Source organism: Canis lupus, chromosome 17 (genome assembly GCF_003254725.2).
Source record: "Canis lupus dingo isolate Sandy chromosome 17, ASM325472v2, whole genome shotgun sequence".
NCBI classification, from domain to species: Eukaryota; Metazoa; Chordata; class Mammalia; order Carnivora; family Canidae; genus Canis; species Canis lupus.
In genome coordinates this window covers 59636348-59700702 of record NC_064259.1, presented here as the reverse complement: position 1 = coordinate 59700702, position 64355 = coordinate 59636348, and the positions used below count along the sequence as shown (strand labels likewise).

At 47.4% G+C, this 64355-nt stretch overlaps 2 protein-coding genes, 2 long non-coding RNA genes and 1 other non-coding gene across 5 annotated transcripts; 3 read left to right on the top strand and 2 right to left on the bottom strand.

The window, feature by feature from the left end:
- Positions 1-12642: 12642 nt before the first annotated feature.
- On the bottom strand, positions 12643-17571 carry LOC125752802 (uncharacterized). The gene is made up of 2 exons (XR_007403139.1): positions 17437-17571; positions 12643-15307 (listed from the first exon to the last, which is right to left on the bottom strand). It is a non-coding gene; the product is annotated as an uncharacterized LOC125752802 (long non-coding RNA).
- MCL1 (MCL1 apoptosis regulator, BCL2 family member) lies at positions 17288-22319 on the top strand. Its single transcript, XM_025453129.3, has 3 exons — positions 17288-18216; positions 18566-18813; positions 19324-22319. Exons 1-3 carry the CDS (start codon positions 17529-17531, stop codon positions 19438-19440), a joined length of 1053 nt encoding a protein of 350 aa, XP_025308914.1. The 5' UTR covers positions 17288-17528; the 3' UTR covers positions 19441-22319.
- Positions 22320-32872: 10553 nt separating this feature from the next.
- ADAMTSL4 (ADAMTS like 4) lies at positions 32873-43841 on the bottom strand. The gene is made up of 18 exons (XM_025453131.3): positions 43813-43841; positions 41360-41465; positions 41116-41173; positions 40481-40836; positions 39632-40313; positions 39283-39385; positions 38413-38549; positions 37596-37800; positions 37220-37392; positions 36953-37064; positions 36661-36846; positions 36125-36254; positions 35564-35768; positions 35051-35227; positions 34559-34765; positions 34294-34473; positions 33866-34010; positions 32873-33716 (listed from the first exon to the last, which is right to left on the bottom strand). Exons 2-18 carry the CDS (start codon positions 41377-41379, stop codon positions 33580-33582), a joined length of 3213 nt encoding a protein of 1070 aa, XP_025308916.1. The 5' UTR covers positions 41380-41465; positions 43813-43841; the 3' UTR covers positions 32873-33579.
- Positions 41462-44855, top strand: LOC118351238 (uncharacterized). Its single transcript, XR_007403140.1, has 3 exons — positions 41462-42473; positions 43392-43552; positions 44505-44855. It is a non-coding gene; the product is annotated as an uncharacterized LOC118351238 (long non-coding RNA).
- A 16832-nt stretch (positions 44856-61687) lies between these two features.
- LOC112665167 (U6 spliceosomal RNA) lies at positions 61688-61794 on the top strand. Its single transcript, XR_003140260.1, has one exon. It is a non-coding gene; the product is annotated as a U6 spliceosomal RNA (small nuclear RNA).
- The last annotated feature ends 2561 nt before the right edge of the window (positions 61795-64355 follow it).

Genomic DNA, 64355 nt, shown 5'->3' with positions numbered 1-64355 from the left:
TCCTCATGCTTGTGCTCATGCATGTGTGCGCTCTCAAATAAATTTACTTGAGACAGGGAGGGACGAGGAAAAGGGAGGAAATCCCAAGCAGACTCCCCAATGAGTGCAGAGCCCCATCAGGGCTCAGCATAGGCTCAATTTCACAGCGCTGAGATCATGATCTGAGCCAAAATCACTAGTCAGATGCTTAACTGACTAAGCTACCCAGGTGCCCCCCTTCTCTCCTTTATAATTTCTCTCATACCAGATCATTCTCCCTAACCTACAAATGTTTGAATCTCTCATTCTAAAAAAAATTCTTTCTTCAACCCAACCACCCTCTGCTTTCTCATCACTCCAAAATTTCTTGAAAAATAAATGTTTAACTACTATTTACTCTTTAACTCAGTGAAATTCAGCTTTTGCCCTCATTAATTTACAAAATCTGTGACACCTGGATGGCTCAGTCAGTTAGGTGTCTGCTTTTGGCTCAGGTCATGATCCTAGAGTCCTGGGATCAAGCCCCACGTAGGGATCCTTGTTCAGTGGGAGCCTGCTTCTCCCTCTGCCTCTGCCTGCCACTCCCCCTGCTTGTGAATGCACTTCTCACTTTCTCTGTCAAATAAACAAAATCTTTTTTAAAAAATTTACAAAATCTATTCTCAAAATGACCTAATTGCTAAGTACAATGGCCTATTTTCTGTCCTTACCTGAATTTTTTTCCTCTCTTGCCTTTCAGGGAACTCCTAACTTTCTTTCCACTTTCATACAGAAAATAGCAATGAAGGGGCAGTCCCAGTGACCCAGTGGTTTAGCGCCACCTTTGGCCCGGGAAATGATTCTGGAGACCTGGGATCGAGTCCCGCATCGGGCTCCCTGCATGAAGCCTGCTTCTCCCTGTCTCTGCCTCTCTCTCTCTCTCTCTCTCTCTCTGTCTCTCTCTCTCTCTCTCTCTCATGAGTAAATAAATAAAATCTTTAAAAAGAAAATAGCTATGGCAAGACAGACCTAGCCTCTGCTCTCATGGAATTTGTAGTGGGGGAGGCAGGAGGGTGTGGGGGAACCAACATGCAACAAAGAATCAGACTTCCATTCTAGCAGTATAACAGACCAGATACCCTGAGAACTATTCCATAAAAAAACACCTAAAAACACTAGCTCAAATATAAAAAGTAAAAGCATTAATTCAAAAACATAAGGCTGAAATTGGTGGCTGTTCTACAGACATCTGCTAACCCCCAGAGACAGAGCTTCCATCTTAATCATTTTTCAAGGACAGCAGACAAAGCCTAGGGCTTGTACAAAAAGAACAGTTGGATTGGCCCCTGAATGAGGCTAGGACTTCTGCAGACTTCACTCTCAGTGAAAAGGTAAAACAGAAAATACCCACCCTGAGAAGAGAGATGGAAAAGAAATGTCCTGATCTCAGTCATAGCTCAGAATAAAGGGGAAAAGATCTCCCCTTAGAAATCACAAGTTAGTCCTCCCAGGGGTTTATAGCCTAAATTCACATTACCCAAATTAACAGAAATCCTTAAAGCTCAGATTTTATTTTAAAGTAATTTACAAGTTGGATACTATTCCCAGGCATTTGAAAGAAACAAACACAGGGACCTGGATAGCTCAGTCAGGTAAGTGTCCAACTCTTAATCTCAGCTCAGGCTTGATCTCAAGGTTGTGAGTTCAAGCCCCACATTGGGCTCCACATCCAGCATGGAGCTACTTAAAAAAAAAAAAAAAAGAAAAGAAAAAAGAGGAATGCCTGGGTGGCTCAGCGGTTGAGCGTCTGCCTTCAGCTCAGGGCATGATCTCGGGGTCCCAGGATCAAGTCCACATTGGGCTCTTTGTGTGGAGCTTGCTTCTCCCTCTGCCTGTATCTGCCTCTCTCTCTCTCTCTCTCTCTCTCTCTGTCATGAATCAATAACTAAAACCTTTTTTAGAAAAAAAGAAAGAAAAGAAACACAAATCCTCTCTGAAGAAAGGCACCTTCAATCCAGACTTCAAAAATTCCCCAAAGTTTCTTTGACTATGAATTCTCAAATAAAAATCCTAAAACACAAGGCAACAGAGACTTTGGATATTGGAATTGTAATACAGATCCCTGGGTGGCGCAGTGGTTTAGCGCCTGCCTTTGGCCCAGGGCGCGATCCTGGAGACCCGGGATCGAATCCCACGTCAGGCTCCCGGTGCATGGAGCCTGCTTCTCCCTCTGCCTGTGTCTCTGCCTCTCTCTCTCTCTCTCTGTGACTATCATAAATAAATAAAAATTAAAAAAAAAAAAAAAGAACTATGGAATTGTAATACAGCATATAAATAGGTATGTTTAATATATTTAAAGGAAATATAAGTATGACTAAAGGATAAAACACTATAAAAATGACAGATTTTAAAAGGTAAAATTAAGATCTAGAAATTTAACATATAAAAATAGTAATTCAGGCAGCCCCGGTGGCTTAACAGTTTAGCACCACCTTCAGCCCAGGGTGGGATCCTGGAGACCCAGGATCGAGTCCTGCATCGGGCTCCCTGCATGGAGCCTGCTTCTCCCTCTGCCTGTGTCTCTGCCTCTCTCTTTATGTCTCTCATGAATAAATAAATAAAAATATTTTTTAAAAATTACTAAGAATGGAAAACTTTAAATATAAATATAAATATAAATATAAATATAAATATAAATAATAATTCATTTTTTTTAAAGATTTGTTTATTTTTAAGTAATCTCTATACCCAGCGTGGTGCTCAAACTTACAACCCCAAGATCAGGAGTTGCATGCTGTACTGGCTGAGCCAGCCAGGTGCCTCTAAAATAGTAACTCACTTTAAAACAACAGTAATAGGGATCCCTGGGTGGTGCAGCAGTTTAGCGCCTGCCTTTGGCCCAGGGCGCGATCCTGGAGACCCAGGATCGAATCCCACATCGGGCTCCCGGTGCATGGAGCCTGCTTCTCCCTCTGCCTGTGTCTCTGCCTCTTTCTCTCTCTCTCTCTGTGTGACTATCATAAATAAATAAAAATTAAAAAAAAAGAAAAAAAAACAGTAATAAACCTAATATAATAATAAACCAATTTTAGGTTAATATAAATGACATATTTTCAAGAAAAGTATCTTTTTATATTTTTTGCAAATCTCTTAATATCTAATTTAATTAAAAACATCATTTTCTTATCTATGCATTTAATGTTTTGATATTTTTTAAAGATTTGATTTAAATCAAATTTGATTTAAATTGATTTGATTTGATTTGATTTGATTTGATTTGATTTGATTTGATGGAGAGAAAGAGCATGTGCAAGCACAAGGAGGAGAGCAGAGAGCCTGATGTGGAGCTCGATCCCAGGATCCTGGGATCATGACCTGAGCCAAAGGCAGATGCTTAACTGACTGAGTCATCCAGGCACCCCTGATACATTTTGACTGAAGTCTTTGGAGGAAATATGTCCTCATACAGATAAGTAACTGGAAGAAGGAAGAGGAATTTTAATACCCTTTCCAAATAATTTTGGATATTCTTCTTTGATAATACACCAAAACATAGTGGTAGTTTCTCCAAAGTGAATTGTAATGTTGTATTTGAAACCATGTCAGTGGGGATCCCTGGGTGGCTCAGCGGTTTAGTGCCTGCCTTCAGCCTAGGGCATGGTCCTGAAGTCCCGGGATCGAGTCCTGCATCAGGCTCCCTGCGTGGAGCCTGCTCCTCCCTCTACCTGTGTCTCTGCCTCTCTTTCTCTCTGTCTCTCATGAATAAATAAAATATTTTAAAAAAATGAAACCATATCAGTGAACTTTCTGTATTGTTAGGTAAAACCCATTGGTCTATCTTGCAATTTGAATGAATCTTTTACCCAAGCATTACTTTAAAACAGCATGCATTTTAGTAATTTGGAAAATAGTGGTTCACTCAGTCATGCAGATATTTCAAATGTTGACACATTTCATTATCCAATTTTTTAAAAAGTTCATTAAGGGGGCATCAGGCCGGTTCAGTCAGAGGAGCTTGCAACTCTTGATCCCAGGGTCATGAATTCAAGCCTCTTGCTAGGTGTATAAATTACTAAAAAAAAAAAAAAAAAAAAAAAAAGTAAGTAAAAAATTAAAAAAACTCATTCATTAAAATCATAATCAATCCCATCAGCAAATCCTTAAGTACTGGGAAGCTGTCAAGCTCACTATAGTAGATATAAGTTTTCCAAAATTAAAGGTTTTGCTGAAATCTCAAATTTTATCATTGGCAGCAAATACTGTTTGTTTTCCTTAAAGTGACTGGCTCACTTTGTTCATTTTTGAGAAAGTACCAATTCCCAGGAAGGAAGGAAATAATAAAGATTAGAGTAGAAATAAATAACATAGAGACTTGAAAACAATAGAAAAGATCAATGAAACTAAGAGCTAATTCTTTGAAAAGATAAACAAAATTGGTAAGCCTTTAGTCAGACTCATTAAGAAAAAAGAAAGAGGATTCAAATAAAAGAGAAGTTATAAGTGATACCACAGACTACTGTAAGTGACTAATATGAACAATTATACACCAACAAATTAGACAACCTAAAAGAAACAACTAAATTCCTAGAAATATACACCTTTGAATACGGACTCAACAAGAAATAGAAAATCTGAACAGACCAATTATTAGTAAAGAAATTGAATGTATAATACAAAAAATTCCCAAGAAACAAAAGTCCAAGACCAGATGGCTTCACAGGTGTATTCTACCAAAAATATAAAAAAGAGTTAATACCTACCCTCCTCATACTATTCCAAAAAATAAAAGAGGAAGGAATGTTTCCAAATTCACTCTGTGAGGCCTGCATTATTCTAATACCAGACCAAAGACACTACAAAAAAGAAAACTACAGGCCAATATCCCTGATGAACAGAGATGCAAAAATCTTCAACAAAATATTAACATACTGAATTCAAAAATTAATTAAAGGGATACTTCCTCACAATCAAGTGGGATTTATTCTAAGGACTCAAGGATGGTTCAATATCTACAAATCAATCAACATGATACACCACATTAACAAAGGATAAAAATCACATGATCATCAATATAGATGCAGAAAAAAGTATTTGACAAAATTCAACATCCATTCATAATAAAAACTCTCAACAAAATGGTTTAGAGGAAACAAACCTCAACATAATAAACTTCACATATGATAAACCCACAGCTAACATCACAATGGTAAAAGGCTGAAAGCTTTTCCTCTAAGTTCAGGAATAAGACAAGGATGTTCACTCTCACCACTTTTATTCAACATAGTACTGGAAGTACTAGCTGCAGCAATCAGACAAGAAAAGGCATCCAAACTGATAAGGAAGAAAAGAGATTATGACTATTTGCAGATGATGTGATACTGTATAGAGAAGACCTTAAAGACTTAACAAAAATCCATTATAACTAATACATGAATCCAGTTAAGTTGCAGCATACAAAGTTAATATACTGAAATTTGTTGTGTTTCTAAACACTAATGAACTAGCAGAGGGGCGCCTGGGTGGCTCAGCAGTTGAGCATCTGCCTTTGGCTCAGGGATTGTGTCCCGCATCAGGCTCCCCATAGGGAGCCTGCTTCACCCTCTGCCTATGTCTCTGCCTCTCTGTGTCTCTCATGAATATATAAATAAATAAAATCTTTAAAAAAAAAAACTAGCAGAAAGAAATTAAGGAAACAATTCCATGTACAATTGCATCAAAAAGAATAAAATACCTAGGAATAAATTTAACCTCAGAGGCAAAAGACCTGTACTCTGAAAACTATAAGATACCGATGAAATAAACTGAAGACGACACAAACAAATGGAAAGAATTCCATGTTCATAAATAGGAAGAATTAATATTGTTAAAACGTCCATACTACTCAAGGCAATCTGCAGTTGCACGCAATCCTTAACAAAATACCAACAGCATTTTAGGGGCAGTCAGTGGAGCATAAAAGACTATTGATCTCAGGTTTATGAGTTCAAGCCCTATAATGGTTATAAAGATTGCTTTAATTTTTTTTAAAGATAAGAACAGCATTTTTCACAGAACTAGAACAAAAAATACCAGAATTTGTGTGGAACCACAAAAGACCCCAAATAGCCAAAGCAATCTTGGATAAGAACAAAACTGGAGGTATCATAATCCCAGACTTCAAACTATACTACAAAATATAGTAAAACAGTATGGTAACTGATACAAAAATAGACACAGATATCAAAAGAACAGAATAAGGAACGCAGAAATAAACCTGCACGTGATTAATATGGTCAATAAATTTATAGCAAAGGAAGCATGAATATACAATGGGGAAAAGGCACTCTTTTCAATAAATGATGTTGGGAAAACCAGACAGCTACATGCAACAGAATGAAACTGGACTGCTTTCTTACACCATACACAAAATAAACTCTAATGGGCTAAAGACCTAAATGTAAGACCTAAAACCATCAAACTCTAAAGAAACATAGTAAGTTCTTGGGACATTGGCCTTAGCAGTATTTTTCTGGATATCTTTCCCCAGACAAGAGAAACAAAAGCAAAAATGAACAGCTAGAAAAGTAAAAAACATTTGCACAATGAAGGAAATCATCAACAAAATGAGAATGCAACCTACTGAACAGGAGAAGATACTTGCAAATGCTCTATCTGATAAGGAGTTAATACCAAAATTTATAAAGAACTCATTCAACTCAATACTAAAAAAAACCCCACATAATCCAATTTAAAAATGGGCAAAGGACCTAAATAGGCATTCTTTCAAAGAAGACATACAGATGGTCAACGGGCACATGAAAAGATGCTCAATGTCATTAATCATAAGAGAAATGGAAGTTAAAAATACAATAAGATATCACCTCACAACTGTTAGAAGGACTAATATCAAAGACAGGAAATAATAAATTCTAAAACTAACAAAAAGACATGAAATAAGTGTCGGTGAGGATATGGAAAAAATGGAACGTTTGTACACTGTTGGAGGGAATGTAAAATGGTGCAACCACTATGAAAAACTCTGTAGAAGTTCTTCAAAAATTTAAAAGTAGAAAGGTGCCTCAGTCAGTTAAGCATCTGCCTTCGGCTCCAGTCCTGATCCCAGGGTCCTGAGATTAAGCCCCGCATCAGGCTCCCTGCTCAGTGGGGAGTCTGCTTCTCCCTCTCCCCCTGCTTCTGCTCTCTCTCTCTCTCTCTCTCTCTGTGTCACTCACTCTCTCAAATAAATAAATTAAAACTTTAAAAAAATTAAAAGTAGAAATGCCATACAACCCAGTACTGTCACTTCTGAGTACTTACTGAAGAAAACAAAAACACTAATTCAAAAGATATATGTACCCCTGTGTTCATTGCAGCATTATTTACAATAGCTAAGATATGGAAACAACCTAAGTGTCCATCAATGGATGAATGAATAAAGAAATTGTGGTATTATGTACATAATGGAATATCACTCAGCCATAAAAAAAAGATGAACCTTGTTATTTGTGACAACAGGGATAGGCCTAGAAGGTATTAAGTGAAAAAAATCAGACCAAGAAAAAGAAATACCACATGATTTCACTTTTATGTAGAATCTAAAAAACAAATGAAACACAGAAACAGACTCATAAAGAACAAATTGGAGGTTGCCAGAGAGGAGGGGAGTAGGAGATGGGCAAAACAGATGAAGAGGATTAAGAAGTGCAAACTTCCAATTATGAAATAAATAAGTCACAGAGTTAAAAAGTACAGCATACGGCAGCCCGGGTGGCTCAGCAGTTTAGCACCGACTTCAGCCCAGGGCCTGATTCTGGAGACCCGGGATCAAGTCCCACATCGGGCTCCCTGCATGGAGCCTGCTTCTCTCTCTCTCTCTCTGTGTGTGTGTGTGTGTGTGTGTGTGTGTGTGTCTTGTGAATAAATAAATAAAATCTTTTTTTTTTTAAAGTACAGCATAAAGAATATAGTACTATAATAACTTTGTGTGGTGATAGTAACTACATTTATCATGGTGATTTTTTTTTTTTTTTTTTATGATAGTCACACAGAGAGAGAGAGAGGCAGAGACACAGGCAGAGGGAGAAGCAGGCTCCATGCACCGGGAGCCCGACGTGGGATTCGATCCCGGGTCTCCAGGATCGCGCCCTGGGCCAAAGGCAGGCGCCAAACCGCTGCGCCACCCAGGGATCCCATGGTGATTATTTTGTAATGTATGATTGTTAAATCACTATGTTGCACGCCAGAAACTAATCAACTATACTTCAATTTGTTTAAAAAAAAAAAAAAGGAAACAAACAAACTAGGGGTGCCTGGTTGGCTCAGTTGGGTTGAGTGTCTGACTCTTGGTTTTGGCTCAGGTCATTATCTCAGGGTCGTAGGATCAAGTTCCACACTGAGTTCTGTGCTTAGCAGGGAGACTGCTTGAAATTCTCTCCAACTCTCTCTGCCCCTCCCCTCACTCGTGCATGTGCGTGTGCTCTAAAGTAAATCTTTTTTTTTTTTTAAGATTTTATTTATTTATTCATGAGAGACACAGAGAGTCAGAGACGTAGGCAGAGGGAGAAGCAGGCTCCATGCAGGGAGCCCAATGTGGGACTCAATCCCAGGACTCCAGGATCACAACCTGAGCTAAAGGCAGATGCTAAACTGCTGAGCCACTTAGGCGTCCCTAAAGTAAATAAATCTTGAAAAAAATAAAATAAACAAAAAAGAAACCAAATAATTGCCCAAGGTCACTGAAATGGTAATTGGCAGAGCTGGGTTGGTATGATTTGTAAGGCTGTGTTGTCATGCAGCCCCACTCTACTCTATATTTCACTATGGTAATTCTTTAAATACACCACACTGTTTTGGCTCTGTGCCTTTGCCTAGGTTCTTCTCTGCTTACAAGGTTTTGCCCCATGTACTCCCAGTGAACACTCACACACAGTTCAAAACCTACCTCAAAATCACTTCCCCCCCATGGCACCCTCCTCTGGGTGCTTGTATATTTTGCTCATAAGTCTTTTGGCACTAAATATGTTTTTATTTTAATATCATTGTATTTGTGAATTTTTTCTTCTATAGTTACTGCTTTTTATATTGCTTAATAACTCTTTTCCTACACTGAGTTCATAAAATATTCTCCTATATATAATGTTTTCAGTTTCAATCCACCTGAATATTTGTTTATATAATATATGGTATGAGTCAGAGATCCAGCTTTATTGTTTTCCATATAAATATCCAGTATCCTAGCTCCATATATTGAGCAATCCTTCTTTTCCCTACTGACCTGCAATGTTGCTTCTGTCATCAAGTTCCCATAATACATATAAGTCTACCTGTGGGCTCTCTATTCTGTCATATTAATCTGCTGGTCTTTCCCTGCTAATACCACTGTCTTTTTTTTTTTCTTTTTAAAAATATTTATTCCTGAGAGACACACAGAGAGAGAGGCAGAGACACAGGCAGAGGGAGAAGCAGGCTCCATGCAGGGACTCGATCCCAGGTCTCCATGATCATGCCCTGAGCTGAAGGCAGGTGTTCAACCATGGAGCCACCCAGGTGTCCCATCTTTTTTTCTCTATAGACTTATAAGTCATGATGTCCAGCATGGCTACTCCCCTTATTGTTGTTCTTTTTTTTTTTTCTTTCAAGAGTGTCTTGGCAAATCTTGGTCCTTTGGTCTTCTGTATAAGTTTCAGAATCAACTTACCCTACTCCTTATTTGGAACTGCATTCAATATGTATATCAGTTTGAAGGAGAACTGATTTTCACAGTTATGAGTCCATCTACATGTGAACATGGTTTATGTCTCTTTGGGTTTTTATTTTTATTTTTTATTTTTTTCTATTTGGGTTTTTAAAATGTATTTCAGTAGAGTTTTATAATTTTCTCCACATAGTTTTACACATAATAGTAGAATCTGCTAACTGTGCTTCCTTTCTTCTGTAATAACAGAATCCCCAATTTTTAGCGGGGCACACAGACACTCAGAACAAATACTATACTTCATAGCCTCCCATGACTAATTTCTGGCTAACATGATAATAGCAAAAATAGTATGCAACTTATGGGAAGTGCCATTAAAGGAAGCTAGATACCCTTTGTCTTCTCTTTTCTCCTTCCTGCTGGTTGGAATGCAGGTAACATAAATGAAGCTAGCAGTCTTGGACCATGAAGTAAAAAAAAAAGCACTTATGAGGATACCAGAACATATTAGAAGAAAGAAAAGTTCCTAATCAAAATGGAACCACCATGTCAACTTTGGGTTCGTCAGAAAGGGAGAAGAATGGACACTGGATAAGACAACTAGCAATGTTTGTCACATCTTCTGAGAGGCTACAGAACCCTAGTTGTATGCTAGTTTCACCTGTGAGAACTAGGGTCTGAAATTATGATTCTGTAGGCAAAGATAACAATTAGTGTTGTGATGGAAGGGTAGGAAAATACTGATGCTGGAGGCACTGTGCGAAAGAGTATGATATGAAGTAAGAAGTGTAGAAAATGGTCAACTATGCATGAAGTTCAATTAATGATTTTGATACAAAAACAGGAGATAAACCATTTTAGTGTATAAGCAAGAGTAACTATTACAGAATATGGTCATGGGGTGACTGTTTAGGAAAAATTATGCACAGCTTAGAAATAAGGACAAAAAATGACTATGTTACCTTTTAATATCGTGCTAGAGCATTTTTAAGTAAATCCGCATGAGGGTCACCAACTTATCTAGCAGAATATAATTTTGATTAGCACCCAAAAATTTTACAACCTTCAAAAGTTAGAGGGTAATTATTGCAATCATGTTTTTTTATTAAAGATTTTATTTATTTACTCATGAGACACACATAGAGAGGCAGAGACACAGGCAGAGGGAGAAGCTCTATGCTGGAAGCCCAACATGGGACTCGATCCTGGGTCTCCAGGATCATGCCCTGGGCCTTTAGGCAGCGCTAAACCACTGAACCACCCAGGCTGCCCAGTGCAAAGATTTTTTTTCTAGTCTACTAAAGAAGATAACCCTAGGGGCATCTGGGTGGTGCAGTTGGTTGAGTGTCCAGCTCTGTTTCGACTCAGGTCATGATCTCGGGGTCCTGGGATTGAACCCTGCAGTAGGCTCCATGCTCAGCTCAGAGTCTGCTTGAGATTATTTTTCCTTCTCTCTCTGCCCCTCCTGCTTATGCTCTCTCTGAAAATAAATAATTAAAAAAAAGATAATCCCAAAGTTATAATTTATTCCCCTATAGGACATTAACTGCTCTTGTACCTAATTTTAGCAGTCCTTCCTTAGCAGTTCTTTCCCTAATAATATAAATCTCAATTTTCATATCTTCACGAAATCAGTTTTGGCATTGTTAATTTATTGAAGTAAATAAAATTTGAAATGTGTAAAAAAGGAAAGAATATGGCATAAAGAGGACATAGAGCTTAAAAGCAAAAGATCAGCTTTACTTTAGTGGAAGAAGACAGGTGTTCCACTAATTCTGGAAATTTCTATTAGCAGAGTAGAGAGCCTCCCAAAATTCAAGTTATATACAGGACCTAAAAAAAATTTTTTTTAATGAAATGAAACAAAAACCAAACCAAACAACAGCAACAACGACAACAACAACAACAACAGAAACCCAAGGTAATGCCTGGGGGGTTCTCTTGGTTAACCCTCTGCCTTCAGCTCAAGTCATGATCCCAAGATCCTGGGATGGAGCCCCTCAATGGGCTCCATGTTCAGTGGGGAGCCTGCTTCTCCCTCTCGTCCTCCCCATCAGCTTGTGCTCTCTTACTCTTTCCCTCTCAAATAAATAAAGTCTTAAAAAAAAAAAATACTGTTTTCCCAGGATGAGGAATAAAAGGGATGAATAATTAAGAGAGGCAATAAGGAGCAAGGAGCAAGTTTTTTCATTACAGAAGGGGAAAGGCAACATGAAATATTAAGTACACCAAATTTCAGGCCCCAAAAGAGTGGAGAACAAAGCTATTGGAAAACATCTTAGAGCAGCCTGGGTGGCTCAGCGGTTTAGCGCTGCCTTCCGCCCAGGGCGTGATCCTGGAGACCCGGGATGGAGTCCCATGTCAGGCTCCCTGCATGGAAACTGCTTCTCCCTCTGCCTGTGTCTCTGCCTCTCTCTCACTCTCTCTGTTGTCTCTTATGAATGAATGAATGAATGAATGAATGAATGAATACACACACAAATAAAATATTAAAAAAAAAAAAGGAAAACATCTTAGTTCCAGGGCACCTGAGTGGCTCGGTTGAGCACTGGACTCTTGATTTCAGCTCAGTCACGATCTCAGGGTTGTGGGTTCCAGACTCGCATGGAACCCTATGCTCAGCAGAGTGCTGAAGATCTTTCTCTCTCTCTCTGCCCCTCTCCCCCCTAATAAGTAAATCTCCCTCAAATAAATAAATCTTTAAAGATTTAATTTTTTTATCTTTTTTAATTTAAAGAGAGCAGGGGGAGGGGAGGGGCAGAAGAAGAGGAAAGAGAGTACTAGAATCTGAGCCAAGCACAGAGCCCCATGTGGGGCTTCACCCCATAATCCTGAGATCATGACCTAGCTGAAAGAGTCCAAACTCGACTGAGTCACCTACGTATCCCATTTTTAAAAAGATTTTATTTATTAAGATCTCTCTCTTTCCCTCTGCTCCTCATCCCCAACTCATACCCCCTCTCTCAAACAACAACAAAAGAATACATCTTAGTTCCAAAGCTGAGACCTAGTTGTTGTTTTTTTTTTTCTATTTTAAAAGAAATGATGTAAATGAATTCCCTGAAACAAAGGCACATTTTGAGGAGGAAATGTGCTCACAGATTGGGGAAGTTTCAAAGGATTTAATACATGCCTAAAAAAAAAAGATTGGCACAGTCAGGATGTCAACAATGCCTTTCTTTTGAGGGTCAGGACTGTGGCCAAAATAGTTATCCTAAGAACAAGAACCATTCTTGGGGTGCCTGGGTGGCTCAGTAGTTGAGCATGTGCCTTTGGCTCAGGTCATGATCCTGGGGTCCTGGGATCCAGTCCCACATCAGACTCCCTGCAGGGAGCCTGCTTCTCCCTCTGCCTATGTCTCTCATGAATAAATAAATAAATCTTAAATAAAAAAAGAAAAAGAACAGGAACCATTCTTGATAGGGTGTGTACACAAATTCAGAGGTTACTCTGACTGAACAATACTCGGGATCAGAAGTCCTAAGTGAATTCAGATTCCCTGAGGACAGGACCTCCAAGATATCCTAAAGATATGCTGACTCCTTGCCTCTAAACTGAACAGACCCTTCCCCTTACTGGTGAGTTTAGTGGTTCATGAGGGCAGTCCACAGGAGTCTGGAATGTGGTCTACCTGTTCATATTGTGTAATATAGATGCCTACATTATGATAATGTCACACACTGTTCTGTCATTCTCTTAGTCACTAAGCACTATTAGACTCTGCCTCCAGTGTCTCTATGTGTCATCCTTTCCATTAGTCTACCATCACCTAAGCACAGATCACTGTAATTCTTGCCTATCATATTGTAGTACCTCCTAATTTTTCTGCTTCCAATCCTCTCCCTCAATCCATTCTAAAACCCACAATTAGAATATTGAACCTAAATCAGAACATATATCACAGTACTCTAGTGCTCAGTGGATTCCAGCTGCCTAGAAAAGATAAACTTTTCTTTGTTCAAAGTTCAAAACTTTGGCTTTCAAAGCCCTCAATAATATCACCCTGTCCCACTTTTCTAGCCTTATATATCCCAAATTAGTAAACATTCAGATTCATCCATTCAACAATGGAATGTCTAGGCACCGCTACGGTTACAAAGGGAAACACAGTAAGTGTCCCCATCAAGTGGACAGCCAGTGGAAGAGACAAGTAAAACTGAAGAGTAGCCAGGGTGGAAAAAGGAAAACCAGGAGAGTGTGGTGTCCTAAAAAGCACATAAATAGTTCCAAGAAGGGAATGATCAACCACATCAAATAATGTGAGATGTCAAATAAAATGAGGATTGCAAATTGACCCCAAGAATTTGGCCATGTGGAAATCATTGATGACATGACAAGAATTATTTCAGTGGAATAGTGAGAATGAAGGCTTGATTGGGATGGGTTCAAGAGAGAAAGCTGGTAAGGAGATTAAAGATGTTTGCTATAAAGGAGAGAATCAAAGAATTTAGGTTCTAGGGAAGTCTTCTTGAGGATGTGAGAGAGAACATCAGGTTTATATGCTGGTGGGAATGATTCAACAGAGAGAAACTGATGCAAGAATATAAAGGGATGGGGCGCCAACTGGATGGCTCAGTCTGTTAGGCGTCCAGTCTTGGTTTTGGCTCAGGTCATGATCTCAAGGTAGTGAAATCAAGCCCTGCGTTGGACTGTGTACTCAGCGTGAACTCTGCTTCAGATTCTCTCTCCTTCTCCCTCTGCCCCTCTCCCTGCTCACACACATGCACTGTCTCTAAAAATAAATAAAATCTTAAAAGACAAAAACAAAAATGTAAAGGGATAACTGTAAATACTCGAGGCAAAGAAGTGAGATCCAATGCACAAGAGGCTGATCTGAGGTAGCAGGGAAGGTTCATTTAGTTTAACCACACAAAAAGAATGGGAATATAAGGAGTCATACTAGATTTGGTGGAGAGAAATGAAGTTTTTCTCTTCTGATTGCTTCCATTTTCTCAGTAAAGTAAGTTAAACAGCTGAGAATGAGGAAGACAGGAGGGAACACTGGAGGTTTAGGGACGAGAGAAGTCATGCAATAGTCATCTTGGACCATAAGAGAGTGAATTGACCAAAGAAATGCAATAGGGATGCTGAGCACATGAGATTTCTGGCAATGCATTTCCTTTTTCAGCCTCTTAAAAAGTGTTTGTACTTGCTGTTTCTTCAATCTCTCTCCTCTTGTCTGATAAAATTGCGTTCAAGAAAAAAAAAATTGCATTCTAGAAAGCTCACTAAAAAAGCTACTTCTTCCATAAGGTCCTCTAGCTCTCCTAGCCCAAAGTGATTTTTCCAGCCTCTCAATTCCAAAAATAAATTGTTGGGGCACCTGGGTGGCTCAAGGGGCTGGCGTAGGCCCTTCACCTCAGGGCGTGATCCTGGGATCCTGGGATCAAGTCCCGCACCGGGCTCCCCACAGGGAGCCTGTTTCTCCCTCTGCCTATGTCTCTGCCTGTGTCTCTCATGAATAAATAAAATCTTTATTTAAAAAAATTGTTGACGCCCCCTATAGAGCATATATTCCATCTCAAATGGTTAGTGCTGGGATCCCTGGGTGGCGCAGTGGTTTGGCTCCTGCCTTTGACCCAGGGCGCGATCCTGGAGACCCGGGATCCAATCCCACGTCGGGCTCCCGGTGCATGGAGCCTGCTTCTGCCTGTGTCTCTGCCTGTCTCTCTGTGACTATCATAAATAAAAATTAAAAAAAAAATCAAATGGTTAGTGCTGTGCAAGATTAGAAGTTTCTTAAATTAGAAAGACCATTATTTAAAAAAATTTTTTTTTATTTAAAATTTTAGTTAGGGACACCTGGGTGGCTCAGTGGTTGAGCGTCTGCCTTCAGCTCAGGGCATGATCGACATGGGGCTCCTTGTGGGGAGATTGCTTCTCCCTCTACCTATGTCTTTGCCTCTCTCTCTCATGAATAAATAAAATATATAAATAATAAAAATTTAATTAATATACAGTGCAATATTGGTATCAGAGAATTCAGTGATTCATCACTTGCATACAACACCCAGTGCTCATCACAAGTGCATCTTTTTTTTTTTTTTTAAGATTTTATTTATTTATTCATGAGAGACACAGAGAGAGAGAGAGGCAGAGGGAGAAGCAGGCTCCACCCAGGGAGCCCGATGTGGGACTCGATCCCAGGACCCCAGGATCACTCCCTGGGCCAAAGGCAGGCTCCAAACCACTGAGCCACCCAGGGATCCCACAAGTGCATCTTTAATACCCATCTCCCATCTAGCCCATCCCCCACCCACTTCCCTCCATCAATCCTCAATTTGTTCTCTATCATTAAGAGGCTCCATGGTAAAAAAAAAAAAAAAAAAAAAAAAAAGGCTCCATGGTTTGTTTCCCTCTCTCCTTTTATCTGTTTTCTTTCTTAAATTCCACATGAGTAAAATCATATGGTATTTGTCTTTCTCTGGCTTATTTTGCTTAGCAATAATACATTGCAGCTCCATCCAAGTCATTACAAATGGCAAGATTTCATTTTTGATGGCTAAGTAATATTCCATTGTATATACATACACATACCACATCTTCTTTATCCATTCATCAGTTGATGGGCATATGGGCTCTCTCCATAGTTTGGTTATATGCAGCTATAAACATCAGAGTGCATATGCCCCTTTGAATCTGTATTTTTATATCCTTTGGGTAAATACCTAGAATTGCCAGATTATAGGGTAGTTCTATTTTTAGTTTTTAAGGCACCTCCATACTATTCTCCAGGGTGGCTGCACTGGTTTAGAGAGACCATTTCTTACTCATTACAATCACAGGATATTTTCTCCATCCTCTCTGCCACATATTATAAATGCCCATCGTTCTAGGTCTTGCCCAAATACATAAAATTATGTATATGGGAGCCTTATCTCCTTATTAAACTGTAATATTTTGGGGAACAAGAACCTTGCTCACTTTTCCAGCTTATGTCCCTCAAACACCTGGCTCTTGAATTTTAGCTATTTTTACAGATCTTTTTAACAAAAAGGGGCTGCTTCCATTAATGTTAACTCACATAGCAGGATCCCTGTCCTCAAGAGGTTTTACCCCTAGCGTCAAGAGTGCCTCATACTCAATACAAAAATAGAAGGTTAGAAGAGATGCTAACAGGCTAAGGCTTGCATTAAGTATCCAGACTGTGAAGTAGAGAAGGGGGATGAGAGAAAGCCAGTCCGGAGGCGGGAATAACATTTACCAGGGGCAGAACAATTTGTTTAAACAATTTACACATAAATGACCCATAGGGCAGCTCTTGCAAAGTCCTCATTTCCAAACATTGTTGGACTGAGAACATAGGTTGTGCAAAATAACTGCAGGTCTCCAACCGTGCCCTCTTAAGTACCCTTATCGTCTAGGCTGTTACTTCCCCATCCCCTTTCTTCTATCTCTGAGTAATTCATTGGGTTGACTTTGGTACCGGAAAAAAAAGGCCTCTGCCACAAAAGCAACAGCAGAGGCTCGCAAACCAGGGATCTGGGAGGCAGCGAGACAGCCAGGAGCACGCGCGCTCCGGCATAGACGACGAGCGGAAGCCCACCAGCCCAAGCGCCCGAGCCGCCCTTACGTAACCGACCGCGCTCCCCTCGAGCGCCGGAAGGCCCCGCCCCGCCCTGAAGCCCCGCCTCTACCTCTACCGGCCGGTGAGGTGCCGTGCGCAACCCTCCGGAAGCTTCCGCCCCTCTCCCCTTTTATGGGACTACGGTTTTGTTTTTTGTTTTTTTTTAAAGACTTGCTGACGCCACCGGGTAGGACTGGCCCTAAAACCATGATATAGAAGCTCCTCTCACAGTCCTTACTTCCGCTTCCTTCAACTGAGGAGTCGGGGCCATCCCCATTTTTCTCACTCAGGAGGCGGCGGCGGCGGCGGCGGCGGCGGCAGGAGCTTGCGATGTTCGGCCTCAAGAGAAACGCAGTAATCGGACTCAACCTCTACTGTGGGGGGGCCGGGCTGGGGGCCGGCAGCGGCGGCGCCTCCTCTTCGGGAGGGCGGCTTTTGGCTTCGGGGAAGGAGGCCACGACCAGACGGGAGGGAGGGGGAGGGGAAGCCGGTGCGGTGATTGGCGGAAGCGCCGGCGCAAGTCCCCCGACCACTCTGGCGCCGGACGCCCGGAGGGTCGCGCGGCCCTCACCCATTGGCGCTGAGGGCCCCAACGTCAGCGCGACCCCCCCGAGGCTGCTGCTGCTCGCGCCCCCCTGCCGCGCGTCGCCGCCTGAAGAGATGGAAGGCCCGGCCGCCGACGCCATCATGTCGCCCGAAGAGGAGCTAGACGGGTACGAGCCGGAACCTTTGGGGAAGCGGCCGGCGGTCCTGCCTCTGCTGGAGTTGGTGGGGGAGGCCAGCAGTGGCCCCGGCATGGACGGCTCGCTACCCTCGACGCCACCCCCGGCGGAGGAGGAGGAAGATGAGTTGTACCGGCAGTCCCTGGAGATTATCTCTCGGTACCTTCGGGAACAGGCCACAGGCGCCAAGGACGCGAAACCACTGGGCGGGTCTCGGGCGGCCAGCCGGAAGGCGTTAGAGACCCTCCGGCGAGTCGGGGACGGGGTACAGCGCAACCACGAGACAGCCTTCCAAGGTAAGCGGTGAGTGGCGGCGGCTGCGCTGCCTTGCTTCACCTGCCCCGGACTCACCCAGCAGAGGTGGGTGGTAACCGAAAACAAGTCCGTGTTGAAACGACTTCGCAATCTATTTCTGAAACCAGAATTTTCTGGCCATTAGTCATTGTTTCCGCCCATCTTAATTCTTTTGGAAATGGCAGCTCTGTTGAAAGCCCGGAAAGGGTGGGATGTCAGTTTTCAACCGGGGTCGTCCTGAGTTGTATAGACCCCAGAGAGCGATTTCCCCCGCCGTGGGTGGGCAGACAAGTCATGTCCTGGTTTAGACAAAGGAGGTCGTGAGAACCTGCGTGCTTTTCTTCCTCTCAGGCATGCTTCGGAAACTGGACATCAAAAACGAAGACGATGTCAAATCGTTGTCTCGAGTGATTGTCCATGTTTTCAGTGACGGAGTAACAAACTGGGGCAGGATTGTGACTCTTATTTCCTTTGGTGCCTTTGTGGCCAAACACTTGAAGAGTATAAACCAAGAAAGCTGCATCGAACCATTAGCAGAAAGCATCACAGATGTTCTCGTAAGGACGAAACGAGACTGGCTAGTCAAACAAAGAGGCTGGGTAAGTTTGTTTTAAGGTCGAAAGGGGGTCTTCGAGTGGAAATGGAATGAAGGATTATATAGGGAAAGTCTGGGGTTATTTAACTCTTTCTATGATTCACAACTCGGGTTTCAGGCACTAACTTAGGACCTGTTTGCCTAAAGTTGATATAAGTAGTGGGTTCACAGAGATAGTGTGGTATGATAGTCTTGAATTGTTGCATCAAAAAATCCCAGTTTTACTGGTTGTTGAGTCTTTTGCTTTTGGTATTGTAATTCAGCTGGATGCTTCATTGGATTCAAATTATGAAAAAATAAGAATCACTTGAGGATGTTAGTAAGTTACATTTCTGAGAGATGTGCCACCCCTCCCCCCCTTAATTGAATGTCTTTTGTAGCCTGGGGTAAATAATTGGTTCATTATGTTTGGGAAGAAACTTAGTTGTTTTAATTCATCTTTTCTTTATGGATAGTGTTTTTAAGTCATTGGAAACCCATACTTGAAAATGTGCTTTTCTTTTTTGTTTTCTAGGATGGGTTTGTGGAGTTCTTCCATGTAGAGGACCTAGAAGGTGGCATCAGAAATGTGCTGCTGGCTTTTGCAGGTGTTGCTGGAGTAGGAGCTGGTTTGGCATATCTAATAAGATAGCCTTTTAAGTGCAATAATTAACTTTTAAACAACCCCAGGCACCAAAACCACATATGACTGCTGTGAAATCAAATGTATTTATGAAGTTGGACTTTGAGCTGTCCAGGCTGTAACCTCGGAGAGTTCTACTCTAGCAACGTAGAAAAGCAAGTGGCAAGAGGATTATGGCTAACAGGAATAAATACATGGGAGAAGTAGTCCCCCTTGAAGAGTCACTGTCTAAAAGAAGCAGAGCTCAGTTTCAGCAACAGGCAAACTTGGGGAGGCCATGGAGGAGGACTTTTAGATTTAGTAAAGTTGGTAGGGTTGAAGAGACTTAATTTTCTTGTCTAGAACAGGAGAGTGGCCAGTAGCCAGGCTAGTCATAGAGTCCATTAAATATGTCCACTGAATTCATTAACTTCCCATATAGTGTTAAAAGAGAAGCACTAACAATGGCATTGATCTGTATGAAATGGATTTAAGCTACAGGTGATAGAACTATGACTAGAAGCCGCAGTACTGTACAACAGTGTGAAGGAAAGCTTTTTCTCTGTAATTAGCTTTCCCAAGTATACTTCTTGAAAGTCCAAGTGCTCAGGACGTTTTTACCTGTTCTACTTTGGCTTGGTTTGAGTGGTTTAGTTTATTAGCCTAGTAATGGCCAACAATACTTGACTTAGGGTCAATAATTACAATTGCAAATGTGGGAATAGCCTCAATTTTTAAGGCAAAAACAAATTGTAAATGTATTTGTCTGTAAAAATTGTGTATATTTTTACAGAAAGTCTATTTCTTTGAAATGTAAAGGGATGAAGAGTCTCAAAATATATTAGTTTTTTTTTCATGCCCGTTTGAAATTTACAACTTCTGTAGTTAGGAATCTATTTCTTACAGCTTTTCTAAATTTTGTCCTGGTCAGTTCTAGATTGTATACAGAACCAATTGATGTAATTGTATGCAACTTGGTTGTAGTGGAACAATTCCAATTCATAACTATGCAGACTTTTTAATTTTCCTATCTGATTGGTAAGTATTCTTTAGTGGTTTTGGGTGTTTTGTTTTGTTTTAAACCTGGGATTGAGAAGTTGATGAATGGAAATTCATCCTTTAACTTCATTACATGTGGGTTTACAATAATTGAGTCAAGGTGAAGTTTGAAGTTTGGGGGCAGGGGGCGTGTGTGGGTTGATAACTTAAAAAAATAATGGGCTCTGATTGGGCAGCTACTCATTTGAGTTCCTTCCATTTGACCTAATTTAACTGGTGAAATTTAAATTGAGTTTATGAGCTCATCTTCAAAACTTTTGCTAGAAGATTTTCAGCTGTTCCAAATGGGACTTACTAACAGTATGTATATAAAAAGATCACATCAGTGGATGAGAGACATTTGATCCCTTGTTTGCTTAATAAATTGTAAAATGATGGCTTGGAAAAGCAGGCTTATAGTCTAACCATGGTGCTATTATTAGGCTTGCTTGTTAAACACAGGTCTAAGCCTAGTATATCAATAAAACAAATACTTATTTCATTTGTTAATGATTCCCACACTTTGTTTCAGATTTTTGTATTGGCATCTCTTTGGATTTCAGACTTGATATTTTATTAGACTTAACTTTATTTTCTGTCCTTCCTTGAAATATTTGCTGCTTGTTCTCCATCTACAGATAGTTATATCATTTCCTACATCCTTATCCCACCATTCCTGAACGCTTACTAGACCTTCTAGTTTTTGGCACTATGAACCCTAAGTAAACCGCACCCCACCACACCCCGCCCAGTTGTCCAGAGACTTTCATCCTTAATGAATTTTATTCTTGGGAAGTGGTAGTATAGTGTGTGCCAGGACCATAACAGTCATGTGGTGGCAAGAGTCCCTTTTCCTTGGATTGGTACCTTTTCAGTTGTTGTTTTATCCTGTATTTGGGGGGAATATTGTAAAAGTCCCTTTAGGAATTTTCAAAGGTGGGACAACAAATTATGTGACTTTGTCCCACTTATTTGCATTAGAAAATGCTCATTTAGAATTACAGAAAGATGGGCTCTGTTCAACATCAAAGAGTTATGTAAAAGCTACTGGTAAACTGAAGGCAGCTTCTATAGTAAACCTAGGGTCATTTGAAAGCTTCATCTGCAGAACACGACCTTTAATCTGTGGACTCTAGATGAAAATAGGCATGAATAAAATGACTAAGAATGTAATAGGGAAGGACTGCCCTGCCTGCCTATCTTTGAGCCATAAGGTCATCTAGCTAGAACTATTTTTACCTATGTATTTATCGTTCTTGATCATGAACCACTTATTTATGTCTATCTCTAAGGACCTAAAAGCACTTTATGTAGTTTTTAATTAATCTTAAGATCTGGAAAAGGTGACTAAGAGGTCTGTTTCCCCATATCCAGTTGTGGAAATAAGTGCATAGATGTAAATTGGAGTTTTAAGGAACCCAATTCCCAATTTACTAGGTGTGACTGCTGAATTATAGAGGAGGGTCTTAGTTGAAACTTTGGTTCGGGGCTGTCAGGGCTTAGGGAGCCCAAGTGCTTTAGGGAAGGGTGGGTGGTTTTCTAGGGAGAGGAGGCACGTGTTCTAAGTGCTGACTAGTTGCATAGTTCAGGCAAGTCCTCCAAAGTGGAAAGGGAGGGGCTGCTTGGAAACTGGCTCTCAGCAACTTGTCTTATGCTTCTCTCAGGGAAAAACATGCAATCCTCTAGTGTCCATGTACACTCTATTTGGGGTAAACACCTTGGTTCTGGTTAGACAGCTAATGCTGTTGACAGCTGTGCCAGGAAGAGTTAGGACCAACTACAAATTAATGTGGGCTGTAAAATGTAGTATGTTTCCCTAACTTCCTGTTTTTTCCTGAGAAGAAAATAATAAATCTTTTATTCAAATACAAGGTGTGGTACGGGTGTTTTCTAATCAATGACTGTCTTCCTTCCCCCACTTAGACAAGCGTTTTAGGGAAGTCAGCTGAGCAAATAAAATAAATATAGGTGAATTAACAAGTAAAAGCCCTGTAAAGCCGATTTACTTTAGACCAAGGGATGGTTCCCTTCCAAATAACCCCTTCTTTATTCAAATTAGAGCTGTTGGGTTTTGAAATGTATTGCTGTATTTCGGAGTAGTTCCTGTACAATTTAACATAGTCATAATCCGTATCCTGACTTTTCTTTTAGTTATCATGTGCTGTTTCATTACTGCAGCTATTCTGTCTCCCCAACTCAGCCTTAGGTGAAGGAGCTAGAAGAATTAACATCCACAGTTAAAGAGTTTTGGTAAAGGTTCTTGGTACTAAATGTTTCCTTTCTTACCCCTTCTTCCAGAAACAAAATGAGAATAAACCCATCAATTTTAGAAATCCTATCCTATCTTTATTTTCAGCTTCCTTGAAAGGGAGCTGAATCACCATGGAAATGTGCAAATACGAAGTTTGCATATTGGTTTCAAGCCCTGAGCACCAAATGCTAATTGTACAAACGGAATTCTGTGCTTTTATACATTTAAAAGTGCATTTCTGCTTGGAGGCCCTCTTTTTCTAGAGCTTAACTAGTAGAAGACTGCAACTTTCTATCATTACAAAGCTGTTACATACTAGTGCACTCCAAAGCAGGTAGGGTAGGGTAGGACCCAAGCTGGCCCTAGTTGAGTACAGGGCAGTGCCATTGCTTGCTCCCATTGACAGGTTGTGATGTGGAGCTGTTTCTGTTGTCCTTTCCTTAGTTTAACACCTTAAAAACTTGGCTCAAATGGTAACTAGTTAACATGAGTCACTGAGGGAGTCAAAGTAATCAACACTTCCCTTAATTTGACACAACCAGACTTTTTGTCTTTCAGTTCCTGTTTTGTGACTTTAGAGCCAACTCTTGCTTCATACTGTTTCAGAAAATTTTATAGCAGTTGTGACAGCTGAATTTTACAAAAAATTAAGTGAAATAACTAGTACAACTAGTGTGTAGCATGGCTCCAGCCAAATGCTCAGAGCATGGGCCGTTAATTACTGGAGTTCAAAACTATCTGCTGTCTTGATTTATCCTGAGTTCTTTTTGGCCCCACTTGTTAGTGATTACAGAACTTTCTTGGATCCTCCCACACTGTTCAAAGGCTCCTGGTTTTCGAAATTTGAACTGGACCTGTTTTAGTTCAGAGTTGTTACAGTGTTATCTTAGTTATGTGAAGCATGTGGAAAGATGAGGGTTGGGAATCTGCCAGGAGGCAGATGGAACAGACCTGGGAATTCAGTAGGGTTTTTGTGTTTTTGTTTTTTAAGACTTTATTTTTGGGGCGCCCGCCTGGTTCAGTTGAAAACATGCAACTCTCGATCTCAGGGTCTTGAGTTTAAACCCCACCTTGAGCACGCATAGAGAGCCTAGTTTTTAAAAAGGAGGAGCAACTGGCTGGTTCAGTCATAGAGTGTAGTTCTTTGATCTCTGGGTCATGAGTTTGAGCCCCATGTTGGGTATAGAGATTACTTAAGTAAATTTTTCTTTAAAGATTATAGTAATCTCAACATCCTATGTGAAGCTCAAACTTTAAACCCTGAGATCAAGAATCACATGTTCTTCCGACTGAGCCAGCCAGGTGCCCTGGGAATTCAGAGTTCTTTACTAATAATTCTTGTAAGGTAAAAAAAAAACAAAACAAAAAAAAAATGCATATGGCAGGCTTTTATTCCGACTATACTTGGTTTCCTTTTGCTGTTCCTTTCTTAACCTGCATAGAATAATAGTTCCTGACTGGTGGGAAATCTGTCAGGGCCAAGAACACTACAGATTTTACCTCTTCCAGGTATCCGAGTTCCATGGCTCGTTTCTCCCTCTGATTTCTGCATTCTTTGCCTGTTCTTATTTCCTGTTCAGGGATTACCTTAGTTTATTAAGAACTTTTCAACTCTGCGATGATCTGTGACATTTAATGAGCTCTAAGGCAGCCAGATGTTTGTTGAGTCTCTTCATTTATTCATTACATCGCTGTGGACTGCCTGCTATTTACCATGCAGTGTTGGACACTGGAATTCTAAAGAGAATAACTCTTCCCCTCAAGAAACTTGGTTAAAAAAGACTAGGGAATTGGGGTGCCTGGCTAGCTCAGTCAGTAGAGCATGCAACTCAATATCAGGGTTGTGAGTTCAAGCCTCACATTGGGCATGGAGACTACTTTTTAAAAATTGGAAACAGTGGAAAGAAAAATGACAACTAATTGTAGAATGATCCTTGGATCCTAGATGAAAAGAGCTATAAGGGACACGTGCACAATTGGGGAAATTTTAATATGGACAATATGCTAAATGGTACTGTATCAGCATTAAATTTGAGTGTATTATAGTGGAATTAGATGAGAGAACGTTCTTGTTCTCAGGCAATACATGCTGAAGAGTTGAACGAATCACAAAACCATAGAATGAGAAAGCAGTTGTGGCAAGATGTCAAAGCTTATAAAATATCTAGTAGTGATAACCATGGACAAAAATAATTAGAATATGTTGCATAAATGCTATGATAAACGATATCCAGAGATAAGGAGTGGGACAAAGCAGGGTGACCACTTCTGGAAGCAGATGTGGTCAAGGCCTCAAACATTTTAGGTTGAACCTAAATGAGTAGAAAACAAACATGCACAAATTAATGGAGTTGGGAAGGAACCTCCGGGAGTATAGGGTGAGGGTGGAGAAATCTAGGTATTTTTTCTTTTCATTTCTTCCCTCCCGGCTTCCCTTCCCCTTCACCATACATAGCCACACTGAATGTACTATCTCTTCAGTTTCTTCCATTTGGGGCCTCATAAAAATAGTAAAAAACACTGGTGGAGGGAGAAAGAAAAAAGATGTGTCTTTGGTCTTGAAAGTCTGAAATGACAAACAACTGGGTGGATCGTGTTTATTTAGGAAGTAAAGAAGACAGACTCTATTGACCGTTTCCTCTATCACATTAAAGTGGCAGCCCCGAATACCCACACCACAATCTCTGGGATCATAAATCATCGCTGAATCTTGGTGTAGGAGCTGGACCTGCTTTGGATCCAGTCACTTTTTTTTTTTTTTTTTAAGATTTTATTTATTTATTTATGAGAGAAAGAGGCAGAGACACAGGAAGAGGGAGAAGCAGGCTCCATGCAGGGAGCTTGATGTGGGACTCGATCCTGGGTCTCCAGGATCACACCCTGGGCTGAAGGCAGTGCTAGACCGCAGAGCCATCCGGGTTGCCCGGATCCAGTCACTTTGACTAAGGGTTTAAGAGCCTCACCTAGAATAGGCAGCCCATTCACACATCTCATCAGCTATCTACTGGTCTACCTACTCAGGTTCACATAACCAGGGAAAAGGAACCAACTTCTTGAATACAGACCCAAGAGTTCTTGTGCTCTGGAGCACAGACTTACAGCCTCCTAAAGTTATTTAACTGGACCCCAAGATACTGAATGGTGGCTCCATTTTCCCTAATCCTGTTCCCGTGGGAGACTTGATTACAGCTATTCCCATCCTGGTTAAAAAACCAGTTTGCTCTGACTGCCCAGACTTCCCCCACGGGCTGCATTCTTGCCCATGAGCTCATTGTTTTGGCTTCTCTGTCTGTATCAATCCACAGCCAGTGCCAGAGGTCTCAGCCTGGGCCCCCTAACTAGCTGGGGCTGCATTCCATTCAGAATTTCACCACCCTCACTTGGTTTTCTTCCCGCCCTCATGTGGTCACATGTGTGTGTTTATTCAAGTCAGCCTGGGACAAGGTGTGCTGGGAAAGCCAGCCAAGAAAGCAGATGAGGAAAAGAATGTGTAACTGTTGGGTTTCATCCTGGATTTGACAACTTTTCCACTTTACTTTGAATAAGAAACACCTTCGGTTCTGTGCCCCTAAAAAAAAGTTAATTTTCTTCTCTAGTAGGAGGAGCTGATTTTGAAATTTTTGCTACCCATTTCAGTCTCCCCTACTCGGCTTATCTGATTCTTGGGTATCCAGAATTCAGGGGGAGGTAGGGGTTTTATCTGGGAAACCTTGCCTTCGTGTACATTTTATTCCTGAGTGTCTATGCCCAGATTTTTCGTGCATCACCCCCCCACCCCACCCCCCCGCAAATCCTCAGCTCCCACTTCCACCCCTAAGGTTGCCTGGAGCAAATCCTACCTCTTTCCTATCCTTGGTGAGAATGGTGGGGAGGAGGACAGCTGGGCTGCTATAAAGAGCAGCTGGTAGGTTTCACTGCTTAGGGAAATTTCCTGAGAGGATGCTTTGTTTATTTCCTTAGACCCTGAAAGCCCTGATCTAAGGCCAGGTGGGCCCACCCAGGCTGAAGGGCTTTGGGAAGGGCATTTCTCTTATGTGGTAAAGCTCTGAATTAGCACTATGCTTATGGCAGTATACTCCTTTCCTCTAACCCTCTCTTCATTTTGAAAAACAAAAAACAAAACTGCAGACTGAGGTTGTGGGAGGTGACATTTCATTTCTCAGAAATCCCTCATCAGGCAAAGCAGAGAAACAAAGAGGGAAATAACTTTTGTGTTGAAATGAAATGAGGTTTTGTGTGTGTGTGTGTGTGTGTGTGTGTGTGTGTGTGTTTTGAAATGAGGTGGCATGTTTTCAGCTTTAAGGAACAACAGCTCTGGAGAAACTTGGTAATCATGGGAAGGAAGGTTTCTCACCCTCTGCTTCCCCTCCCCCTCCCCCAAGTTTGGTAGTTGGGGTCAGGTCCGAAACCGAAGAGAGGTCTCTGTATCTTCCTTCCCCATGATGAGTCATGAAGGATGTATCAGTGCTACTGAATGATAGAACAACTTCAAATACAGAATAAGTATTTGGTAAGCAATCCCAGATATAGGTTATTTTTTTAAGGTATTATTTTTAAGTAATCTCTATACCAACGTGGTGCTCAAATTTACAATCCCAAAATCAGGAATCAAATAATCTACTGATTAGAGCCAACCAGGCACCCTAGATATAGGTTATTTTATTTTATTTTAAAGCGTTTATTTATTTATTCATGAGACACAGGCAGAGGGAAAAGCAGGCTCCCTGCAGGGAGCCTGATGTGGGACTAGATTCTGGACCCAGGGATCAGGCCATGAGCCAAAGGCAGACACTCAACCGCTGAGCTACCCAGGCATCCCAGATATAGGTTATTTTAAAAAGCAATGCAGTTGCATTGCTTTTAAGTACAGAACTTTGAGTGATAAAGTTTGTCTTAGGGGAAAAACTGACTCAAGTAGTAATACATAAGTGTGGTCCCATGACAGTGTACCTTAAACACAGACCATGTATATTATTTCCTTGGACCTAAAATGCTGAATACATTTGAAACTATTTTAATTCCCTGAAACTGGGTTGAAAAATAAAATTTAGACAGGGTTTTTCATAAAATGCTTGCAAGTCATGAAAGGCATTTGAAAACAAGAAAAACACTTAAAGCCATCCAAGTTCTGGATCACAGTGGCCCAAATTACTGAGTATTTTGATAAAGGGTGCCTTGTCAGGGATGAATTGAGTAACAGAACAAAGGAATTAGGTAGAATTTAAAGAGTGAAAAGACTACCCTAGGTCCCAGGCCTTTTTTTCTCCCTTATAAAATGGATTTAATTGTCTTCCCTATTTTTTTTATTGAGATTTTATTTATTCATTCATGAGAGACACAGAGAGGCAGAGACACAGGCAGAGGGAGAAGCAGGCTCCACACAGGGAGCCCGACGTGGGACTCGATCCCGAGTCTCCAGGATCAGGCCTGGGCTGAAGACGGCACTAAACCGCTGAGCCACCAGAGCTGCCCTCTTCCCTATTTTATTATCGTGATGACTTAGAGAATATATATGAATGCTTTACCCTAAAGCACTAAACAAAACAAGGAATTTCAGGAAATATCCCTTAAGGCTTTATTCTTAGCCATTTCCAAGTTACTGAGTTCCTTAGAAGCCACTGGGAAGCAGACATCAGTAGATGGGACCTTAAAAAGGTTTTACAGCTATATTTTGAAGGCCAGAGGTGACACAAACAGGATTCTCCATGGCTGGGCAGAGCGCAAGTTCAGCCAGATGGAAAAGGTCCCAGGGGTCAGTAAACTACCTGCCTGCCAAATCTGCCCTACTGCCTATATGGCCAGCAAGCTAAGTGTGATTTTTGCATTTTTTTTTAAATTTTTATTTATTTATGATAGTCACACAGAGAGAGAGAGAGAGGCAGAGACACAGGCCGAGGGAGAAGCAGGCTCCATGCACCGGGAGCCCGACGTGGGACTCGATCCCGGGTCTCCAGGATCGCGCCCTGGGCCAAAGGCAGGCGCCAAACCGCTGCGCCACCCAGGGATCCCATGATTTTTGCATTTTTAAATGGTTGGAAAAATATTTTGTGACATGTTACGATTACGTGAAATTAAAATATCAGTGTCATAAGTTTGATTTGAACACAGCCATGCGTATTTGTGTACATGTTGTCTCTGGCTGCTTTTGTGCTACAACAGCAGTTGATTGGTCACAACAGAGATTCTACGGCTTGCAAACCCAAAATATTGACACTTTGGTCCTTTAGAGAAAAAGGTTGCTCACTTTACTAGAGCCAAAAAAGATTCTCATTATGTGATAAAAAGAAGCAAGCAACCAGGAATCAGTAGTAGAGTTAGGAGGGAAAGATGAAAGGAGGGGTACTGTGCTGCCAAGGGCAGATCAACTCTGTCCCTGCCATCAATGATGGAGCCTTTGCCACCATGCCTTCTAGCCTAGGGATTCCAGGGACATGGTCTGCTCCTTCTAAGGAGCAATCCTACCATCTTTCCTGGTTTCTTTTCCACCTCATTCAAAGTTCTATAGAGCGGGATCCCTGGGTGGCGCAGCGGTTTGGCACCTGCCTTTGGCCCAGGGCGCGATCCTGGAGACCCGGGATCGAGTCCCACGTCGGGCTCTCGGTGCATGGAGCCTGCTTCTCCCCTCTGCCTATGTCTCTGCCCCTCTCTCTCTCTCTCTCTGTGACTATCATAAATAAATAAAAAATTAAAAAAAAAAAAGTTCTATAGAGCTGTCTTTTTTTTTTTTTTTTAAGTAAGCTCTATACCCAATGTGGGGCTCCAACCCATAACCCTAAACATGAGCCAGACTGAGCCAGCCAGGTGCCCCTGTAGAGCTGTGTCTCAAAGAGATTCAGGCAAGGCAAAGAAGAGTATACTCTTAGCATTGCACATCCCAACCCCAACCTAGGATATTTCTGAAGTTGAGCCGATCCCTCCTCTAACTACTGAGGTTTTTTTTCCCAGACCACTCAACAGTTCTCTAGTGCTACCTGAGAAAATGCTCAGAGGTACCTTCTGCACATCCCTTTCAGCTGATATGCCTGGTTGCTTCCCTGGGATCTGACTGCCATGGCTCATGCATAACCTCATTTTGGCCTAGTCTTGCACATTCCTCCCTCAAATTCTACCTTCAGACTTCAGGCCCAAAACACCCTCTAGTTTCCCCAGTCTTCCAGGTCAAGGACCCAAAGTCAGATTCAGAACTTGTGCTGTCTAGTTTGAGGTTAACCAAACTGTTTATTGCTCTTGATAGACTCAGACTTAGGTACTTTCCTCAGACTTTCTACTTCCTGTGGAAGATGCCCCTGCCCCCCTCCCTTTAAAGCTAACACCTCTTCATCACCAACCTGTGACAAATAAACCCCCTCTGCTCTAACTTTCCCACCCACCCACCCAGGTGCCTCCCAGCACCAGAGTTGGTGGACTTGAGGGGTGTTGGTAAGAGAGGGTAGGAACATGGGAACCTCCACACCCAAACTACAATCTCTAGTTTTGCCTGATTCTGTGTGGTTCAAGGAGAGGGGAGGTCTCCCTGATTCAGTTCTCTCTGAACTGGGGCATGTTGAAGTTAAGTCTCTAAATAATCAATAAAAAGAAAATGAAGTCTCAATTTGTAAAACTAGGCAGAGGGGAAGAGTGAGAAATGAAAGTATCTGGTTGGAAAGAACCTGGAGGGGAGCTGCTCCTTGCATGTTGTTCTCACTCTATCCCCCTGCCCTCTTCCCACTGTCTAGACCCTCCGACCATATTTCTGCTCTCAAGGGCTCCTGAGAGAGGGAGCCTCATGTCCGAACATTCATGCCCTAGGTCAGCAAGGTGGCCTGTGCTCTGCCTCACTCCTAGTTAGCAGGAAGGTTGAAGCTGGTTGAGTGAAGAGGATGGATCTCCACAGACCCACCCCTGCAGCCGTGAGCACCTGCTTTCAGGGAGGCCCAGTGGGTGGGGGAAGTCTAGGAGATAAATTTAGTCTGAAGGCTGTAGCTTAGTGGGGTGGGTAATTACCCCGGGAGGGGGTTAGCTGGAAGGGAGGTAGGGGAGAGGAATTCTGACCCAGCTAAACTGAGACCTCACAAGTGCACCCCCAAGTACACTGATATGGAACCACAATCCCCTTCCCCCATCAAACACTCAGTAAAGAAGCACTCAGCAAGACACTGGATGGCTTCTGCACGCTTGAGCTCTCTTGTGCGTATCAAGATTGTTCCTATAACCACCCCACCCCCACCTCAATTCTCAGGGGTCCAGTTCCTCTGTCCTTCCCTAAATTCCCCCTAGTGCACCAAACCTCAGGGCCCCTCTCTGGCCTTGGCTTGCAGCTTCCTCTCTCTCGAGTCCCTCTAAAGGGTTTCAGAGGTCAACAGAGAGGTGTCTGGCCACACGATTCCCCTCTAACGGACCAGGGGAAGGGGTTGCTCAGGGGTCAAATTCCCCTTCCTGAAAGCATCCACGTTGACCCCATACTGACTTCAGTGACCACAGGAAAGAATCCTTGGGGGCTGCACTGAATCCTAGCTTTAAAATGAAAGGGGAAAGGGGGCAATCCCCCAAATGAAAGCCCATATCCTGAGAAGTCAGAGGCTGGCAGCTGTGAGGGAGCTCAGAGGCAGCCACAAAGAGCCAGGAGGTACTGAAGCTGGGAGAACCTTAAGAGGGGCTGTGGCTGCATTCTCCACCTGTGATTGGTTCTCAGGCTCAGGCCAAACTCCAAACCTGCCCAGCAACAGCCCTGAGAGGCCCTAAGAGGGAGGGGAACTTCGGAGAAGTCAGCTGAGCTGGGGCCACCGCCCAGGCAGCAGTTTCCAGGAATCGCTGGGAGGGCCCAGCTATTCACTGCCACCCCTCCCTCAGTCTTAGGACTCCGCCTTCAGCCCTCTGTATGTACTGGGCTGGCTCAGGTTCCACTTCCCTGGCCCCTGCATCTCTGACCCCCTTACAGGTTCCCCAGAGAGAGGACCAGGTCTGACACCGACTGGGCTTGCCTTGCACCCCTTTTCCTCACTCCTTCCCCTCTGCTAGTCAGTTTCGTTTTCCTCCCCCTCCACTCCCTTGGCCTCCTTCCTCACCGACTCTCCTCCCAAAATGTTGCCCAAAGTCTTCCTTCTCAGCCACTACCAACCCAGAGAAAGTCTAAGTCCCAAGGCAACAGCATCACACCAGGGAGCTGCTAGAGTAGAAATCCTCTATTCTCAGACAACTCTGGTCTTCACAGGGTCTTGGTGAGTTCAGGAAATGGTAGTCACTGACTTCAACGGTTTCCACAGGCCTTTATTAATGGTCTTACACGGTCAGACTTGTGGAAGTGCAGAGTTAGGGGAGAGATGCCTCCAATGGGGATCAGTCTGATTCTGTTGCACTGTCACCCCTTCCTCTCCTACACACAGCAACCCCCAAGATGTCTGGCTTCTAGAAGCAGAGACCTGGCACTCAGACGTCAGAACGGCAGGGGTCAGGGAAAGGATTTGTCATGAAAAAGGCTGCCCGCTCTCATACCACCTCCAGTAACCTATTTACCTTGAGAGATGACAAGAGGGAAGGAAGGGAGACTAGGATGATACATCTCTGAAGAATGCGTCTTTGGCAGAACATCCAGTACTGCCTTGGCTCCGCCCTCGACTCCGCCCTAAGTCCCCTAGAGCCAGGCTAGGCTCCTCCCCTTCCAGCCGTTTCCGCGGAGGGAAGGGGGTGGGGCGGAATCACTTCCTTTCTCCCCCACCCTAGCGAAAGCAATAAACCAAGAACCCAATGGGGAAATGGGTCAGAGCAGAAAGCGTGGGGGAGGGAGGCAGACAGGGAGGGCCAAATAGACAGGAGAAAAGACCCCGAAAAGCCAACTGCTATTCACTAGATTGAAAGCAGGGCTACTAGATTCTAACTGGCTTTATAGAAAGACCCAGCCTGTGGAGAAAGCCACCATGGGCCGTGCAGTTTTTCCTAAGCCTCGGAACCAAGCTCCCAACTCCATACTTAAAGTGGGAGAAGTGGTGACCTCTAGTGGCCGATGAGCAACCTGCAGGGCCTCCGGGCGGCCAGGGTCCTCTTCCCCGGACAGGGGCTCCCCCACAGTCTGGCCCAGACTCTCTCCGCCCTAGCTCTAGGTGCTCGTCCCCCTCTCACCCCTCATTCTGGCCTCACACTGCTTGTTTAGGTGCTCAGGCGACTGGGTACCTATCAGGACAATAAAGAGCCTGTGTCTCATTTGTCATAATCTTTAATAAAAAATAAATTAGTTCTGAGGTGGGAACCATTTTAGGAAGTGGGGAGCTGGAACAGGGGCTAGGGTATCTTGTTCTAATTTTCCTTTTTTTTCCCCATCCTCTGCCCAGCTGTTCCCTGCTCTGGGTAGGTGGTCTCTTCCTGGGGTAAGGCAGGATTGGCAATGGCTGACCCCCATCCCAAGCTGATTGTGAGAGGTAGGGATAGCCTAAGAACGGGGAGAAGGGGCCAGAGGGTCAGATGGACAGTTTAGAAGATGTGAGGTCTGAACATAAGTTTAGGGCACAGAGTTGAGGTTGATGGGGAGGCCAGTTGCTGGGCAGTTTGGATTACTAAGAAGCTGCAAACTTGCTTTCCTCTTAGCCTAGAAAAGTCTCAGGGAAACAGGCATTGTCTCCTCCCCACTCCTCTTCAGTCTTAATGTTTAACTTCTTTCTTTGAGAAGTAATATATGTGTATGAGCACATGGATCCATGCAGGCCCTCGATACACATTTGAGGCATATGTGCACACATAACCATCACACCACACACAGACCCAGCCACACATCCTGATAGTCATCTTACCACCTTCAGCCACACTCGGGGACATCCCTGATGAGAGCCAGAGGGTATGGCATGGGTTGATGGGCAGGTGACTGAGGGTAGCATGAGGAAACCATGAGGAGAGGGTCTCTCGGACCCATCTCAGGCAGGCTCTGAGGGAGAACGCTCCAGGACCTGGGCGCAAGAGCGGCAACAGGTGGCTGTGTAGTAGGGATAGACGCAGAGACGGGCCTGTACCACCAGGGGGCAATGTGGAGAGCTGTCCTTGCATTGATCATCTGGGGACAGAGGAGGCCAGGGGGCGTGTCACCCAGACCCTTCCCTCTGGAGGTGCACTGTCCACTCTCGCTGCTGCTTTCTCCTTCCTCTCCCCCATACTTCAGTTAACTCTACTGTACTGGGGGTTAGGGGGGAAAAGGCTCTTTACCGGGGCGCTGGTTGCACGGTTGGCTGTTACAAGGTCGTTTCCTGGAGGGCCGAAGGTGAGGAGGGCATCGGATGCTGACAGTCTGGTTGGCGGTCAGGCACTGGACCTCCCTGGTCTGAATACCGCCCTGGCAGGAGCGAGAACACTGCGGAGACCCCGCTATCAAATCAGACCTCTGCTGTGACCCAGGTTCCTCCTGAACCTCAGGCCACCTCCTTCTCTGAAAGTAGTTGGGGGGGGGGGGGTTCACCAGGAACATTATGCAATCCCACATTGACAGGGCCCACTTGTCCTCCATGTATACAGGAAGTGGGGCAATAATAAACCAGCTGCAGCTGGCCTCATGCTGGGACACAATGGGGATACCAGGAGTGGAGCCTCCAAACTTTCCTTAGAAGCTCAACAAGACAGGGGAGTCAGGCACTCACCGGACTCCAAGGAGTAGAAAACCATCGGTCCTGGCAGTCCTGCCCCTGACAGGGCTGCAGGGCAGGGGGCCTGGGCAGGTGGGAACAGTTGCTGGGGGAAGTCACGTTGAACTCAGTTCCCAGTTTGGACACACAAATGATGTCTCTACGCTGCGTGCCAGAACCGCATTCTGAGGAGCACTGATACAGAGGAAGGGCAGGGTGTGCAAGGGGAAGGGAGAACAGGGATCACTCCTGCCAGCCCCCTTCCAAGCTCTTGGCTCACCTCGGCCCAGGGCCCCGTGTACCAGCACCACGTCATCTCACAGGGTCCCAAGCTACAGGCACGCATGTCTGGGGGACGGCTTCCCGGTGCACAGCTCTGCTTGCTGGGCCCTGCCCCTGCTTCCTCCTGGCCCAGCCCCTGGGTCTCCCCACTCCCAAGGCAGACCACAGACCGTCGCTGGATTCCAGTCCCACAATTGGCTGAGCACTGTTGAGAAGGTGATGGGTAGGGGAGGAGGAAAAGGGGTTGAGGGGGGCCCGTCCTGGATCCCCTGAGTTGGGGAGTGCCCCGGGTACCACCCAGGTAAGAAGAACCTGTAATGGGAGTCCGGGACCCTAACGTGAGTTCTTCTCACTTAACTCGGAATCCCAGCATCAGCAACATCTAGCACATACCAGGGCTTGTTCAGTAAATGTGGACCAAAATGTGTTGGAAAGGTCCTGGGTGTGGGCACCAGGGATGCATGACTCGGGTAAGGGCTGTGGGGCCCACCTTGGAGCTCCAGTCGCTGTGGAACCAAGCTGTGGTACAGGGCCCCATGTCACAGGCCTCTCTGCTGGGGGGCCGCGGAGGGCCTGACGCACACTCCGTCTCGCTCACTTCATGGCCGTTGTTTCCCACGCAGCGAACTTGCCGGCTCCTCTGGCCCCGCCCGCACCGCACTGAGCACTGGGGAGGAGAGCTCGTGAGAGCCCAGCCTCCGGGCCTCTGGGCCTCCAGCCTCGGGCTCCAGGGCCTTGCAACCAGGACCTGCCTTCTTCCCTAACTCAGCACCTATAGGGCTGTATGGGCTGAGGGGCAGACTCGACAGGTGGCTCTGGGCCCCCAATCCCCGGTTCAGGGTCTCATCTGACTTATATGCTGGGGTTTCACACGCTCAGGTCTTGTCATTAAAAAGCTTCTGCCAGTTAAAAAGGATCAGGAAAACCACTGCTCTAGCTCACTGGCACCCGTCCACCTAGGGTCCTTCCCACCCTGGCAGCTCCCTTGCCGGGCCCCACTCACCTGGCTCCAGGGGGAGCGAACTTCCCAGTGGCCACAGAGGCGCAGTTGACAGGTCTGGGTGACATTGGGCCGAGGGAGATGTGCACAGCGCTCTAGAGGCACAGAGGAGCCACCCCCACCAAATTCTTGCCGGCAGCGCAGCTGGCGATGCTGGGTGCCGGGGCCACAGGAGCGGCTACAGGACGTCCACTCACCAGCCTCCCAGCTGTGGGGTAACAGGGCAAGAAAGAAGCAGAGACATGGATAAAGAAAACACAGGTGTGCAGGGCTGCCATGGGTGGGGCAAGGGATGACAGTCCTGGGGGAGGGAAACCCTGCAGGGCAGGGCGGGTGTCTTCATCACTTGGAGCCCAATTTCCCTTGTGGGGCTCGGGCTGCCAGGGTTCTCCTCCTGTCCAGGGAGCGTGAGCCTTTCCAATCAAACACTGGGTCTCTGCAGCCAGGAGGCCTAGTGTGTTGGGTGCAGAGTCCAGGGCAATACGCTAAGGCGGTGTGAATGCGTCTGCCGGGGACAACTGTTGTGCTCCTAGGACCCCAGCCCTCCCTGTGGGTCATACTCACTAGGGCGGGCATGGGGGACCATGGCAGGGCTCCAGGGGGGTCGGGGGCCTGGCACCCATGGCACAGCTGTGTTCGTCCAGTTCCTCCCCTGACTCACGAGAAATGCAGAGGAAAATGGGGCGCCAAACACCTGAAGAGATGACAGGGAAGCCAGGGGAGGCAGGATGGCCCAGAGCCCAGCGTCCGTGCAGCTCCAGACACTGGAATTCATCTTCACACAGAGTCAAGGTATGGATCCTCAATCCAGGGTGTGGGGTCAGGAGTGCCCTGTCAGGGTCTTAGTCTAAAGGTGCCAGGAATACAGGCCTAGTGCATCAAGTTTCACCTTTTCTTTTTTTTTTTTTTTTAATTTTTTTTTCATTTATTTATGATAGTCACACAGAGAGAGAGAGAGAGGCAGAGACATAGGCAGAGGGAGAAGCAGACTCCATGCACCGGGAGCCCGACGTGGGATTCGATCCCGGGTCTCCAGGATCGCGCCCTGGGCCAAAGGCAGGCGCCAAACCGCTGCGCCACCCAGGGATCCCAAGTCTCACCTTTTCCACAAGAGGCCGAGCACTCTGAGTGTCCCATTCGCTTCCAGTACCCAGTCTGAGACCCCAGGGGTGTCCTGGGCAGCGGAGGAGGGCGCACCTGGGGGATCCGCACCTGGCGCTGGAGGGTGCCTGGGGTCCGGGCCGGCCGGGGCACTGACATGGGTGGGGGCTCCACCCTCAGGATCTCTGTGTAGGGTGGTCAGTCACGCAGGCAGATCAGATACAGCCCACTGCCTCACAGCTCCCCTTCCAGTCCCTCCCCGCCCCCTAGGTGAGGGGAGCAGAGCCTCACCTGGCTGCAGCTGGGGGCTGGGGGGCTCTGGGGTGGTGCTCTCAGGGTTTGCAGGAGGCAAAGAGACGATGTACTGGTAAAAAATGCCTGGGTTTTCCTCCTGAAAGATCACCTGGAGAGAGAGTTGGGAGGAGTTGTCCGGGGTGGGGGCGGCCAGGGCACACCGCTAGCCTTCTTCCCCATCTCGTGACCCACAGCTGTGCCCCAGAGGGAAGGCCCTCCCTCCCTCCCTGCCAGCTGTCCAGCTTCCCCAGGCCCCAAGCTCACGTAGACATCCACAGGCTGGGTCGTGGGGCCTTGGGCTGACAGACTCTCCCCCTTGCCCTCCTCTCGAGAAGGACGGTTGTACAGGAAGACAGTCCCACTGGCTGTGTAGGACCCAGGGGGATCCACAGCCCAGTTTCCGTTGATGATGGACTGGCCCCCAGGGCCTCGAAGGGCTGCCGATCAGAGATCAGGACAGAGGTCAGCCACGCCGAGCCCCGGGCACCCCACACTCTCTTGGCTTCCATACCACTGCCACATGGGAAGGAGCCCCTGACTATTCTCTTGGCCCACTTGCTGGGCTCCAAGGGGTGTGGAGGGCTGAACCAAGAGACCAGGAATGGCATAGGCACCCAACACTCGGATCTGGAGAGCTCACCAAGGTAGTTGGAGCTGGGCTGGAGCTGGGCAATCCGGAGCTGGGAGGCGCCGGCAGGAATCAACAGGATCTTCTGATAGCCCAGAGGGCCCCCCCGGTCAGTGAGGTTCCCTGAGATTAGGCGGCAGGTGGAATCATCACCTCCACAGACCCCACAGCCATCTGGACGCCTGCCGGAGCCGAGGATCCCATCACAACCAGGGCTCTGAGGGAGAGTGAAGAGGCACTGCCTGAACCAGGTACCACCACAACCCCGCCTGGCCCTCTTGAGACCCACCCCCTGACACACACACACCTGCTCTCCCTGCATCTTAATCTGTATGCTCCAAGTGGGAAGGTGTTTCTATGCCAGCCCACCAGCCCACCAACCCCAACGAGGAAGCATGAATGAGCCGGGGGCGGGGGGGGGGCCTTCCTTCCACCCACTTACTGGCTCTGCTCTCACCTCCACCTGGGCAGGTGAGAACTTCCCTTTTTTTTATAAAGATTTTATTTATTTATTCATGTAAGACACACACAGAGGGAGAGAGAGAGAGAGAGAGACAGAGACACAGACACAGGCAGAGGGAGAAGCAGGCTCCAATGCAGGGAGCCTGACGTGGGATTCGATCCCGGGTCTCCAGGATCACACCCTAGGCTGAAGGCAACACTAAACCGCTGAGCCACCTGGGCTGCCTGAGAACTTCCTTTTTGCAATCTCAGCCTAGTGGTTTGTTTCTGTGATGATGACAAAGGAGACTGTGTGCGTGCATGTGTGCGTGTGTATGTGCATGTGTGTCCATACACACATACACATACATACTCCATCCTCTCTCACCAGACAACGTCCAGCCACACAGATGTCTAGGGCTCCAGGCTGACACAGGGTCCCATCTTGGACCTTCTCCGTGTGACGGACATAGAAGCGGAAGCCACGTGGACGGCAGTTCAGTTCACAGCGTTGGGAGCCCTGAACTAAGAAACAGGGTGGGAGAGTAGTTAGCTGGGGGCCCTGGTGGGAGGTTAGCTGACAAAGGTCCCATATTAGCTAGAGGACATCTGGAGGTAGCCCACGTCTCTATGGATGAAGGGAATATGACAATTCTATATTCTGAAAGGTTGCTTCGAGGGTCACACAAAAGTTGACTCAGGTCAGTTGACGTCACTTAGATCAGCAAAGGGATTGAGAATTGTGAGAGAGGAGAGATTCTTGAAACCTATGATTATGTGAGCTTATGAAGGGGTTTCTTGGCATCAGGTTAACACAGGCCTAAAATTAAGTGGATGGTAACTTGGGAGCAAGTGGTCTAACACTGGCTAGGGCCCACAGGGTACCCCCACCTGCTGTCACCACCAGGCAGGGTCTCCCTGAGCATGCTCCTCTCCTGTCATGTCCACCCCACCTCCTGGGACAACGGACTTCTTCCCAGAGGAAGCCAGACAAAGGGCTCCTCTTGACACTCCCTTCGGCAGCCTGATCCCTCTACCGAGCTACCAATCAGCCCTGTCTGAAACCCATTCCCCTTTCCGGGCCCTGCTGTCTCTTCACCTCAACCCTGAGAAATGAGAAAGAAAACATTACCCATAAGGGAAATACAAAGGCCTACAGAAGAGAAATAGAGGGGCTGGTGTCTCCCTCTTTCCATCTACCCCAACCTTAAGCCAGTTCAGCTTCCCGGGGCAGGGGGTGGGGGGCTGGAAACCTCACCTTCTGTGAAGGGCTCCCACTGGTACAGCTGGCCCATGAACTCCTGGGAGTCAAAGGCTGCACACTGCAGGGCCCGGGGGTCTGGCTGCTCAGGGGGACAGGGCTGAGGTGGGGGGATACAGAGGAGTCAAAGCTGGGGAGGAAAATGGGGGTGTGGGTCAGGGCTGGGTTTGGGGATATGGAAGGGCAGGTCAGGTCTGTGGAAGAGCTCAAGGCCCCTACCCTGAGGAGGTCAGATGCCAAGGCCCTTCTGCCTCAGGTCCAGATCTGACAAGTTGAGGACCCAGACTCAGGGTCAGGGAAGCAGAATTACAAGTCTGGGGAAGGGATGGTCTGAGGAAGAACTCACCGCTTGGCTGCAGGCTCTCAGCTGCTCACTCTCCCCAGAACATCTTGGGACAGGGCTACTGGGAGCAAAAAGACTCCAGAGGGAACTGGAGTGGGGACCATCACTCAGCAGAGGCAACCAGCCATCTGGGTAATGGGGAGCAGACTCCATGACGGGCCTGTGAAGATTCCCCCCGGGTCTCCAGTGCTCCTGGCTCTGGTGGCCTCTGCCCCGAGGGACAGAAAGGAAGGGATTAGGGTGTCTCTCGGCCCCCCGGAGACTGGCCCAACCCTGGGCATTTGGTATTCTTGGCTGAGGGGACACGTGGAAGGAGCTACTTTCTCCCAGGGAGGAAATGGATGAGGGGGGCTCTGTGCCAGAGCCCTGGGCTCTGGAGTGGGGCCGCGTGGGGGCAGGCCTGGTTCTGGAGGGCACCTCTGTCTGAGCAGTTTCAGGGTTTGGGGGTTCTGCAAGGGAGGATGGGGGGCGGGTAGACAGTTCCTTAGGAAGGAGCTGAGTCTGAGTTGTGTGGTTTGTAGAGGATGGTTCTGTTCTTGGAGTCAGGGATGGAAGATCTGAGGTCTGGGAGAGCTCAGATCGGGGCAGCCTCCGAGGGTGCAGGCCATTCCGATGCAGCGGCAAAGCAAAGGGCACTCTCCCATAACCAAACATTCCTGGCTTGATGGGGTCTCGAACCCGGGACCTGAGAAGGTATAGCAGATGTGGGGTCACAGCTCTGGCCACCTCTGACCCTGTCTCCCTGGCTGGCTTCCTAGCACCAAAGAGGGGCCTCCGGAAGCCACAGCCTGCACATCCTTGGCTCCAGGCCCTTCATTCCCGAGCTCCGCCCCCCGAGGCCCCGCCCCTCACCTCCGAGCGCCTGGAATCTCGGCGGCCTCAGCTCTCCCTGATTGGGCAGCAGGGCCTCGGCGTGGGCCACCAGCTCCCCGAGGCTGTGGCTTGTACAGGGGGAGGGTTTCTCGGGAAGGCTGGGGTCTGGGGCTCTGACCCCTGGGGAGCAGAGCCTCAGGATGTCTTGGGGGCCGGGGTGGGAAGGGTAGGCCCTGGTGCAGTTGAGCTGTAGGGAGCTGACAAGTTCGGCTCCTGCGCTGCACCCCGACTCCACAGGGCTGGGAGCAAGAGGTCCACGGGTCCCAAGGACCCCAGACACCCTCAGGCCCCTGACCCTCCTCCGAGGGTGTCTGAAGAGAGCGTCCAGACGATATCTATGTAGACAAGAAGACCAGACAAAATGAGAAGGATTTTCGAGGGAACTGTTTGGACGGCTGGTCCAGTACCCGAAGGTCGGGCAGTCGTTACTGGACTGAGGTCACTTTCAGTAGCAGGGGTGAGATGTGGCCAGGAGGGTGAAAGAGAGGCTGGGAGGGCGAACGTGAGAGGCGCCCCGGCTCATCTGAAGCCGTGCAGGGCGGCTGCGTGGCCTGGAGAAGTGGGGTGGGAGCCAGGGAGGAAGAAAGGATCACACCCTCTGGCCCCTGGCTTACCTCCTGCTCCAGGCAGAGCTCCGGGAGGGACAGAAGCAGCATCAGACATAACCGGGGCCTGCCAACCAGCCAGAGGAGGTGTTGTGACACCCCCCACCCCGCCCCGCAGCGGGCAGCCAGCATCCCGGCGCCAGCTTCTCAGAAAGCAGAAGTTGCCCATCACTTGCCCCCGCCCTGCCCAGCAGTGGCCGTCCCCTCACTTCCAGGGACAGAGTGGCCCTCCGGCTGGCAGCCCCACACTTACCTGCCCGCCCACTTCTCCATCGCTCCTCCCTGGATGCCCGGGGCAGGGGACAGAGGACCGGGAGTAAACACACTACTCCCGCATCTGGGCGCTGAGAGGGCACGCTCTGTGGGGACAGGAGCCATGTGGTCACTTCTCCAGGCGCCAGAAAGCCAGGGGGTTGGCACGGAGGGCTACTCAGAAGGGCATCTCTGAGAGAGGATGGAGGGGTGTGGGGGGAGTGGTCCACCCCCTCTGACCTTAAGGGTGAGAGCAGGAAGGAATGCTGCCCTTCCTGGGCCGCTGAGGCTGGAAGGTGGGGGGCTGACCTCAGCCTCCAGACCGTGGCTCAGTGGCTCAGTCCCCTCCTGTCAGCCTGCAGGAACTCCTCAGCTCCTCCCTCCTCCCCACTAGGGATTGTTTACAGGACAGCTTGGGCCACACAGCACACGCTCTTCCTGAAGATGATTCTGATCTGGTTTGCCCTCCTCCCTCCCAGAGGACCCCGATGGCCGAGGGAGGCATGGGTGACAACATGTGGGACACCCACTCCAAGGAGTGGACCAGAAGCCCCATGGGAGTTCCTTTCCCTACCTGCCACCCAGCTCTTTCTCCCATTTTTAACGAAGCTCCTTCTGGAACACTCAGGCATCTCTGCCGGACTCAAACACTTTGTAGCCAAGAGATAAACTAAGTGGGCTGATGATTTAATCTCTGGAGAAGCAGGTGATTTTCCCCATCCCTCTGCACTGGCAATGAGAGCTTATGTCAGGCCCAACGATGACAGGCTGGGGGTACCCAGGAAGGAAAGATGCAGCTAGAGCTGCCCTTGCTCCCCAGCCACAGGCCTATCATTCTGAGGAGTAAGGAAGTCCATCCTACCTTTCATCGTCAGCAAAGTAGAGCATGGAACCCACCCCTGGTCTCAAAGCTCTCCAGCCCCTTGCTGCTCACTCTGAGCCCTTCCCACCCTCACTCCTCAACCTGCTCTTGGTTCTGCTTTCCAGGAAAAAAAAAAAAAAATGTTTCTGTTGGATCTGAAAGGCACCCAGGAGAGGAATCCAAGGAGCTGATGCCGAGGTGGGCCAGCTCGGGGGCAGGAGAATGAGACGGAAGGGCAGGAATGTACTTGGCGGTAAGGACACTCTCAGCCCCAGTCTCCTCTCTGAGACCCCAAGACTTGGAAGTCTGTGGGAGGGTTTGCAGAGGTTGGGCCTGGGTGCACAGGGTCACCTCAGCGGCTTTAGGTTGAGAAGGGGTTGCTGATGGCTGCTCCACCCTGATGGGGGTGTAGAGGCTCTGAGAAGAGCCAACGGTCCACCCAAACCTTTAGCTCTGGCCTGCCTCTGTTCCTGTGGTTGAAGAGGAGAGATGGGGGTGATGGTCACCATCTGTCCCTGTCTGCTGCTGGCTACCCTCTCCACTCCCTCTGGACAGTCTCTGCTTCTCTCTGCTACCCCGGCTCTGTATCTTGCTGTCTCTCTCTGCGGGTCTACCCAGTACACATAATCCCGTCCTGAGCTGGGTTTGGCTTTGGCAGTTCCCTGGAGAAGTGAGGGGTGGGGGGTGGGGGTGACGTGAACTCCTGGAGCCCTGGCCAGGCCTGGCTCCCTCTCTGGAAAAGTCCTACCCCACCCCCTGTACAGCTGGGCAGGGGGCCGACACCCCCTCCACTGCAGAGACAGACATACATTTGTGCTTCTCACCCCTTTTCATGTTCCTCATGTGGGGTGTCTCACTGCCCAGGGTGAGGAAGGGAGAGGTCAGAAGTGGTCACCCCGGCACCAGGCTAGACACTGGTCTGGACAAACCTGGGCTCCTCCTGGCCACAGCTCCACACTGGCCAGTGAGGATCAAGGAGAGACCCAGGCAGGGCTAACCCCTTCACCCCCAGAGGGACCCACTTCTGGGAAACGGGTTGCTGCTGCAGGGGAGGGGTGGGACAGCGTGTTCCAGGAGAGCCCCTCTCCTGGGTCAGAACTTCCTGGTCCTCACTGTGCCCTCCATTCCCTGGTCCGGAGGACCATCCAAACAGGTGTCTTTCCTTTTCTAGTCTTCGGGCTGAGCTGGATCAAGGGCAACCCCCGGCACCGGTCCCAGCGTCCCTGGCCCCAACCCCGAGACTTAAGGGGGTGGCAGAGGCACACATCCTCGAAGGAGCACCCTCCCGGAGGAGGAGGGCAGGAGGCGCCAGCGCGTGCGGGGAGGTCCTGGGTATGTTTTCCAACTTCACTCCCGCGACTTAGTAGGAATTTTGGCTGATTCTCCGACCGGGTGATGGGGCCAGAGTTCCGCAGGATCGGAATCCCCTCCCCAGGAATTCGACCCCCGGAACTGGAAGATCTCCGGAGACTACAGAGCTGGGGCCGGAGCAGCGGCTGGGGTGGCGACCGCGGGACGCGGGGGCGGCGCGGCGGGGGCTCTGACCGGGCGGGAGGGCGGGCGGCCGGGGTCTCGGGGAGGGGGGTCTGTACCTGCTCCGCGCGGCCCCGGCGGCCTTAACCCTTCTGTGCCCGAGCGCTGTCTGGAGGCAGCCTTGCTCCGCGACGGCCACTCCGGCCCCTGAGCCGCGCTCGGGACACCACGGCCTCCGGCCGCGGCTCCGCCCCCCGCCCGCCCCGCCCCGCCCCTGCCTGCTGGCGCCCGCCCGCCCCGCGCCCCTCCGCGGCCCCCAGCCCCCGCCGCGGGCCGCGACCACCCGGCGTGCGGGCCCCGCGGGTCCCTGGCGCGAGCGCTGGCCCGGCTGGGGCGGGGGCGGGGGCGGGGGCGCGGGGCGGGGGGCGGGGGCCCGGCCTGCTCGCTGGCTCTGAGCGGAGGCTTCCCCCCGCCGCTCCGCGCAGCCTCGTGCGGGCGGATCAGCCCGGCCTGCCCCGGGTGGGGCTGTGGCCGCGCGGTGTGACGGCTCGGGAACCTCGACGAGCCTCGATTTCTCCATCCATAAAACGTTACACACGGGGACGCTGGCTCTGCGGTTGGGCGTCTGTCTGCCTCCGCCCAGGGCGTGACCCCAGGTCCCAGAATCCAGTCCCGCGTCGGGCTCCCTGCATGGAGCCCGCTTCTCCCTCTGCCTGTGTCTCTGCCTCTCTCTCTGTGTCTCTCTCTGTGTGTGTGTCTCTCTCATGAATATATAAATAAAATCTTTAAAAAAAAAATGTTACACACATAGGGCGTGTAGCAGAAGAAATGCGCTGACTTAGGAGTCAGAGGATCTGGATGTGCATCTTAGCTCCAGGAGGCGCCAGCTGTGTGACCCTGGGTGAAGACTTCAACCTTTCTGTGCTGCAGTTTCCTTGTCTGTAAAATGGAACTAATCTGACGTGTCTGATGGGCTGGGAGATAGGGCTGCCCACCCGGATCTGGAGGAATGCACCCCAGACTCAGGGTGGTCACACTGGGGAGCAAAAAAAAAAAAAAAAATAGGCTTTAGCTTTTTACCCTGTCCGCTTATGTATTGTTTGAGTTTTCACCCAGAAGCTCTATGTTTAGTTACGTTAATAAATAAATAATTTATACAACATGGCTGACATAGAGTAGATAATAAATGGTTACTACTATTTAAGATTTTTATTTGCCATCTACTCATGAACCATAGTGACAGATTGTTGGGTTGACTATTTTCTTTTTCTTTTTTTAAAGATTTATTTATTTATTTGAGAGACAGACAGACAGCAAGAGCAGGAGGGCCAGAGGGAGAGGAAGAGAGAAACTCAAGCAGAGTCCTTGCTGAATGCAGAGCTGGACTCCAGGCTCAAACTCACAATCCTGAGATCATGACCTGAGCCAAAACAAGAGTCCGAGGCTTAATTGACTGACTGAGCTACCCAAGTGCACAGTATTTTCAAGCTTTGTGGTCTTTTTTTTTTTTATTGACTTGTCAATATTTTAAAACCAGATAGTTAATAGCTTCTCTTGAAAAATAAAAACATAAAAATAGAAGCTCTAGGAGAGCCTGGGGAGCTCAGTCATTTGAGGGCCTGCCTTGGGCTGGGGTTGTGATCCTAGAGTCCCGGTGTGGAACCCCACATCAGGCTCCCTGATCAGCAGGAAGTCTGCCTCTCCCTCTCCCTCTGCTCCACCCCCGCCCATGCTCTCTCTCTCTCTTACTCACACTCTCTCTTAAAGAAGTAAAGAAACAGCAGTAGCAGCAGCAACTCTAGCAACATTGTCCTACAACTCCACAAAATCACAGGGTTTCAGACGCTCCTACCTGATGATTCTTTTGTTTTTAAAGATTTTATAAATTCATTTCAGAGAGAACATGACAGAGAAAGCACACAAACAGGGGGAGGAGCAGAGGGAGAGGGAGAAGCAGGCTCCCTGTTGATCAGGGATCCCGATGTGGAACTCGATCCCAGGACCGCAGAATCACGACCTGAGCCGAAGGCAGATAACTCAACCAGTGAGCCACCTAGGCGCCCCCCTCCTAACAATTCTTTTTTTTTTTTTTAAAGATTTTTATTTATTTATTCATGAGAATACACAGAGAGGAGAGGCGGGGGCTGGGGGGAGAGGCAGAGACACAGGCAGAGGGAGAAGCAGGCATCATACAGGGAGCCCAACGTGAGACTCGATCCAGGGTCTCCAGGATCACGCCCTGGGCTGCAGGCGGCGCTAAACCGCTGCACCACCGGGGCTGCCCTAAAATACATATTTGGATTGGAATGTTACAGAACAGACAAATGAGTCCTAGGTGTCCAGGCCTGGTCTCCCAACTTTTCCACCCAAGCTCAGAGGCCTGTGGGCAGATAGGTGAGCAGGCTGGGGACACAAGAGACTCCTGTGATTTTTGTGGGGATGCAGGACAATGTTGCTAGAGCTTCTATATTTTGTTTTTGTTTTTCAGAAGTTATACCCTGTTTTGAAAATATTGAAAAGCCATTTAAAAAAATTCTTAGGACAGTAAATACATTCCACAAAACATGACTATTGATCAGATTTGTCTACAAACCTCGAGTTTGTGCCCTTCCTTAAAACATCCTCAGTGATGGTTCTGTGTTCCTAAAGATCTTGGGAAGATCATGGGTTAATCTGCCCTGCCTACATGTCTAGTTTATCTAGGGACTGTTGCCCACAAACAGCCCTAACCCAGAGGCATATTTATAGATCTGGTTTTGGAGAGGAAGCCCCTTTGCTGAGACCTCAGAGTACAATGCAGGTGATGAAATGACCAGCCCACAGGGCCAGAGCAAGATATTTTAGGGCCGGGACCTTTCAGTGCCCTGGGAACGACATCCCATTAACAGTCATTTATCTAGGAGGAGGCAAGCTGCAGAACAGAAGGGTGCCCCTGAACACAGAAGAGGGGGAGGGAGCCTGGGAGAAGGGTAAGGTCTGCCTCTGACATTTGCAACTTTCATGAACTGAAGGTCAGAAATAGTCCTTTCCGCTAAGAAGAGCTCACAAGATTTACTATAGCTGTCACCTCCCATGACTTGGTGGTCTGAAAATACTGTACAAAGGAAAGAATTTCCTATGCCTCAGCAACTTGGGAAGTACCATATTAAATCTGTGGACACTGCCTCGATGATGAAAAGAGGTATTTTTCAAAGATTATGGGATAATTAGATGTTTACCCTAAAGCACCTCTAGAGATAAGACAGATAAAAGAAAAAGAGGGGGACAGGCTGAGTATTCGTCTGACTTTGACCTTAACACAGTGGTTTAACACAGTGAGATAGCGCACATGTATAGAGTGCGTACTCTGTGCGCAGTGCTCATCTTAACAGATTTGGAAACAAAGACACAGAAATGCAGTACTTTGCCCCCAAATCTCACAGGTAGGAGCTACTATCTGTATATGTTGTATGCAAGTGAGATTTTTGAGAAACTCGGCTGAGTTGGCTTAACCGTTTTTTTCCCCCTGGTAGTAGATTAAGGGAGTGTTGTGTTAAATTAAGTAGCACTTTTAACTAATGTTTCCTGTGAGACATTGTCCCTATTCCAGATAATGCTGATGCCTACAGGTGGGACCCAGGAGCTCACACGAAACTGTCTTTTGGTTTGTGGTCATAGCAACCATTTTCAGAAAGTCTGGTGTTGGCTTTTCTGCCTCTCAGAATCACAGTTTGCTCAACTCCTTTGTTCCAGAAGAGCCACTCTTTTCCCAATCGCTACACACCAGGCTGGTCTCCAACTGTTGATTTCTAATGTCCTGTCACATTGGTTCACGCTGTTTTCTTTCACTGATGCCATTCTTCTGACCATCAGGCTTTGCCTTTGGCCCATTAGCTCACTTCCCACAAGTTATGAGAACGGAACCTGCAGTGTGGGCACCATGTTTACCTTGTTATCTCCCACCTCACCTTGCACATAGTAGGCATTTATTAAAAGCTTGTGGGATGAGCCCACGAATGAGAGATAGGGAGTACTGTCTCAGCTCTGGCCACATTCCAGTACTTTTTGGTGCAGTCTTGTCCTAGCACGGCTCCGCTGGCTCTAGGGTAATAAAATGATGCAGAAACAGAATGTGAGTAGTTTGGTAAATGAGGACCAAGACACGGATGGGACGCTCTGGTTTCCTAGTCACTGCTCTGGAGACATTAAATTTGGTCAGAAAACTCCCAAGGTCAGAATTCAAATCAAATTCTCAATTTGATTTCCATGCTTCAGTCTATATAGTTAGTGCCTCTCAGGCAGGTCCTGGGGTCCTTGGTGACAGCCTGCCTCAGTACTTCCCTGAGCCACATGTCTATCTGTTCGTCAGCATTCCGCAGACAAGATGTGCTCAGTAAATGTTAATGGAATTGAATGAATTGATTGGACATAACCTTGGCCGTCATTAGGTTTATAGCATCATCTGTATTTTATAACTGTGTGAAGTGGTTTGGGCTCATGTGCATATCTTCTTTCATATGTGTTTAGGAGACGTGGCCATCAGCTAGAGCTTCTGGAACAGGCTTCCAAGATGTTTACAGATATTCATTGTCTGCTAGGTTGGAAGATTTCTCAGACAGCATCCCTCTGATATAGTCTCAATACGACCAGTTTACAGATTTAATAAAATGGTACCTATGACCAGGGATAGGGACTGATTGGCCAGGGCCTGTCCCTCTGACAGAAGCTTCCACTCAACCCTGTCTTTAGGATCTTAGAGAACATTCAAAGTATCCACAGGACATTGCAGCTACCAGGGCCTAGGGAGCCCACGCTGGTCTGTGCTGCCGCTCTGCTATGAGCTGGTGACACTGCACTGGGGCCCGAAGGATGAAGTGCAGGAGAACTGGCACTGCTCCAGACTCCAGTTCCAGTTCTGTCATTTGGGGACTGGTGTGGCCTCAGGCATACTCAGCTTGGTCATCTCTAAAAATGGACTGACAACAGTACCCAGCTTATCTACTTCATAGCTTATCATAAAAACCAAAGTCAAGGGACGCTTGGGTGGCTCAGTCAGTTAAGCATCTCCTTTGGCTCAGGTCATGATCCCAGGAGCCTGGGGGTGAGCTCCCTGCTCAGCAGGGAGTCTACTTCTCCCTTTCTCTCCCTCTGCCTCTCCTCTTGCTTGTGATCTTTCTCTGAAGTAAATAAATAAACAAATAAAATCTTTAAAAAAAAAAAACAAAGATGATAGCACGCATGTGAAAGCTTAGAGTCCCATAGAGAAGTGAGTCAGTGTTATGGTTAACGGTGCTGTTCAAATTGGTTTTTAGCTGGTGTGCCACAGAGATCGAGACTCTGCACTGTGTGAAGATGTACAAGCTGGCCCGTCATGATGCCCGGAGTTCTCTGCCCAGGGGACCCTCAGAGCCCAGTGGGACTCAGCAAGGATTGCCAGCGACAGAGCGCACATGTACACATTCTCAGGTTTTCACAGCAGGTTGAGATCGTGGCCCAGCCTCTGCACCCGGAGTTGAGGGAGAAAGTTAGGCTGCTGTCTGGGCAGGAGATGTCTTCCTTGCTAAGACATCTGGCAGCGGCTACGCCACCAGGACTGAGTTCTGTGATAGCTTCCCGGCTTGGCAGGCTCCTGGTTCCCTGGGGGTTCCCGGACCAGAGGGTGAGGTGCAGTGGGCTGGCCTGGGGTCAGCAGTAGCTGAGGGCACAGATGCTCTGGGAAGATGGGCCGGGTCATAAAAAGCAGGGCAGGTGCTGCCTAGTGGTGGTGGGGACAAGGCTTCAGGACTCCAAGCATTCTGAGAAAACAGAGCAACCCATTATTTCCTTCTTGAGTCTCTGGAAGTGCACTCAGTGTCCTGGCCACACATGGTACTGTGACCAATTTCAAGATTAACTACAGATGTGAGTGAAGAGCAGGAAATAGTGCATTGTCACAAGTAAGGAAGGTGACAGAAACCCATCTTCCCAGCCCAGAGAGTCTCCTACGAGAGAGTAAAGGTCCATGGGATAAAATTGGACCCAATTCCCAATCCCTCACCTAATTCCAGAAGCAAATTAAGAATTTTCCCAGCAGAGCAAGGGTAGACAGAGAGAACAGGTTCTGGAAGTGATGGGGGTCCCATTCATGGTTTGAGGAATTCACAGTTACAGAGCAGAGCAGGGAAGGGCCCACCAAGCGCCAGATTCTATGGGCCAGAATCTAAACAACTATTTCTGCTGCCTGCACCTCAAGGTCCATGGGTTGTCTGTCCCTGAACACAGAGGACACTAACTGCCTTAGGGAAGGGGCCATGGTAATTCTCCCCACATGGATCTTATTCTCATGCCTAGAGGTTTCCCTGCCTTTCTAGAGAAAGCCAGTTTGGTGTCAAATTAATCTTGACAGATTGTGCTGAAGGCCGAAGAAAGCAGACATAAAAGGGTAAGAACAAGGGTACAAACTCAAAACTGTGGCCAGAGAGGCAGGCAGGGCTGCCAAAGGAGAGGCAAGAATTTCATACATACCAAGTACTTGAAGTCAGAAATAGAAGAGTCGGGGCGTGACGTGAAGGAAAGGCAAGTCGAGGCAGGAGATAGTGCAGGCTTGCCCTCTGACCACAGGCCGTGGCTCATTCAGGCACCTTTTCAAGGGGCCATCTGCACGGTGCTGGAGAGGGTCTCCCTCCTCTGCTCACAGCCTTTCCTGCCCTTGGCAGCTTCGGGATCTCTTCTGGCTCTGAGCTTGGCATCCAGAGCCTTGCCCTGTGGCCCCAGCCTGCCCCTCCGGCTTCACCCACCCCAAACAGACTGAGCCCCTCAGCCAGGGCCTGTGTGTCTCCTCGCCTGGAAGGCCCTCTGCCCCCTCTCCCCTCTGCACTCGCAGCATCTACCCACCTCACCCCGAGCCCCAGCTCAGTCTCTGAGCCAAATCCTCGTCTCCCAGGACCATCTCCGTCCATGCCCCTCCCTGGCCCAAAGCCCTGGCCACGGCGGTTCTCTCCAAGCTAGGGAGCCTCTCACTTAAATGCACCCGACAACAGCCTGCCAGCATGCACAGATTATTAAATGACTGGAGCCGGGTCCCCAGCCTCTGCGATCTTGTTCCTGAGCTCCATAGGGGTTGTGTGTGAAGCCAAGTGTGACACCCTTTGTCTAACCCACTCTTTGGGGGGCTTGCCTGTGAACCAGGCACTAACATGGATGCAGGAACCCAGGTGTGAAGGAACCACATTTCAGTGTATTTCTCAATAATTTCTTTTTCAGGCTTCCAGTCCCCTGGGATGATGGAAACTTAACTGTCGATTTAGGGGATCCCACCCTCATAGCACTGGCTCCTCTTCCAGCAAACTGTGTGTTGGTGATGAGAGAGGTTTATTCACTGAGGGAGAAGCTGACAAATGTGCAGCAAAGGCCAGTTCCTGTTTCTTACTCTGACCTTGCTGTAGCCATGGTCACAGTCCTGGAGGAGGGATGCAGTGGATGCGCCAGCAGGACAGACCAGGTCAGCCTTTGGTGATGGTGACCTGGAACCCAGTGGAAGGAAGCATCATGGGGAGGTCCACTCAGTTTACTTACAACTGCAGTCTTCTTTGGGTGCCTGGGTGGCTCAGTTGGTTAAGCATCTGCCTCCGGCTCAGGTCATGGTCCTGGGCTCGAGCCTTCCCGGCTTGGCAGGCTCCTGGTTCCCTGGGGGTTCCCGGACCAGAGGGTGAGGTTCAGTGGGCTGGCCTGGGGTCAGCAGTAGCTGAGGGCACAGATGCTCTGGGAAGATGGGCCGGGTCATAAAAAGCAGGGCAGTTCTGTATCAGAACTCCCTGCTTCTCCCTCTGCCCCTCGTGCTCTCACTCTCTCTCAATCTCAAATAAATAAAAATTAAAAAACACACACGCAAAACAACTGAAGTCTTCTCAAATCTGCTTCCTCTCCTCCTGACTTCTTAACTCTTCTCACCTCCTGTTGTCTGGACTGTTCTTCAAAATCCCAGAATCAGGGATCCCTGGGTGGCGCAGCAGTTTGGCGCCTCCCTTTGGCCCGGGGCGCGATCCTGGAGACCCGGGATCGAATCCCACGTCGGGCTCCCGGTGCATGGAGCCTGCTTCTCCCTCTGCCTGTGTCTCTGCCTCTCTCTCTCTCGCTGTGTGCCTATCATAAAAAAAAAAAAAAATTCCCAGATTCATCTATCTGTAGTCCTTTCTCTCCTTGCTCTAGAGTAGCATGGAACTTCAGAAGCATTTTGCCCAGTCCTCTGTTTTACAGGTGGAGAGATTGTGGCAGTTCCTGGCAAACCCAGAGTTAGGTCTCAGGTGAGGTCACAGACGTGAAATCCAGTGCTCTTAGCCCCAAAGACTTCCTGTCCTTCACACAGTTACGTGCCCTCGTCCTTTCTGTGGCCACCACCTGACCTCCTACATGGATGACGGTGGCAGCGATCAATGCAGATGCGTCGTCACGCTGTGCTCAGAGCCTCCAGGCGTGCCTCCTCTCCTCATTCCTCACACCCGACTCTTCAGGGTCAGCTCAAATGCCACCTCTCCCAGGGAGCACATGCTGGTGGGACATGACCTCTCCAGCCTCCAGCTGCATTCGGCCCTGGTGGTCCCTGCCGCAGGTGGCTTCACGGATGCCCGGCAGGCAGCTGCGCTTCATGCCCTCACTCTTCAATAAGTAGCTTCACGTGGGGGCGGGGGCTCTGCCTCAGACCTCCTGGCTGCCCCTGCAGCCCGCTGAGGCCCCGAGAGCCACCTCTTGCCTGTGGTGTATGCGAGGGACGACGGAGCTTCAGCACAATGCTTACAAGTGGCCACAGAGACATTAGGCCAGAAGAAATGGGGACACAAGCCCCGCGGGGAACGTTTACCCTGCGGGGGTGGGGGAGCAACTCCAAGGGCAGTTGAAGGACTGGGGGGACACAGAGGGGCAGCAGGCCGGCAGGTGTCCCAGGACAAGAGGGGAGACCACGTAGGGGCCGGTGGGCCAGAGCCGGGACGGTGCCAGCGAGCTGGGGCAGGAGGTCCCTCTGCTCCTGCGGCCACCCCAGTCACGGCCGCGCCACTGCCCCGGGGCATTTCCCGGGCTCTCCTCCGGGGATGGCTGCTCTTCCCGCCGAGCGCCCCCTCCTTGGTGCGGCCTCGGCCGCCCGCCGGTCCCGTCCACAGCGCCCCGTACCTGCAGGGGCCTCGGCCTCGGTCACCTGGAGCTCGCGGTCCAGGCCCACCCGGGGACGGGGACGGGGACGGCGACGGGGACGGGGACGCAGCGGGTGCACCATCACACCCACCCCAGCAGCCGGTTTGGGGGCAGCGCCCTGAGGCGTCTCCTCCGAAGCCTGGAGCAGCGAGCCCAGGAGGAAACCCGCGGCCTCCCCTGCCCCGCCTGCCGCCTCCCTCAGGGGAGGGGGGCCACGCCGCACCCCCAAGTCCTCCAACTCGTCCTGTGCCTCACAGTCTCCACAGGGTTTCCAGGTTCATCATCTCATCGGATCTTCCCCCAAACCTCAGCAAGTGGCGGTGCACGCGGACATCCTGCCATGTGTGTCAGATGCGGAACCTGAGGCAGGAGACGCCAAGCGCGGCGCCCAGCAGAGCCCTGGCCTCCCGCCTCCTGGCCGGGCCGGGCCTTCCCCGCACCTTCCCGCACCTTCCCCGCGCTGGGGGCCGGGAGAAGGCTCAGAGCCTGGCCCCGAATCTCCAGCTGGGAGCACCCGCCGGAGGGGATGAGGGACGCTGTTAGCCAAAGTGAGGAGCAGCCTTTCCAAGCTGGGGGGGCCAGAGAATAACAGGCTGTCCTCTTCTTCTACCGGACACTCGGCCCAGGAGGCCGTGAGCTGCCCTGGGCCACAAGGTCCTGACGTGCAGGGCAGGGGGAGAGCCGGGACCCTTGGTCCAGGCGGGCAGGTGCCCCACACTGCGCTGAGCTCCGGGTGGAACAGTCAAGAACCCGCGCCTTTGTTCTCTGGTGACTGGGCTGTGGATGGGATCCCATTTGGTGTGAGACTGTGGGGCCCTCCCACAGATCATTTTGTTTTCACTTGGGAGCAGGGGCTTTAGGCACCGTGTTCCCGCTCGGTGTTCCCAGACTGCCTGGGCCCACGTCCCAGCTCCCTGACTGATCAGCTGTGTGTGCAGGGGACTTGGCCATGCCACCGCTTCAGGGTTCTGTGGGATTTTTAAGGAGGTGATACACATAAAGTCTTTAACTGTATAGTGCCTGGCGGCAGTAACTCCCCACAAATATTGGTTGATGTTATTATGTACTTATTCTAGAGTTAGAAGAAGAGGCAGTAAAATTTGGTTAGGCCGTGCAAGTGTAAATGACTGTGCCCGTACCCCTGTCCAGTCCAGAGGCCTCAGGAGGAAGGTATTGAAAGGTCTGAATTGTTCCACAGAAGGAGAGAGCAGCTCTGTGATTTAACTGAGCTGCACAAAGCCACCCTGGTACCATCCCCAAGTGTGGCCCAGGAGGCCCTCGCCTGCTCCGTGTCCTGCCAGGGACCTGTCCTCAGCAGCTGACTCTGCTCCCTGCCTTGTGGCCCTGGATTACCAGGGACCTGAATGCCCGAGGGAGGCTGGTCCCCACCCACTGGCTGATTGCTGAGAACAGGTGGGTCCTGAAGGCAGGGCCAGCCCTATTTGTGGGGAGGCAAAGCACATCCAAGCTGAGATGTTGGAGAGAATTGAGTAAACAGCCCCATCTCAGCTTCCATCTGTCTGGCAAGGACTGGGCATGATACCAGCCAGAGCCAGGGGAACTTTTACTCAAAGCAAAATGACCAACCAAGACGTTGGGAATGGACATGTGTTCAGATCTGAGCCAAGAGCTCCTGAGGGGCTCAGTGCATGCTCAGGAGGCCCGGGCTTCTCTCTATGAAGGTGTGGGGATCAGAAGATCCTGGGGCATGGGCAGAGGAGGACAGTGGCTTCAGTGACCTGAACAAAGGGCATCTCCAGAGGATCTGTTCTTGTGACTCTCCCAGAACAGCGCAACTGGTGCTCGCTGGGCAGCCAAGCCCTCTGCAGGGTGAGGTGTGGCCCTCTCTGGGACTCGCTTTACAGTGAGGCATGTGCGCACAGGCTAGGGGTCGGGCAGTCAAGTCAGGATCAGCAGATATGTGTCTCTGCCCTTCCCTGGCCACACCAAGTCTCTGGCATCTTCTTCTCCACCCCATCCATTCCTCTCCACCTTAGGTCCTTTATGCTGAAGTGGGCTTTAAAAAAATTTTTTTTAAGATTTAATTTATTTGTTCATGAAAGACGAGAGAGAGGCAGAGGCATAGGCAGAGGGAGAGGCAGGCTCCCTGCAGAGAGCCCAATGTGGGACTCGATCCCAAAACCCTGGGATCACACTCTGAGCCAAAGACAGATGCTCAACTGCTGAGCCACCCAGGCATCCCTGAAGTGGGCTTTTAAAAATAGGTAAAGCACATGGTACACAGTGAAAAGTCCCGTCCGGCCCTGCCATCCTTCCCCCTGCTCAGGCCAACGTGTGCATGAGATGGCACATGCATATACAAGCATATAGGTCAATATTCTCCTTTTCTGGTTTTGTGAGGTTTTTGTTTGTTTGTTTGTTTGCTTGCTTTGGTTTGGTTTGGTGGCAGAGATTCCTATTAGAGTCTGGAAAAACTCTGGGTTCCTCCCTAAAATAGGGTACACACACAAAATTAGTGTATGATTTCAGGGGTTTTTATGTACTCTGTGGCCCCTTTTGTCCTACTCAGCAAGGGATTCTGGTTTTACTTGTAGCAAGTGGGTCTGATTCATATTTTCTCTCCTTAACACTGTCTCCCCACATACACACATCCTCTACCTGCCCGGATCTTGTCAAGATTTCGACAAAGGAGAGCTTCAAAGGCCTTCACAAAGTAGCTTCAGCAAGCCAGCCAGCCAGCCAGTGCCGTCTTTCAGTAACTTCCTATTAGATTGAGGACAAAACAGAATCTCAACTCTTTAGAATGGCTTGGAAGGCCCTGAACAAGTATCCCTGAACTTCCCTCCTGGTGTCATCCTCCAAGGATCACTCTCTGCACAGGCAGCTCTGGCCATAGTGACCTTACTTCTATCCTCATTGAACAAACCCAGGTCTCACCTTAGGGTCTTTGCTTCAGCTGCTCCTCTGCCTGGAAAACTATTCGCCCTACAAGTTGCATCACTGGTTCCTTCTGGCATCGGCCCATTGTCCTTCCTCTGAGAGGCCCTCCCCCGCCACCCCTCCTAATGCCATGCCCCACTCCTGGCACCCCCTTCTAAGGCACCCCAGCCCCTTCCATTGTCCTCAGGGCACTTACCACTTCTGACATCTTAACTTCTTTGGCGTTACAGTCTCCCCCGCTAGGGTGTGAGCGCTGGGAAGTCGGCAGCCTTGTCTGCCCCATCTCTAGCACCCAGAAGGGGGCCTGGCACATCCTAGGCGCTTAATAAATGTCTGTGGACTGAATGAAAGAATCTTGGTGGAGGTCAGATAAGAATCTGGACTCACTTTTCCATCCCACCAAAGCAGCTCCAGGCAATCCCTGGCTAATGTTCTAGGCACAGTTCCTGCCTCTCCCTCATTTCTCTATTCCCAGATGTCCTACCCTTTCCCCAGACCTCTGGGGCTCCTCCTTCCCAATCAGCATCTAACAAAAACTCTTTGTGATTTTATGCCTGGGGGATTTAATCTGAGTCAATTTGGCTTCTCCAGCTCGGGCTCCGCTGAGTCCAAAGGTCTGATCAGCGTTTCCAGTGGACCAGCCAGCAGCTCCACCGTCTGAGGGCTCAGAGCTCCATCCCCAGCGGAACCAGGGTACTGACAGGATGCTTGGAGCCTCGCTGCCCACTCTGCTGCCATTCCTGGGCCTTGTAGAACTAAATGAAGACCAAGCGAAGGAGAAAGGCAAAGGCTATTTATTCAACGCTTGCTGCAGCAAGGGAGTCAGTCAGCCATGAGGTCACTGATGTTTTAAAAGAGGCTCAAGGGCAGGCAGAGGAATGGGAAGGCTTTGCCTCCAGCAGGAAAAAAGAAAGGGAAGGGTGTGGATGCGCCTCCTCTGGAGGCTGTTGGTGTGGGAAGCTGTAAGGCAGGTGACTAGAAGCTGGGCATCCTGTAGGACTGGTTGGAGTGCGGATTTAACTTTCTCTGGTTGGTACGAAGTTGCAGTGGGCACAAAACTTGTGGAAGTTGTCAGTCCCGGCCATCTTGAGCAGACTGTTCCAGAAAGTCAGTGTTTAGCTTTCCGAATTGTTACTAGAGGTGGTCTTACACATGTGACCTTCAGATTGCCTGAGTGATGTATTGTTGACAAAGAGTCAGCTCCATGGGCAGGTCTCTGCAGGGCGTGGGTTGGAGTTCTGTTTTCCATCTGGTCTGGCCAAGGTCTCTTAATTTACAGTGCAGATCAGTCCTTCGGTGACTCCTCCTTCCTTCCTTCAAGTGTATGAACATGTTGGGGTAGTAGAATCCCTGCGTGCTCGATTTCCTGCATTCAGCAGCTCTCTGGTGAAGGTCCTTGCTGTTCAAGGAAGGTTGTGAGGTGCAGGAAGAGGAGGAGGCCGGGCCAAGAACTGAGCTGTCCACCCGTCCCAGGATTGGTCTGGCATGGGTATTCTGAGCTGGGAAGGCTTTGTGGTCAGTGTGGGGTTTCGGGAGTGGACTGCTATAGATGGGACCTGGGGAGAGATGGGGGGAGACTCTTGGGAGGGAAGATGATAAGGCAGGGGGCAGGTGGAGTGGCCTTAGGTTAGTCACTCACTTGTTTTGTGGCGAGCTGCTGGGGGGCAGACATGCATGGTACACGTGAAGGTGCTATGTGAGTCGTGAAGGTTTTAGCATGAGGCATGAGGGAAGGCTGTGGGAATCACCTGGAAAGGGCCTCTCTCCCCCAAATGAGGAGACTGTATGTAGCTGGGCAGTGGTTTGGCACCTGCCTTTGGTCCAGGGCGTGATCCTGGAGTCCCGGGATTGAGTCTCGCGTCCGGCTCCCAGCATGGAGCCTGCTTCTCCCTCCTCCTGTGTCTCTGTCTCTCTCTCTCTCTTTCTCTCTATGTCTATCATGGATAAATAAAAAAATCTTAAAAAAAATTAAAACCATCATTTACTGAGTTGGAGTCACTGCTCTGAGCCTGCATAGAACCCCTACAACAGTCCTTTGAGGTAGTTACTATTATCGTCTCCATATTACAGGTGAGATAATTGAAGTACAGGGCAGTTAAGGAACTTGCCAGGGGGAGAGAATGCTTACGTTGTTTGCTTTGCACAAGATCAGCAACAACCACGCACCCTCGGACGCTGCTCCTTGATTCAAGATCTTTGTCCACGATGTGTGTCCCGATGCATCACTAACAATTAGCTATTGTAAAAACCAGCTCTTGCTAAGTGTGAGGCATAGTACTAAGCACTTGCATGTATTAACTCATTTAATCTTAGTATCAGCCCTCTGAGGTGAGGAACTGTGCCACGTCACCTCTTGTCAATAAGCAGAGCCAAGACCACTTGTCCATCAAGCCCTGATCCACACAGTGGTCTGTGGCTGGGAGCCAACCCCAAGTCAGTGGTTCTTGCCTTTCTGGACACCCTCCCCAGAAAAACATGCAGGTGTACATACACCCACACCCCTTAGGAAATTCACAGATGCCCACACGAGCCTTCCCATGGCAAGTGGGTGATGGAGGAAGACTTCTAGGTGAATGTTTCAGCCGGGGATAGTCTCCAGTCTAGAACAAAAAGTCAAAAGACTTTGAATTCTAAGAGATTTACTTTATTGAGAGAATAGAAATAAAATTCCATAGCTACTTTTATATACTTCACTAGTGAACAGAACAGAAAGCAGCCTGAGAGTCCCCATCTTTGGATCAATTCAATTACCCAACATCTCCCACACATCTAGCCAGTTGAACACTGTTGGAGAAAATCTCATAATTCTGCCGATTTATGCCAATGCACATTTATGGGGTCTAATCCCAGCTGGGTCTTTAACACTGCTTGACAGCTTTTACTTGTACCAGATAAACTCACACCCATTCTCCCAATGGCCACTCCAACCCTTCTGTAATGATTCTTTGAGCTTTAAAAGTTTTCATGTGTTAGAAGCACAATTGCACAAATTTTAATTCACATCCTCCAGGACTTTTATCCAGTTTTTCCCTCTACTTGGGCTCTTGACCCTTTATTTTGTTTATTTATTTGGATAATTATTTATTTAGAGGCTACCATGCCTGGCACTGGGCTGTGCTTGAGGACCCTACCACGGTTTCCGTTCTCATGGAGTTTACAGCCCAGAGAGAAAGACTATCATTCCGCAAATAATTACAAATCTGATGAGAGACACTAAAGGGAAAGGAGAGATATTGTCAAATATGTTGATATGGAGGTTTCAGGAAGGCCTCCCTGAAGGAAGCAGCATTTCCAGCAGAGTCCCAAAGGATGATATGTCAGTTTGGAATGCTTTGGGCTGCACACAACAGAAAATCTGACCAACAGTGAAACCATAAGGATGTTTATTATTTCCTTAAGAAGCCTGGAAGCAAAGAGTTTCAGGGCTTTTAGGTGGCTCAACAAGATTATCAAGAGCCATGAGTTGATATTCCTACAATTTTCTTGGTTTTTCCCTCAGTCATAAGAGGGTTGCCATAGATTCAAGTGTGACTTTCTTGCATAACATCATTTCAAAGCACAAAAAAGAAAAAAGGCTCTGGTTTCCAAGCAGCTCTCTTTCAAACGGGCACAAAATTCATCCAGAAATTCCCAGGAGTTTCTCTCTTGTGTTTTTTTTCTCCCGAAAGTGGATCATATGCCCACCCGAGGCATAAGGAGAAGGGGTTACCATGATTGACTTAGACCAATCAGGACTGATCCCATAGCATAGTGAGGACCCTACCTTTCCTGAATATATTGCTGCCTACTGGATCCCTCAAATGAGAATCAAAGGGTCTATCAATTCTGTATATGGACACCTAGGTAATCTGAATAAATAAAACTTCATACCAATAAAACTTTCAAAAGTCATCTTAAAAGAATCAAAGAGGTAACACGATTTGAGGAATTGCTGAATTGAGATGCTGAGCTACTGAAGAGGATGGGAAAGTGGACAAGTGAAGCCTCCTCATGCCTTAGGGCTTTGTTCTGGAAAAGGCTGAGCTGCAGTTCTGGCAGCCTCCAGGGGCTAGGGTGGAAATTTCAAAGTCAAGTGGTTCTGACTTGCAGTGCCCTCAGGAACTGGGAAAGGATAACTTCTCTTTAGAGGAAGACAATATTATCTTGAACGCCAGGGTATTTCTATAAATAACTTTCTAAAACAATGTCCAGTACACAAAGATAACCCAAGGATATCGGACAGCATGAATAAGAACAGTAGATACAATATGTAATAGAAACAGACTCACAGGGCCTCCAGATACTGAAATGATCAGTATAGATCACAAAACAATTATGCTTGTTATGTTCAAGGAGTAAAAGCCAAGAATGGAAAATTTGGCTTGGAAATAGAAATTTTTATTTTTATTTATTTATTTATTTTTTTAAAGTTCACATTTCTTTTTTTTTTTTTTAATTTTTATTTATTTATGATAGTCACACACACACAGAGAGAGGCAGAGACATAGGCAGAGGGAGAAGCAGGCTCCATGCACCGGGAGCCCGACGTGGGATTCGATCCCGGGTCTCCAGGATCACGCCCTGGGCCAAAGACAGGCGTTAAACCACTGCACCACCCAGGGATCCCAGGAAATAGAAATTTTTAAAAAACGATATTGCAAATGTTAAACAGGGAAAATGTAAATTTGGAAATTAAAACACAATAACCAAAATTAAGAACTGAGATGGGGATCCCTGGGTGGCTCAGCGGTTTAGCGCCTGCCTTCAGCCCAGGGCATGATCCTGGAGTCCTGGAATCGAGTCCCACATCAGGCTCCCTCTGCCTGTGTCTCTGCCTCTCTCTCAGTGTGTTTCACATGAATAAATAAATTAAAAAATCTTAAAAAAAAAAAAAAAGAACAGAGACAGTTTTGCCAGCAGATTAGATATAGTAGAAGGGAAAATAGGTCAGAAGAAAATAACCAGAACAATGCATAATGGAGTAAAAAGAAAGAAAATGCAGAGGAGTGGGTAAGAAACATGGATGTCACAATGAAAAGGTCTAGAAAGAGTCCTTGAGGAAAGGAAAGACTGGGCATAGGCAATATTTGAAGGAAAAATGGTTCAAAGATTTCCAGAGCTGATGAAACACAAGAAATAATACATTTAAGAATCTAACAAATACTAAGAAGGATAAATAAAAAAGAAACTTATATGTCCGTAAAATTGCAGAAAACCAATTTTCTGCAAGAAGAAAATAGTAAAAACACTCAAAGTAAATGGACAAATTACCTTTAAAAGCAATAACATTCAAAGGACTCCTACTTCTCTATTTCAGAACTTACTACAGAGCAACAGTAATCAAGACAGTGTGGTGTGGGCATAAGGGTAGATATACAGGTCAATGGAATAGAATTCAGAGGCCAGAATAAATCCTCACATTTATGGTCAATTGATTTTCAACGCCAGTGCCAAAAATTCAAAGGGGAAAAATAGTTTTTTCAACAAACAGTTCTAGGACAATTGTATATCCACATACAAGTAAATGAAAGTGGACCCCACCTCATATAATATACAAATATTAACTCAAATTGGGACAAAGACCTAAGTGTAAGCACTTAAAATAGAAAAATCTTAGAAGAAAGCAAACATTGGAGTAAATCTTTGTGACCTTAAGTTAGGCAGTGTTTTTTTTTTTTTTTTTTTAATTTATTTATTCATGAGAGACACACAGAGAGAGGCAGAGACACAGGCAGAGGGAGAAACAGGCTCCATGCAGGGAGCCCGACGTGGGACTCGATCCCGGGTCTCCAGGATCACGCCCTGGACTGAAAGTGGCGCTAAACCGCTGAGCCACCGGGTCTGCCTTTAGGCAATGGTTTTCTAGCTAGGAAACCAAAAGCATAAACAACTAAAGAAAAATACATTAATTAGACTATATGAAAATTGAAAGCTTTTGTGGTTCAAAGGATACCATCAAGAAAGTGAAGAGTGCTCGCTTCGGCAGCACACATACTAAAATTGGAACGATAGAGAGAAGACTGGCATGGCCCCTGCTCAAGGATGACACGCAAATTTATGAAGCATTCCATATTATTAAATATCAGTGAGGGTGACAGAACATGAGAGACTTCTGACTCTGGGAAACGAACAAGGGGTGGTGGAAAGGGAGGTGGGGCAGGGGGTGGGGGTGACTGGGTGACGGGCACTGAGGGGGGCACTTGACGGGATGAGCACTGGGTGTTATGCTATATGTTGGCAAATTGAACTCCTATAAAAAGAATATACAAAAGAAAGAAAGAAAGAAAGAAAGAAAGAAAGAAAGAAAGAAAGAAGAAAAGAAAGAAAGAAAGAAAGAAAAAGAAAGAAAGAAAGAAAGAAAGAAAGAAAGAAAGAAAGAAAGAAAGAAAGAAAGAAAGAAAAGAAAGGGTACCTGGCTGGCTCAGTAGGGCATGCAACCCTTGATCTCAGGGTCATTTTGAGTTCCATGTTGGGGGTAGAGTTTATTATTTATGATAATCAACCATATACTAAGCCATAAAACTAGTTTCAACAAACCTAAATGATAAAATCATTCAGAGACATTCTTCAGTTGCAATGCAATTATGCTAGAAATAAAAAACAAAAGGATAGCTAGAAAACCCTAGATGTTTGGAAATAAAACTATATAATATATATATTTATTTATTTAAACATTTTATTTATTTATTCATGAGAGACACACACAGAGAGCAGCAGAGACACAGGCAGAGAGAGAAGCAGACTCCATGCAAGGAGCCCGATGTGGGACTAGATCTCGGGACTCCAGGACTCCACCCCTGGGCCAAAGGCAGGTGCTCAACTGCTGAGCCACACAGATGTCCCTATTACTTCTTTTCTTTTTAAAGATTGTATTTATATATTTGAAAGAGAGAGAGTATGCGAGGGTGCAAAAGCAGGGGTGGGGCATAGGGAGAGGGTTAAGCAGACTACCCACTGAGCAGGGAGCCCAAGGAGCCCAACTCCAGCTAGATATCTACCTAGGACCCCAGGATCATGACCTGAAGGTAGATGGTTAACAAACTGAGCCACCCAGGCGCCCCCAATAGATTTCTAAATGGTTCATGAATCAAAAAAGAATCAAAAAACTAAACGTGCATCAAAAAGTAGAAAAAGAATAGCAAGTTAAACTTGAAATTAGAAATAAGGAAATAATAAAGATAATTGAAAGCACACATACACACAATAGGATAAAAATAAAACAAGCTGGCACTTTGAGAAGACTAATAAAACATAACACTTTGGTGAAATAAAATAGGGGACAGAGAGGGAGAGAGAGAGAGAGAGATGGGAGGCAGGAATGAAAAACAGGGTATAACTATATAGTCTGGGTAGACCTTCAGAAAAAACCAACAGGATATTATGAACTTTATGCTAAAGCATTGGAAAATTTTTACAGAATGGATAAATTCCCAAGGAGGAAAGGACAGTTTATAAAATACCTAAAAAGAAACAGGAATTCTGAATAGACCAATAACTCAAAAGAATTGAAACACCAATTAAAATTTTCCTACAGGGGATCCCTGGGTGGCGCAGTGGTTTAGCGCCTGCCTTTGGCCCAGGGCGCAATCCTGGAGGCCCGGGATCGAATCCCACGTCGGGCTCCCGGTGCATGGAGCCTGCTTCTCTCTCTGCCTCTCTCTCACTCACTGTGTGCCTATCATAAATATAAAATAAAATTTTCCTACAAAGCGGGTTCCAGGCCCACATGACTTCATTGGCAACTCCTATCAAATATTTATGGAAGATATAAGTCAATATTGTACAAATCCTTTTGGAGAAGAGAAGCAATTACTTTAGCCAACTCATTTTGAGCCTTGTATAATGTGGTATAAATATATATTTTTAAAATTTTTGAAGAAAGGGAAGATGGAGGAGTAGGAGGACCTTAAGCTCACCTTGTCCGATGGATACAACTAGATAAACATCAATGTAAATAACCTAAAACTTTATTTTTAAAAAAGATTTTATTTATTTTTTCATGAGAGACACAGAAAGAGGCAGAGACATGGGCAGAGGGAGAAGCAGGCTCTGTGCAGGAGGCCCAGTGCGGGACTCAATCCCAGGACCCTGGAATCATGCCCTGAGCCAAAGGCAGATGCTCAACCACTGAGCCACCCAGGTGTCCCTAAAACTTTCTATATATTACTATGTTTTGATAGCCTAGAAGAACCTTTCCTGGCTTGGAAGAGATCATTCTTAAGAGATGGCAAAGTGCCCTGTTGGGAGCATCATCCAGAGCCATCCCTCCTCTGTCTGGCCCTTGCATCCTGGGAAGCAATACTCCTCTGCCTTCATCATCCCAGGGCCAGGTGCCAGGCAGCTAGGGACCAGCCCTATTACACATTCTCCCCCAGACACCCCTATGAAGGCTCTGGCCTAAATCTTCCCACATTCCACTGTCTTCTACTTCCTGGCCACCCTGCTGTCTTTCCAATGTCGCTCTGTAAAAGCCTTTTCGTTTCGTTTCTTTTCTTTTCTTTCCTTTTCTTTTTCTTTCTTTTTTAAATTTTCTTTCTTCTTTCTTTCTTTCTTCTTTCTTTCTTTCTTTCTTTCTTTCTTTCTTTCTTTCTCTCTCTCTCTCTCTCTTTCTCTCTCTCTTTTTTTTTTCATTAGCAGA

What these genes read in the sequence shown, in the direction of transcription:
- MCL1 (XM_025453129.3), top strand. Translation starts at nt 17,529, where the DNA reads ATGTTCGGCCTCAAGAGAAACGCAGTAATCGGACTCAACCTCTACTGT. An exon ending in CCACGAGACAGCCTTCCAAG is followed by an intron (nt 18,217 to 18,565) that starts GTAAGCGGTGAG and finishes TCTTCCTCTCAG; the next exon opens with GCATGCTTCGGAAACTGGAC. An exon ending in TAGTCAAACAAAGAGGCTGG is followed by an intron (nt 18,814 to 19,323) that starts GTAAGTTTGTTT and finishes TTTGTTTTCTAG; the next exon opens with GATGGGTTTGTGGAGTTCTT.
- ADAMTSL4 (XM_025453131.3), bottom strand. Translation starts at nt 41,379, where the DNA reads ATGGAGAAGTGGGCGGGCAG. An exon ending in CTCGGCCTCTTGTGGAAAAG is followed by an intron (nt 36,255 to 36,660) that starts GTGAGACTTGGG and finishes TCATCTCTTCAG; the next exon opens with GTGTTTGGCGCCCCATTTTC. An exon ending in ACCGTGCAACCAGCGCCCCG is followed by an intron (nt 33,717 to 33,865) that starts GTAAAGAGCCTT and finishes CTCTGTCCCCAG; the next exon opens with ATGATCAATGCAAGGACAGC.